The sequence below is a fragment of the Gossypium arboreum genome, chromosome 3 (assembly GCF_025698485.1).
Source record: "Gossypium arboreum isolate Shixiya-1 chromosome 3, ASM2569848v2, whole genome shotgun sequence".
In the NCBI taxonomy this organism is placed as follows: Eukaryota; Viridiplantae; Streptophyta; class Magnoliopsida; order Malvales; family Malvaceae; genus Gossypium; species Gossypium arboreum.
The window spans coordinates 133,989,093-134,061,181 of NC_069072.1; the positions used below are offsets into that span (position 1 = coordinate 133,989,093).

At 33.9% G+C, this 72,089-nt stretch overlaps 3 protein-coding genes and 1 long non-coding RNA gene across 4 annotated transcripts; 3 read left to right on the top strand and 1 right to left on the bottom strand.

Annotated features, from left to right (window-relative positions):
- The first annotated feature begins 5,984 nt into the window (after positions 1-5,984).
- LOC108476103 (repetitive proline-rich cell wall protein 1-like) lies at positions 5,985-7,038 on the top strand. Its single transcript, XM_017778188.2, has one exon. It carries the CDS (start codon positions 6,036-6,038, stop codon positions 6,816-6,818), a length of 783 nt encoding a protein of 260 aa, XP_017633677.1. The 5' UTR covers positions 5,985-6,035; the 3' UTR covers positions 6,819-7,038.
- Positions 7,039-20,848: 13,810 nt separating this feature from the next.
- LOC128290305 (uncharacterized) lies at positions 20,849-23,239 on the top strand. The gene is made up of 3 exons (XR_008280038.1): positions 20,849-20,940; positions 21,858-21,914; positions 23,039-23,239. It is a non-coding gene; the product is annotated as an uncharacterized LOC128290305 (long non-coding RNA).
- Positions 23,240-31,750: 8,511 nt separating this feature from the next.
- On the top strand, positions 31,751-32,972 carry LOC108476441 (repetitive proline-rich cell wall protein-like). The gene has a single exon (XM_017778667.2). The coding sequence runs from the start codon at positions 31,828-31,830 to the stop codon at positions 32,743-32,745; it is 918 nt and encodes a 305-aa protein (XP_017634156.1). The 5' UTR covers positions 31,751-31,827; the 3' UTR covers positions 32,746-32,972.
- A 27,114-nt stretch (positions 32,973-60,086) lies between these two features.
- LOC108475733 (ethylene-response factor C3-like) lies at positions 60,087-61,085 on the bottom strand. The gene has a single exon (XM_017777722.2). The coding sequence runs from the start codon at positions 60,953-60,955 to the stop codon at positions 60,296-60,298; it is 660 nt and encodes a 219-aa protein (XP_017633211.1). The 5' UTR covers positions 60,956-61,085; the 3' UTR covers positions 60,087-60,295.
- Between the last annotated feature and the right edge of the window lie 11,004 nt (positions 61,086-72,089).

The following is a 72,089-nucleotide window of genomic DNA, read 5'->3' on the forward strand; positions in this document are numbered from 1 at the left end:
ATGAAATGGAATAAAAGAATATTTGATCAAAAAGATGCATTTCATTGAAATAAAGATTTTAGACACAAGCCTATTTCACAAAAGGATTTTTATTGCTTCTAGGCTTAAAGCAACAAGTGTGTTTTGAATATTACTTTAGATTAGCTCTAAAATACAAGGATCTCTTCCACAGTCTCATGGTTCAAAACACTCCCCAGTATGCAATGGCAGATGCTCAAAAAATTCTATTCCCGGGTTCTCTCTTCTGATACGTTGTTATTGTTTAGATTCTCCAACATTCCCAACGAGTCTTAATTTCTTCAATTGACTAACCATCAGGCCTTACACTAAGGCCCTGAGCTCGATGCGTTCTTGGATCTCATGCCTCCATCTATCACGGAACTCAAAATGTTTACCCCTTTAACAGAAAGGTTGGATAACAGATTTTCTGCACCAGAGGGATCATCGAATTTCACGATACCCAATTTGACAAGTCTTTCAATTAACTTTTTAAAAGCAGTACAGGTCTCGACAGAATGCCCCGTGATTCCCGCATGGTATTCACATTGGTCACTTGCATCGTACCATTTAGGGTATGAAGGCTGTATTGGCTCTATGTAAAAAGGGCATACAACATGTGCATCAAACAAAACTTGGTACAACTCCCTATACGTAATTGGGATGGGCGTGAACTGGGTTTTTCTGAGTTCGGTCTTGGATCAGGTTCTTGCCTTGGGGAGACCTGATGGCTGGTAGTTATCGTCCTTGGCTGGCTTACTGCAATCGACTCTGAATGGCCCTTATTATACCTACTTGTACTATTCACTTCCTTTCCTTCTTCTTCGGGGCCTTTAAAGTCTACTCTCCCCTTTCTTTTGTTTCTGCTAGAACAACAGGTTTGACTCGATCATTCTTCGAATTAAAACCTGAACCCATTGGGAAGTTCAACAGCGTCGAGGTACCAGTCTGATATTGGGGCCTGATAATGATGGGTACCCCTTGTGGATACGCGTCTGGTCGAGTTAAGACACTTATTGGGGTAAAACCTGGGGAATAGATGAGGTCTTCATTATCATCCCCACTATTGATCACTAGGCCACTCCGTTTTTCAAGTTCTCCGGCTAGCAACTGGGTTAATTGGCCCATTATATTCCTTTGGAATTCTAGCATTTGTTCCCGCATCTCTCGTTGAATTTTGGCCAATTGCTCTTGCATCTGTATTTGCATTTGCTCTATTCTCTCCAATATTTGGTCTAAATCCTTTATCGATTCTGAAATAATTTTACCTAATTAGGGTCTTTTTGGGAAAATCTAATGCATATAATAAAATGCAATGCAAATGCATGAGATGCATGCAACAAAAAGAGAGGCGTTGATTCTGAATTCAATTCCATTAGAACTTTTCTAGAAAATAAATTTCTTTACATATTCGGCCTTGTCCTAACACTCAGAGTGAAGACATCGATCTTTTCCTTCATATCCAGATGTCAAGATCAAATCTCGCAAACTCTTCAAGGGGGTGCCTCCTCTATCTCCTTTTTGTTTGATTCGGGCCGCGACTCATTGCTCACTTATCCCACGATACTCGTTAGCTTCTTTAAGACATGACGGCTCTTGAATAATCTTTGTTGGCTTGAATCCTCAGGCAATGAAGCAAAGTCATATATGGACTGTCAGCCTTCTCTTGTTTTTTACTCGGACCATATTCAAATGGTCGTATTATATTTCACTTTATCAAGAAATTCATTTTATCATGACAAGCTATTCTATTTAGCAATCGAATATGACACCTTCTTTCTATGATGATGTAATGCAATGCAATCATAGACAAAACAAAACAAAATATGTCAGCACAGAAGAAATAAACAATAAAATAGAACACCTATCTGGGTGACCACTAGGGTTTGGCGTGGCTCTACCTAAAGCGGGTTCCTATGGCTCACTACATGTGGTTCAGTTCTAAAGAAGAGGTACCCGAACCAGTAGATTCCTCGGTCCTCACCCATTATAGGTTCATATGGACTGAGTTCAGTTCAGGGGAATACATTTCCCTATGGCTGCACGGAGATGAAAATCTCACGAAGACATAGGTACGGATGTATCCCAAAAGCGATCCACTATCCTACACAGGGGTGAAAACCTCACGAAGGAATAGTTTCTCACTCCCACTTAAAAGGGTAAGATTGACCAATCATGCAATGCAATAAGCAGAAGGATGCCTAAACTCCAACCAACACAACAGTTATAAACTGCAATGATAAGGATCGTAACAAGGACGAATAAAATGCAACGAAAGGATCTCTTACAATGAAAATGTAATGTGATCGAAGCAAAATCAAACGCATCAGCACAGAATAAATAAACAAACTAAAGCACCTATCCGGGTGACTACTAGGATTTGGCGTGGTTCTACCTAGGGTGAGCTCTTAAGGCTCGCTATATGCGGCTCAGTTCTAAAGCAAAGGTACCTAAACTGGAAGATTCATCGATCCTCGCCCATTATAGGCTCATATGGACTGAGTTTAGTTTAGGGGAATACATTTCCCTATGGCTGCACGGAGATGAAAATCTCACGAAGACATCGGTACAGATGTATCCTGAAAGCGATCCACTATTCTACACAAAGGTGAAAACCTCACGAGGGAATAGTTTCTCACTCTCACTTAATAGATGTAACCACAACGGTCATGCAATGCAATGTGCGAGGATATATGCATAAGAACTTGAAGCAATAAAGAAAATAAAAATAAAACGATGAAAACTGTAAGAAAAATGGATGAAATGCAATGAAGGGATCGTAAGTTTAGAACGAATTTTCAATTTTCGAAAAAGGACAAAAATTAATCAATTTATGGCTCGACTCTCAAAGTCCCCAGTGGAGTCGCCAAGCTGTCGAAACCATTTTTTGAAAAACAGGGTCGACTTGATTTTGGAAATGAAAACGAGAAAACGGGAGTCGCCACTAATCCTTTTTGATGAGATGTGATCGGGTCACCTCGTAAAAGTGGTTGTTTTTAATAAATGGTTTGATTTATTTAAACAACGATTTTGGTCTACGAAATTCGAAAAAACGGGTTCGGGAGTCGATTACGCACAAGGAAGGATTAGCATCCTCGTAACGCCCAAATTGGTACCTAGTTGATTAATTAATGTCTTAATATCGAATTTTGAAAACTCGAAAGGAATTTAGAATACGATCCCTCTTATACAATCGATTTTCGGTGGCTTTATAGCCGAATACCAAAAGTTTGCTACATATTTCTATTGTTTTTGCTGCTTTGTTTTTTTGCTATTTTTGGTTTTCCTCTACAGGTTCGGCATTCGGTCAACGAAGGCAGGTGGCCATTTTGGTGCTAGCGTGCCAAGGGAGTCGACCCTCGAGCGGAGTGCACGCTGGGGGCGCACATGGAGGGCGGAGCTCGAAAGAGAGCTAGGGTTTCTAGTTGGCTGAAGCTTGTTTAAGTATTGGGCCGTTTGGGCCAAGGGTATTTTAGGCTGCTTGGGTTGATTGGGTTAGGTTTTTTTTTGGCTTGCTGGGCCATTGTAAAAATGGACTGTTTATTATTTTTATTTTGGTTTATGGTTTATGGGCCCCGGGTAAAAATGGCCCATTACACTCACATTTGTTGTCAGTTTGACAAGTAATCCACAGACTTAGGCGGATCAGTGCGGTAGAGACACAACGGTGACCACTCGACTGTAAATGGTTTAAAATTAGCAATTTGTGGTTTATTTAAGTTTTTTGGTAATCATTTTAAGAGTTTGTAATTTTTGGGATTCTCTGGACTTTTGTTTTGGGTTTTGAACTGTTGATTCTGGTTTGACTGATTTTCTGCATGCTTGGTAAATTGTTTTATGAAGTAGACGGTTTTTACGCCAAAAGAGGTTTTCCTAAAAACAACAAATTGGGTTTCTAAATATGCCACATTTATTTAAACTTCCGCTTTAATAAGTGTTTTGAAAAAATTAATTAATTAAATAATGTTATCAGTTTATTCATGAACGAACTCGTAGTATTAACTTGAATGGTTTATCAAGTCAACACTATTTTTCAAAACTCAATCCTTGTGACATCACCAAATTTGGCCAAAACGTCTAGGTCGGGTTTGGGGTGTTACATCCATTGACACATAATAGCCACTTCAAATACTTGCCTCAACAATCTCCCCTTTTAAAATTTTTAGAATAAAACCAAACAGGACATGAAACTAATCAACCAAACCAACAACAACTCCCCCTTAGCATAATTCCCTCAATGCAGCTTACTCGACTTAGAACATAATTAAGCATATTAACCATTAATGTTTTGTGTAAAATTCGCATTAATAATCAAAAGCTACTTCTTCCTTCCTTGCTTCTTTTGCAGCTTCAACAAGCATTGTAGGCACACCTGCTTGCTTCATCTTTTTATTTCTTTACTAAGTGGAGAGTGGAACATTGGGACGCTTGATCCTAGCTTTACCAGAAAAAAGCTTTCTTTAACTGAGCATCTTCATCAAAGCTCAAATCATATTTAGTCTTTGATTCATAAGATTCAAAAGGGCTTTCTTCAACAATCTTTATTTTATTGCAAATCAACTGTCAAATGTATTTACTAACCTAATGAGAGGACTCAAGTCTCACAAATCAGCTGGGAATGCTTTAATTTGAATCAAAGCCTCAGTAGATCAATCTATTAAAAAAATTAAAGAAACGCAAGCCTGAAACATAGTGGATCAATTGGTTCCAAAAATAAAAATTTTCGTAAAAGAAAATAAATAATCAAAATTAACATATAGTGGATGTGAATGCTCCTAAAAAGACCCAACACATAAATAATTATAAAATTATAATGTCTCGAAATTTTGAGTGTCCGATTTCACGAAATTCTGACAAAATTATCGTAATGTTTACTGAGAATTAATAGTGTTATAACTACCTAGAAAACTTCTATTAATGCGAAATTTATATTGGAGATTCAAATTCTAAATTATTAAGTTGGTGGTAATTTAGTAATTTTGAGATTTTTTTTCTTTTGTTTCAGCTAAAGATTAAATTGAAAGAAAAGAAAAAAAAAATCTAGTGATTCAAGGTTGAGAGACTAAAATGGACCAGGATAATTACCCTAAGCTAATTTGAAAAAAAAAATTCTTAGTCACTTTCATTCATTCTTGTCGCCATTCATAGTTTTTCAAAGAGAAAAACCTTGAATCTTCCTTTCAGCGAAAAATACCGATTTCAAAGGGAAAATTCGAAACTCTACATCTTTCTTGTGATTCTAATCAAACACAATAGGCGAGGAGTAGTGAAGCAATGAGGATAAAGCCCTCCATGGAACACCTTTAATCACAGTCTAATCTTTGGTTCCCCGGTGAATACACCGTCGCTATAAAACACTACAATGCTAAATTTATCAATGTTTTAGTTTTATGTACCAATTTAATCTATTGTTCATATCTCTAGCTTCTTAGCTTTTTAAAGAAAGTAATACCTCATTGAAATAGAAGTAATATACATAATGTAAAAGTTTAATTCACCATTTAATCCTTGAATTATATTTGTTTTTGGTATTTAATTTTTATCTCACTTTTGTCACTTAAATTATCATTTTGTCTTAATTTAATTAAAAATTTAAAATTGTCAATAAAAATGTAACAGATGGCATATTCTTATCGAATAATTTTAGGATAAAATGATATTAAAATGATAATTTAGGTATGTGAAAAAATACTTAAATATATTTCAAAAATTTAGTATTTTACCATAACTAGATTTATTTATGTATTTGATTTTTTTTTATTTCTTTTTTGTTTCACTACGATGCCTACAACAACATTTCTATACTTTTCCTTAATCATGATTAAGCCTTGTGTATCCGTAGTCCAAAATTTCTACTAAGTGGGACCTCAATGGACCCTATTTCATTTATGAATTATTTAAAAGATTTACTAACATCTAGCTGGCTATTCCGAAGGTATGGAAACAAGAAAATTGTTCAACACTTGGGCTGTCAGTAAGGCTCCTTTACCATTATAAAAAGGGCTCTTCACATAGCATCATGGAAAGCAAACAGCTCAATGATGTCTGCCACACACTTGCTAATATTGCTACTTGGAGTGGCCGCTCTAGCCACTCCCTCTTTTGGCACCTATGAGTCTCCCAACTATGGGAAGCCCCCTACTCCTGTTTATAAGCCTCCTAAGGTGAAACCCCCACCTTATGAACATAAGCCACCTGTCTATGAACCTCTAAAGAAAGAAAAACCTGAGCATAAGCCACCTGTCTATGAACCTCCAAAGAAAGAAAAACCTGAACCCAAGCCACCGATGTATGAACCACCAAAGAAGGAAAAGCCCGAACCAAAGCCACCAGTTTATACACCTCCAAAGAAAGAGAAGCCTGAACCCAAACCACCAGTATATGAACCACCAAAGAAGGAAAAGCCTGAGCCTAAGCCACCAGTTTATACACCACCAAAGAAAGAGAAGCCTGAACCCAAGCCACCAGTGTATGAACCACCAAAGAAGGAAAAGCCTGAGCCTAAGCCACCAGTTTATACACCACCAAAGAAAGAGAAGCTTGAACCTAAGCCACCAGTGTATGAACCGCCAAAGAAGGAAAAGCCCGAGCCAAAGTCACCAGTTTATGCACCTCCAAAGAAAGAAAAACCAGAACCCAAACCACCAGTTTATCAGCCTCCGAAGAAGCCACCAGTTTATGAGCCTAAACCACCAAAGCCACCGGTTTACACACCACCAAAGAAAGAGAAGCCAAAATCTAAACCACCAGTACATGAGTCTCCCAAGAAACCACCATACAGTCACTATCCAGGACACCCTCCATTGGGGAAGCCTCAATAGAGAGATCCCATCGGCTAGCCATCCCAAGAACTGAGCTACTATGGCTATATAGAAAAATTAGTATCTATACAATAAGAGTTGCTTCCTACTCATGTTCCATTTTCTTGTATGTCATGTTGTAATGTTTTCTTTTACCAGCGAGAATGCCGATGGCAGTACTCATTGGAATGCTTATTTTATGTCTTCTTGTTTCTCAATGAGCAATATCCTGATTTCAACAGATATATTCCAAATGCAAACTGCAGGATTACTTATCATAGACATTCTTGTATTTTCACGAATGTGCATGCCATTTGTTCATCCAAAATAGGTCCAGATCAACGCAACATTACTTAAGTTCCACTACATGCATGGAGAAACGGTGGCAATTATATTGGCCTAACATAACACAAATAAATGTAAGGCAATGCTGTATGTTACTCTGACCCTTCATGTTTCATGCATGTTTGACACTCTATGTGACGCATTTTTAGATATAGATATGAGATATGATCCTTCAACAATGCTCCAACTTTAAAAAAAAAAAATTAACATATTAATATTTAAATCATACCACTATCAAACACTAACAAATTCAAATTCAATAACATAGATGATGCCAAATGCAATATCCCTCCAAAATGCTAATTACAATGTCATTCAGATGAACTAAAAAGGAGGGAAAAAAATGCATCACCTTAAAGAAAATTGGCTAGAAAACTATGCAATTTTATCACTCTCAATCTTTTTCAAATTTATTGTTATCTGACTAATTTTATTCTCCTTTAGTTTTGCCAAACAAGTAAAGACAAAGTTAAGCAATACATAAAAAAATATTATGATTTTTTTCAAAAATAAATATTGCATTATTTTTAGAATATATGTCATAATGTCGCAAATATTAATTTATTATATAAAATTTGACATCTTAGCATTTTCTTTTAATATCTTTTTCTGCATGATATTATATTTTATGTAACATTTTAATTAATTTCATATAGTACTGCGTCGGGTACTTTCGATTGCTATCATGTGTTTACCTAACCTTATCAATGCAAGGTCCCCACTACCCCGCCATCTGTTTGAGAAGCGGAAATTTTGCAGCTTATTACATAATTAGAGGTTTAAACTAGGATTTGGTGTCGATGTCAGCTGCAGGAGTTATGTAGCTAAAAATGTCAAATCTTTGAAACCAGCATTCCACTTTGACTTGCTCTCCACGATGTTTTGTTCCCTTCCTATTTTCAATTTCTAAAGCAAATTTTACCTGCTCATGATCCTTGTTTTAAGGTCACGTTTTCTAGCTGCATTCCATTGTATTATGAATGTGGTTAAAACTAGTCCCATTGATTAGATCAAGATTAAATTGGTAAATAAAAACTAGCGGTTGAATCTATTTATTAATTTTAATATTTTATTAATTTTATAAAATTTTAATTAATTAATTAATTATTATTAAAACTAATTAAATCAAAAACTGGTGTTGAAATATAATATTTATAATTGTTTATATTATTTTAATTTACTATTTGTGTTTTCTAAAAATTATACTCGAAATCAAGTAAATATTAATCATAATAGGATGCCAATGAAATTTTGGTGGTATCAATGAGAGCTTAGTTTAATAATAAAGAGGAGACTTTTGAGATCCCAATTTCTAATATATAAATGTAACTATCAATTACGATTGTGACTTCTCAACAAAACATTTACAGAAAAACAAATACAAATACACATATGAGATTTAAATTATGTATTTTTTACACCGACAGACACAATTAGGTCGATAGAAATCTACCAATTATGATCACTTTTCAAAGTTTAAATTAAATAAAATTATGATGATAATAATAATAATTTGATGATGGCAGTAATGAGAAAAGATGAATTTGGTGAGATTGAAAGCATAAAAAATTTAAAGGTTTTTAACAACTTATTTTTATCTTATTCACAAGTTGGGGTACCTTTGACCATATGTTGCTATTCTTATTTTATGGCTGTTTTTGGTGTTGGGCACTCATTCATGTGATTCCACTTGTAAGGTAGGAACTATACATACGCGGAAATGAAATTCATATTTTAATTTTAAATTTTTTTTTTTAAAAAAACCACCATCCTCACATAATTTTAATTAATATAACATTAATTTTAGTTTTTGATGTTTACATGTTTTATTAATTTTGTAGCGATGTAAAAATTTTAGCTTGGTCGCTAATTGTGGTGATTTAGTGAAAACTTGAAAACTGAAGTTTGATTTTAAAATAAAAAGGGAGTCGCCACTGATCTTTTTTCTAGGTGTGATCGGACACCTAATAAATCATTCTTCTTTTGAGAGAAAATTCATTTTCTTAAATGAAAAGAAGGCCGAGTTTAGGTCTACGTTAAAAGCCAGAGGAAAAGTAGGGTTCGGAAGTCAGTTACGTACGAGTAAGGTGTTAGCACCCTCGCGACGCCCAAAATTGGTATCTTGTTAAACACATGTTGTCTTGATTTTCAAAAATAAGAGTTCAATGTAACATTTAATCGTGATCTGATTGAAAAGACGAGAATTTTTTAGTTTTTCGGATTTTTTAGAAGAGTGTTCCGTCTTTAACACGAGTCGATTGATGTTCACCCAACATAGCGATGAAATCGATGACTTAATGTTAAATCGGTACGTTGCCTTGCTTATTGAAATTGATTTAAATCATGAATAAGAATATTTTTTTTTATCAAAACAATAGAAACTTATAAAATGTTGTAATAAAAGGCGATTTATGAATACATGAAGCGGATGATAAAATAATAACTATAAAGTATTCACGATGTATTTGATATTATACGATAATAATAACATTAAACACAAAAGAAAATAATGGATTATATATATATACATATGTTATATAATAATATGTAAGGAGACGGAAAATGTAATATTAAAAATACTAATAATACTACATCTACATAGGCGTATATATGTATATATATATATATATTACATAATAATAGTATTGAAATGCATAATATATATAAAATGTAGTATTTAGAATACATACATAGCATAGTATTCAAAATGTACACATAAGATAGTATAAAACTAACTAATATAGTATAAACATATACATATATGAAAAATGCATATACATAATATATAAAAGAAAATATATGCGTGTAAATATATGTACATAAGATCGTATAAAATATATAATTATGATACCAAAGTATATACATAATATATATATAAAAACGTAATATATTATTAGAAATATACATACATAATATAGAATAAAAATATATATATATATGTAGCACATGCTAAAAGAATATTCACACAAGTACACATATGTACTAAAATATATATGTAATAATATCATTTAAAGAAATACATATTAGAAATGTCTATACATAACATGGGATTTAAAATATATATACATAATTAATAATAATAATAAGTAAATATAATGCAAATAGTAAATATAAAAGTAAAAAGAGAAAATATAACATATAAGCACAAATTAAATATAATGATGATATAAAAAAATAAAATAATAATATGTTAGAAATAAATAATAAATATAATAATGTAAAATAGTAAAAAAAAGTATATTCATACGTATATAATAAAACATATAATAATAATAATAATAATAATAAATATCAAAATTAACTAATTTAATAATAAAGGAATGAAAATAAACTAAAAGGACTAAAATTGAATAAAAACCAAAGTTTTAGGGCTGATTTGAAATAAAAATAAAAGAAAAGGACGAAATTACAACATGCGCGTAACCTGAAGGGGCCAAAAGAGTAATTTTCAAAAACCTTTAAAACGATCCGCATCACGGAGGATCAATTTGAGAATCATAATAAACTTCAGGGCCAATTTGTAAATAAATATAAACCTGATTTAAAACACCAAAAATGCGGAAGGACCGATTGCGCAAATAGCCCCTAAGAGCAAAAACATGCGGATCCTAGCTGGAGTGGGTCGGGTCGACCCGACCCGGGGCCAAAACGACGTTGTTTTTCGTTAAAATGGAGGGGGACCAAAACACACCGTTTTGGTCCCTATAAAAGACAAAATTTTTTAAAAAAAATCATTTGAACGGGGAGAGAAGAAAAAAAAAGAGAGAGAAGAGGGAGAGGGGGAGGGAATTCGGCTATGGGCTGGTCACCGTCCGGTCATCGGACGGTCGTCAGAGCCGGCGCCGACCACCATGTACGGTGGCCGGAAAAGGTAAAATTTTTTTTTGTTTTTTTTATTTTTGAATATATGTATGTATATATATATATTATATATGTTTAAGAGTATGATGAAGAAAAAATCGATTCGAAAAATAAACAATCACCTTGGTTTCTGATGTTTGATATTTTCATTTGTTTGATTCTCTGATTTCGGGTGTTCGAATCACCGCTTTTGTATGCATTGAAATCTAACTTATGTATTGATTTCTTCCTGAATATTTGAAAAAAATAAAAACACTAAAAAAGAAGAAACCATTTTGCTATGGTTTCCATTCAGTTTTTATATCTGATTTGTTACACTGTCTGATTCTCTTTTTGGTTGCTATTACGTGCTCTATTTGCTTTGCAGGTGGTGGGTGAACGGTGGAGGTGACTACGGAGCAGGTGGCGCCAGGAGATGGGGTTGCAGTGGGCAGGTCGTGGCAGAGGCAAGTGGGAGCTAAAAATAGGGCTAAGGTTTCGGATAGTTGGGGTTAATGATATTGGGCTTGCTGTATTGGGTTTGGTTTGTAATGGGTTGTGGGTATTTAGGTTTTACGTGGGTTAATTTAGATGGGAATTAGGTTGGAATGGGTTGTAGTGGGCCATTCGGGTTTGGGTTAGATATTTGGGTCTTAGGGTTTAATGTAAATGGGCTTATGTAATGTAAACAGGCCCAAAATTGGCCTACAACAGCTGCCCCTCTTTGTTCATTGTTGTGTAACGGGAATAGAGCAAAGACACAAAGAAAGGCCAATTTTGCCCAGTCTTGCTGAGTCTTGACTTCTTTGGTGCTCTTCTTGTTCAGATAGTCTCTTTCCAACCCATCGCATCTTATAGCTTTGGTTCGATCCACTGCATCTTTTGATATGACTTGTAGCTTCAATCTGCTCACATCTTCATAGGTATGAGGTTCCTGGCTTCGATCTGCTTCACTGTAACTTCGGAAATATGAGATCTACAGCTTCAATCTGCTCTTCTATCGCTTCAGTGAAATAAGGTTTGTGATCTTTTCTTCTACAACTTTAGGAAGGCAAGAGCTGATATCCTCGATCAGCTTCACTGCAACTTCAGGGAGACAAAATCAGGTGTCTTCAATCAGCTCCAATCTTTATTCTTTACTTGGCATGTGATCCTGAGCTCAACTCATTTCTCACAATATGAATTGACTCTATAAAAACAGACATTAAAAACAGAAATTGAAAATAGCTCAGCACGTGAGCCAAAGCTCAACTCACCTCTCGCAGTATGAGTTGGTTTTTAAACTTAAAAGCAGATTTTAAAAATACCTCGACATGTGACCCGAGGCTCAACTCACCTCTCGCAATATGAGTTGATTTTTGAAAAATATAAATTGAAAAAAACAGAAACTGAAAATACCTCAGCATATGAGCCGAGGCTCAACTCACCTCTCGCAATATGAGTTGATTTTTTTGAAAAGCAGAAATTGAAAAGCAAGAATTGAAAATTCCTCAGCGTGCCCTGAGGCACAACTCACTTCTCGCAATATGAGTTGATTTTTGACAAATAGAATTTGAAATTACCTCAGCGTGTCCTGAGGCTCAACTCACCTCTCGCAATATGAGTCGATTTTTGAAAAACAAAAATTGAAAATACCTCAGCGTGCCCTGAGGCTCAACTCACTTCTCGCGATATGAGTTGATTTTTTGAAACATAAATTAAAAAACAAAAACAGAACATACCTCAGCGTGCCCTGAGGCTCAACTCACCTCTCGCAATATGAGTCGATTTTTTGAAAAACAAAAATTGAAAATACCTCAGCGTGTCCTGAGGCTCAACTCACCTCTCGCAATATGAGTTGATTTTTTTTGAAACATAAATTAAAAAACAAAAACTGAACATACCTCAGCGTGCCCTGAGGCTCAACTTACCTCTCACAATATGAGTCGATTTTTGAAAAACAAAAATTGAAAATGCCTCAGCGTGTCCTGAGGCTCAACTCACCTCTCGCCATACGAGTTGATTTTTGAAACAGAAATAAAAATATCAGAATACCAAAACAAATCATCTGGTGGAACTCAAGTGTCTCTTCCTTGATCCAGTATAACTATCATTCAAAATTTCTTGCTCTGCTGGAGTACTTGTATATGTCACGCATGATGTTATCATGATATGCACATGTTGGTCTTAAATGCTTTTATGCCTACATGATCATGCTATGAGCCTTGGGCTTGTTTGTCATATGTCCCTTTCTGTCATGATTTTTGATGATCTGCGTTCAATGCTTTTATTCTTGACTTTCTCTTCAGGCCCTGTACCCGTCCTCAAGCTTCACGAATAATCTGCGTTTCTCAGATATCGCTCTTTTGCCCCTAGTTGAACTTTGTCCTTGCGTTGAGGCTCTTGTACTTACCAAATTCTTATCCGGGTAATGCTTAACATTTCTTTTGTTTAGAGTATGTCATTTCACTATTTATCATGTGAATAAATCATACAATGAGGTGCATGAAATTGGTCAGGTAGGGACAAAAAGGGTATCTCACATTTATTTATTTCAAATGTAGCAAACGAAAAAGTTAACCAATGATAGTAAGAAAAAGTGTCATAAAGAGAAATGGGATCGCATTCAATGGATACAAATGCTCTAGATATTCAACACATGAACTCTTCCATGTTTCTTAATCAAGAATCTTTTCAAACATGGCTTCTTGCTTAGAAGATTTTGAGCTGCTGAAAATGCTTCAAATATTATAGTCTTGCTGTTTGACCCACTATTCAACCGCCTTGCTCTTTAAGCCCGGGTTTGCCTCATTCGAATGCCCTTTTGGGTTTTCATCCTAATCTTTTATGTTAATCAAGACGGCCTTTTCGGGTTTTCACCTTGATCTCCTTTTTTTTTTTAGGCATAATATTTCTTCACAGCATCTGAATTCACTAGATTAGGTAACTCCTTCCCATCCATCTCAGTGAGAATCAAAGCTCCAACCGAGAATGCCTTCTTTACGACGTATGGACCTTCCCAATTTGGTGCCCATTTTCCTCACAGGTCTTTTTGTATTGGGAGAATCTTTCTTAGTACGAGTTCTCCTTCGTGGAATTCTCTTGACCGTACTTTCTTGTCATGGGCTGCGATCATTCTCTTCTGATACATCTGTCTATGACACATTGCCTTCAAACGTTTTTCTTTGATGAGGTTCACCTGGTCATATCGAGCTCGAACCCATTCTGCGTCCTCTAATTTCGACTCCATCAAGACTCGTAGAGAGGGGATCTCAACTTCGATGGGTAGTACAGCTTCCATTCCATAGACCAAAGAGAAAGGGGTTGCACCCGTAGATGTCCGCACAGATGTGCGATATGCATACAAAGCAAACGGTAGCTTCTCGTGCCAGTCTTTATATGTCTCGGTCATTTTCCTAATGATTTTCTTAATATTCTTGTTGGCCACTTCAACAGCTCCATTCATTTTCGGGCGATAGGGTGAGGAGTTATGATGCTTTATTTGAAATTGCTCACATACTTCTTTCATCATCTTGTTGCTCAGATTCAAGGCGTTATCTGAAATGATTCTTTCAGGCAAACTATATTGACAAATGATTTCCTTTTTCAAAAACTTGCAAACTGCAGTCTTCGTCACGTTGGCAAACGAAGCGACTTCTATCCATTTTGTAAAGTAATCAATAACCACAAAGATGAATCGATGTCCATTAGAAGATTTTAAGGAAATTGGCCCTATGACATCCATGCCCCACATAGAAAAAGTCCACGGAGAAGTCATAACATGAAGGGGCGAAGGGGCCACATTAATCTTATCGCCATAAATTTGACATTTGTGGCATTTTGTTGCAAAACTATGCAGTCGCTTTCCATCATCAACTAGTAGTAACCGAGTCTCATAATCTTCCTGGCCATAGTGAAACCATTGGCATGTGTCCCACAGATTCCCTCATGGACATCTTCAAGTATTTTTCTAGCTTCAACAGCATCCACGCATCTCAAGAGCACCCGATCTTTTCCTCTTTTGTACAGGATGTCCCCATCAAGAACAAATCCCGCTGCCATTCTTCTGATTATTCTTTTGTCATTCTCATTGGCTTGTTCGGGATACCTTTGATTCTTGATATATTCTAAGACATCATGGAACCATGGTCGTCCATCTGGCTCTTTCCCAATGCTAAAAAAATGTGCAGGGACTTCATATATGCTCATTTGCAGAGGAATTATTTTTGTTTCTCTATTTGCTTTGAACATTGAAGTCAAAGTGGCCAGGGTATCAGCCAATTGGTTTTCTTCTCGTGGGAAGTAACTAAAAGTTACTTCTTTAAATTCTTTGATCAGTTCCGCCACTAGAGCACTATATTTGACTAATTTTAGATCTCTTACTTCCCAATCTCCACGGATTTGGTAAATTACCAGCGCTGAGTCTCCGTATACCTCTAAAGTTTTGATTTTTCGTTCAATTGCTGCACGAAGTCCCATGATACAAGCCTCATATTCCGCTATGTTATTGGTACAGAAGAAGTTTAATCTGGCAGTGAAAGGATAATGGTTCCCTTCTGGTGATACTAAGACTGCTCCAATCCCATGCCCCAATGCGTTCGATGCACCATCAAAGCTCATCTTCCATGACTTCTCTTTTGGCAACTCACACTCTTTTTCTGTAATGTACATTAAGTCTTCATCCGGAAAATCAAATTTGAATGGCTTGTATTCATCCATTGTTCGAGTTGCTAAGAAGTAAGCTATTGCGCTTCCTTTTATTGACTTTTGGCTCACATAGACAATGTCGTATTCTGATAGTAAGATCTGCCATCGTGCCATTCTTCCTGAGAGTGCAGGTGATTCCATCATGTACTTTATTAGATCCAGCTTTGAAATTAACCATGTCGTATGATACAACATATATTGCCTGAGTCTCCGAGCTACCCAAACCAATGCGCAACAGAATTTTTCAAATGACGAATACTTTGCCTCATATTCTGTGAACTTTTTGCTGAGATAGTAAATCACCTTTTCTTTCTTTCCTAACTCGTCGTGTTGCCCTAGTACGCAACCCATTGAATTTTCGAACACAGTCAAATGCAATATCAATGGTCTTCCTAGAGTTGACGGTACTAGCACTGGAGGACTAGACAAATATTGTTTTATCTTATCAAAGGCCATCTGACATTCCTCATTCCATTCTCCCGGGTTATGTTTTCGAAGAAGCCGAAAGATTGGGTCACACTGGTTAGTAAGTTGAGCAATGAACCGAGTGATGTAGTTCAACCTCCCTATAAATCCTCTGACTTCCTTTTGCGTGCACGGAGGTGGTAACTCTTAAATGGCCTTTATTTTATCTAGATCAACCTCGATACCTCTTTCACTGACAATGAAGCCTAGCAATTTTCCCGAGGTACCCCCAAACGTACATTTGGCTGGAAAGCTTTAGCTGAAACTTTCTCAGCCTTTCGAACAACTTCTTGAGGTTCACTACATGCTCTTCTTCCCCTCGGGATTTAGCAATCATATCGTCGATGTAGACCTCTATTTCTTTATGCATCATGTTATGGAATAACGTCACCATAGCCCTCTAATATGTTGCCCCAGCATTTTTTAACCCAAATGGCATCACCTTGAAACACTATTACGAAGGTAGTTTTTTCCATATCCTCAGGGGCCATCTTGATCTGATTATATCCCGAGTATCCATCCATGAAGGAAAACAATGAATGTTTTGTTGTGTTATCCACCAATGTATTAATGTGTGGTAAGGGAAAATTATCTTTAGGACTTGTTCGATTCAAGTCACAATAATCCACGCACATTAGTACTTTGTCGTCTTTCTTTGGTACCGGAACTATGTTAGCCACCCATTCTGGATATTTGGAGGCTTGTAGGAAGCCAGCATTAAACTGTTTCTTGACTTCCTCTTTTATTTTTAACAACATCTCAGGTCTCATCCGTCTTAGCTTTTGTTGAATGAGTTTGCATTCTGACTTTAATGGGAGCTTATGGACCACTACATCTTCATCCAATCCTGGCATGTCCTGATATGACCATGCGAATACATCTTTGTACTCGCGGAGTAAAGCAATCAAATTATGCCTAGTGCCCCCTGAAATAGAGGTCCCGATCTTCACTTCTTGCTTCCTTTCTTCAGTTCCCAAATTTACTGTCTCAACATATTCTTGATAAGGTAGAATCTGTTTATCTTCTTGTTCTACCATTCTTAGTAAGTCAAGAGACAAGACATAGTCTTCAACATTTTCCTCAACTTCGAACTCTCCTAAACAAATAGGCTTTTCGAAATCGATTTCAGGACTCGTAACTGGTTTGTTCATGCCATTGATATTTGAGCACCTGAAAGTTGAATAGAAAAGGAAACTATAGAGGAGCATCAAAGTATTGGGACCAACAGGCATAATGTGAGATATATGCAATGACAGGCTGTGAAAAGAGGGAAAAATTATGAAGTTAATGAAAATGTAAAGACTATGACACAATGCATCTTCATTAATGTTCATTTAAATGATAAAGAGCAAATCATAAGCTCTTAAAAAAGAACCCCTCTATTACTTAGGGACACATAAAAAGAATAGTGTTAATATTGAACATTACTCTGGAGAAGATTTAGAAACTACAAGGAGCTCCACAGCAGTCCAATTGTTCAAAACAAATCCAGAAGGACAAGGGCGTATCGTTGAAACATCTTTAATTGCATCACTTCATTTGTCAATGACATTTATACTGACATTCTGAAGACCTCTTTCAATTAATAACATCGTGCTTCGTGGATTATCTTGCCCGGGGTATATCATTCCTGCAGATGTAAATGTTTTTGACAAAGGAGGGTATGTTATGGGCCCCCATTCTATTTCTCGGCCTAAGGTTCTTGCGATCCTTCTTTCTTGATCTTTCTTCTATTGTTTTCTTCTTTGGTGCACATCTGGTTGGAACCTTAAACCGTATCGAGCTTTGTGATGTACTGGCTTTAAAGCCCTGACTATTCCTTGCAGGTACCTTCGCAAACCTTTCCTTGCTCGGGCTCCTCTTCCCACAGTCATCTTGATGCTCATCCTAGTATTTCTCGACAGTTTTGACACGGGAATTTTGTTTCCCTCAATGACGAATGTGACATTGACAAACTCAAGGGATCGGAAGGAACATTCTATAGCATCTTTACTCATTCAATGTATGGTGCGTCGGTAGAAATAGATGCTACAATGTCTTCTTCTCCCTCGGCAGTGACCAAACAACCATCCATGATAAATTTCACCTTTTGATGGAGGGATGATGGGACCGCTCTAGCGGAATGGATCCAGGGTTTTCCCAAAAGGCAGTTATATGAGGGTGTAATGTTCATGACTTGGAACTCGACATCATATATATAGGGACCTACTTTTAGAGGGATCTCGATCTTCCCCATGACTTCATGTCTTGTCCCATCGAATGCCCTTACTGTGGAATGACAGGGCCTTAAATAGGACAGATCCATCGGAATTCTAGAAAGCATGGCCAAGGGCATAACATTGAGTGCCGACTCATTATCGATGAGCACGTTCGGTATTATGTAACCCTTGTAGTGGGTTGTGATATGCAATGCTTTCACGGAGCCTCTACCATTGGGTGGCATTTCATCATCACTAAAATAAATGAAATTATCTGCTTTTAGATTATTCACCCATCTGTCAAGCTTCTCAACGGATATATTGTTTGCTACATAAGCTTGATTCAACACTTTTAACAAGGTGTTCCGGTGTGGCTCTGAATTTAACAGTAGAGATAAAATCGAGATTCGTGCTGGTTGCTTATTCAATTGTTCTACCACATTGTACTCACTGTGCTTGATAAATTTCAAGAACTCTTGTGCTTCCTCCTCATCCATAGGCTTTTTAGTTTCTTGCACGGGTGGAGTTTCCTGCTCGACTTTGGCCTCATACATCACTGCCTTTCCTTTTTGCTTCCAGTCACTGTTCTTCTTTATCGGCTCAATCTCTTTAAAATAACACCGCCCACTGCGGGTAAAATGGCCTACCTCCCCAACATCTCCAGTTATGGTTTCGGATTTTTCACCTTCAGGTGTGACGATATTGATACGTATTTCCACGGTACCGCCTTATCGTCCTTGTAAGGGAAAGGAGATGGTACTTCAATGATCATCTTTGGTTTTACCGGCTCCTTCTTCGCGTCGTAATAAATTATTAACGGTCGATCGGCGCTATACGGGAAACCTGACGATTGATTGTCAGAGGTGCATATTTCTCCTCTATCGGCCTCTTCTCCTTTATTAATAATCCCAATCTCCTTATTATCCACCCGGTCTTGAAGTAACCTTTTAAATTCCTCACACGACTGAATGTCGTGCCCTACAATTCCATGGAAACTGCAAAAACCTTGATCTCCTTCTCTGAGATTTCTGTCGGGGAGACAGAGCAATCCCTTCTTAACCAGTACCTCCCAGATTTTCTGCAAAGGCGTCCTTATTTCCGAAACACATCTTTTGACTTACCATTCATCTTCTTTCCCTACCACGCTCACATTTCCTTCGGTATGGTTAGGGAATGGGTTCCCAGCCGTACCGCCAGTACCATCAAATCGCAAAATGCCCGCATCGATGAGTCCTTAAACTCTCATTTTGAAAGCAAGACAGTTTTCCGTAGAGTGTCTCTGGTTCCCAGCGTGATATACACAATTAGCGTTTGGATCGTACCATTTCGGGTATGGAGGCTTAAGGGGTGCCATGTAATGGGGAGATATTAATTGTTTCTCCAAAAGTTTTGGGTATAACTCCTCATACGACATAGGGATAGGAGTAAATTGTGGTCTCTCGGGATTGGGCCTTACTGGTCTTGGTTTGTTTCTGGGTTGGCTTTGAGCGGGTACAGTGTTTTGTGGAAATATGGTGACGGGTCTTTGATTTTTCGTGGCTTATACGAGGTAGAAATGAGGTAGTGTTTGGTAGTAAGGGGTTTGAGGAGGATAATAGAAATTCGGAGGTGGATAATTTCGAGGTCGGGGTTGGTTTGGATACGAATTATGGGTATAACAACTTTCCATTCCCACCATATGGGCTTCTGGTTCTTTCTTCTTCATGGGCGCTACCCTTCTTGAACTTTCTTGATCTTCCATTCTACCGCTTTTGACGGCGTTCTCTATAAGCTCACCGGATATTACAATATCTGCAAAGTCCTTCGTGGCACTTCCCACTAGTTTGTCATAAAACGGTTCTTTTAAGGTGTTGATAAAGAGGACGGTTATCTCCGTTTTTGTTAGCGGGGGTTCCACTTGGGCCAAGACGTTTCTCTACCTTTGAGCGTATTGCCTAAAGGTTTCTGCTGGTTTCTTTTCCATCATTTGTAGAGCCATTCGATCAGGCACCATATCCGATACATGCTTGTACTGCTCACAGAATGCTGACGCCAAGTCCTTCCAGGATCAGATCTTTTCCCTACTAAGCTGGTTGTACCATCGAAGAGCCGATCTTACTAGACTATCCTGAAAACAAGGTATGAGTAGTTTATCTGTAACGACCCGAATTTTACCGTTACCGAAAAAGTGTATTTTCGGGTCTCCGTTTCTGAAAAATGGATTCGTAAATATTTATTAAAAATATTTACGAAGCCAATTGAGTGGTTAATTAGAGTTTAATTAAGTAAATTTAGTTTAATTAAGAGTAATTAGGAAAAATGACTAAATTGAATTAAGGATGAAAGTTGAATTGTAGAATAAAAGAAAATGAAGAGGACCAAAATGGCAATTATGCCATTTGTCCTAAGTAAGGCGTCATAAACATAAAAATCTGAGATTTTTATGTGTTAAAATATATATTAAATTATTATTATATTATAGTATATTATATTATATATTATATTATATAAATAAGTAAAGAAACATAAGAAATGAATGAAAGCAAACGAAACAGGGAAGAAACAGGGGAGAAAGAAAGAAAGAAAAAGAAAAAGGAAAATTTGGGTTTCAAGGCTCAAAGTTTAATTTGGTAAGTCAATTAAGTCATTTCTTCTTAAATTTTGATGTTTTAGAAGCTTTGGAACAAGACTTTGATGAAATTAAGTTGATATTTTGAGAGTTTATAGATTTTCAAGTATAGTTCATGTTGAATAAAATAGTGAATTAAGGGTTTAATTGAGTAAATTTCAAGCTAGAATTGATAATAGGATCAAATTGTAAAGTAAGTTATAAGTTTTATGTTGTAGGGACTAAATTGATGAAATTTTGAAATTAGGAAAGTATGCTGGAAATTTAATATTTAAATGAGAGTATGGATGAAATTTGAATAGAAATAAAGTATGAATTAAGATAGAAAAGTAAGTGAATTTAGTTAGAATTAAATTGAAATTAAAGTAAATCAACATTTTGTACTAAGACTATTTTGGACAGCAAGAGAGTCTAAGTTTGAAAAATCACCAAAAATTGTAGAAATTGAATTAGAGGATGAATAAAATATTAAATTAAATATTATTGAGTCTAGTTTCTTATAGAAGAAACGATATAAGCAATTGAATTTTGTGAGACAAGGTCAGAATGAATTCGGGTTCCCCTGTTCTGAGTTTGTAAAATCACCAAAAATTGAATAAAAATAATTAGAGGCTTAAAGTTATATGTTTAGAATCCCTAATAAGTCTATTTTCATTAGAAATCAATGAGAATGTTATCCGAGTTCTGTATCTGTGAGATAATTAATTTTTAGTGAAGAAGGGACTAAACTGTCGAGACAATGAGAATAGGGGTGAATTTAAAGAATAAAGCGTACTTAATGGCTAAACCAAAATTCTGAAAATTTTATTGTAAGAAGATTTGTGAGTCTAGTTTCAGGAAAAATTAGCGGATCTTAATTTAGAATTCTATAACTCAAGATATGAATTAGTAATGTATTAATGATCAATGTGGTACCAGAAATCTCGGCTAAGAAAGGACAAGACAAAGTCAACGGGAGTTAGCTCGAAAATTACGGTTTGTATTTTTATAATCCGAACCTAATACTTAATTGTTGAATTTATTTCTTAATATGTATATTAAGTGTTTTGAAGTAAAATTATTGTGTTTTGCAAATGAAATAGATTGATATAGTATGTGATGAATTTATTGAATTTATATTGATTGAATTACGTATATATATATATATATATATAGATATATATATTGAATATTGAATATATATTGATTATTTGAATTGAATTGAAATATAAATTGTTTGAAAATTTTAAATATGAGATTTGTGATATTTGGATATTTGTTATTGAAAACTGAATTGAATTGTATTGAATTATGAATTTATGTGATTAATTAAAATGTGTATTGATTGAAAAAAATTGAAAGTGAATTGAATACCCTATTAACAAGATGTCGGGCTGAGTCGGATATAGTTGGCATGCCATAGGATTGGAAGTGTTCAGGATTCTTCGACCTCGAGTCGATGAGACACTGGGTGTCACTATATTTCTTGGATAGATTCGATGAGGTCTTGGGTACCAACTTTACTTGGCTAGGCCGATGAGACACTTGGGTGTCAAATATTGCTTGAACTATCCGATGAGGCAATTGGGTGCCATATTGGTGTGTTTGGTTGGATCCGTGTATCCGCCAAGGTCCGAGTCTTGTTAATAGGGGTAAATAAGTGAAAAGATAAGTCGAGTGAATTTGATTGATTGAGCTATTGGAATGAAATGAGAAATTGAATTGAGAATTGAAATTGAGATATGAGATTGAAAACATGAACCAAAAGGTTCATGAAATGAGTGAAGTTCAAATGGATGATGATTGATGTTAGAATGAATTAAAATGGTATATTGTTAAGAAGTAAAGTGTGAAAACAAGTGAATTGTGAATATATTGTATAGAATTTATACGGTAAGTAAATGAAAAGAATTGAACAAATATGTTATTGTGTTTGTTATATGACTTGTATAGAATTTATATGGTAAGTAATTGAAATTTTATCTATAAAACAAATAAATGAATACTTATAATTGTTATTGTGATTTTAAGTTTAATTGTTATATTATTAAGTGTTTGGATTATGGAAATACCACTTGAGTATACCATACTCAAATGTCACGGTTTGTTTCCGTGCGTAGGTTTAGTAAAGATAGAACGTTGAATCAGCATCCCAGTTCGATCCCGAATTCATTAAGGTAAAGTGTGTTAATTATTGGTAATGGCATGTACCTAGGATGTTTTATGAGAGTCATTTAGGTTGTAGATGTACTCATGAAATGAGTAAATTATGGTTGGCAATGGTATGTAGTATAAATTTTGAAATTTACTAAAAATTCGTAGTGATTCTAAATTAGTCCCGAATTGAATTTACTGTTCATATTGGACCGCGAGGGCCCATTAAAGTGACGACATCTTAAAACTGGGATGTGTGTAAATATTTATTTTAATTAATGACCGAGATTGGACTGTACTGACTGGTAATGTCTCGTAACCCTGTTCCGATGACGGTATAGGGTTAGGGGGCGTTACATTATCTTCATTCACATAACCAGTCATCTTCCGGCAAAATATGATGAGATGCGCTTTTGGGCATCTTGTCTCATCGTACTTTTCAAAATCCGGTACCTTAAACTTTGGAGGCAAAACTAAATCGGGTACCAAATTGAGCTCTTTAGCGCTCAGTGCAGAGAAGACTTCAGTGCATTCTATCGCTTTGAGTCTTTCCTTTAGGCTCCTATATTCCACCTTTGCATCATGATCATCCAATTTCAACCTAGCTATCTCTACTGGATCGTCCAAATCTAGAACGAGTGGATCAGCAGGACTAGCCCCCGGGTTTGATACGAACATTCCTTGCCCCAGATTAGTAGGTGGCGCAGGTCGTTGCTCCAGGCTTGTAGGTTCCCATTGAGCGTACCCTCTTTGTGTTGCGTAGACGTGCGGTGGAGTAAATCCTGGCGGATGGGGCAGATCCTGATCGAGGTTAACCCTTGACTGTGGTTCCACAACGTCAGGGTTCATAGGTCCCTTTCCTTTTACCAGAGCCGACATCATTTCCATCATCTTGGCCATTTGATCCTTCTGTTCGAGCGATTCTTCTCGAGATCTCACTATTAAATCTCTTGTCTCTTGCTACGACTTGGCCAACTGCTCTTGTAATTCCCTTTGGATTCTTTCCATCCTTTCAATCCTTTAATTGAATTCAACCTCCATTACTCTAGCTTACCGGTGTGTCCTATACGAATGACGTGGTTCCAGTCTTGTGGTATTACAACTGCGAATTGTATGTTTTAACCTTAGCGAATGATTATGGGATATGCAATGAATGAATGAATGAATGAATGCATAAATGTCAAATGAATGTTAGTCATGAATAAATATGCAAGAATTTAGTGTTAACTTCAAGACGGCCCCTATTTAGGCATTTCATTTATCAAAAGAGTCCATTACAAAATATTTTGCCATTTTCGATTCAGCCATTACACAAACTTCCTAGCTATATCGCCATATTTCTTTACTCGTGCTAAGAATTCTGATATGTTTGATCTTCGACTTGGAGGGAATTGGCAAATGAGAGTTTCAGCTTCTTCCGATAGTTGTACCACGTGCATGGCTACCCTACGAATTTCATTGATTAAATAGCTAAGTTGCATTTCTTTTTCTTGGAGGCCCTCTTCATAAGCACAAATGTCTCTATCATACTGACTATTCTTTTCTTCCAAAGCCTCCAAGAGAGTATCTAGCTGTTGTTAACGATCTTGTAGCATATCTTCTAAATCTCGTATCCTCTCTTTTAGTTCTTGACATTTAGATCGACTAGTCATTACCTCGGCAGACACAGCTTTATATTCAGCGTTCTTCTTCCTTAGCTCCATCATAGCCCGCGCAGCCTTTTCTTCTTCTTTCTTCGCTTTCCCTTTCCAGAATTCCATCCCTCCTTTGATGTTGCTAATTTCCTCCTTCCATTCTATTGACGATTTGCCCAACCCACTGTTTTTTATTGTGCCTCTTAACTTTTTATTTTCCAGATGAAGGTCCCTTAAGTTATTTTTTACGACTTCAGCTTCTTTTTGCGCTTTCTCAGCTCTGGATCTTTCAATCTGAACGTCGATCTTCAGTTGGTAGTTTCCTCCTAAAGAGCACTAAGGTCCCGAGGTATCTTGGCCTTCTCCGTTCAAATTCTTGTCTTGCCATTTCTAGCTTAGATGGCACTTCTTCCGATAAAGGATTCTGGACGGTGTAATTTGTCGATGAGATGTGCTGACTATTCATTCGTTGCTTTCTCCATATAACGTAATCTTGGGTGAGGGTGTCAGCGTATAGAGCTAACTCCATGAGATGAATTCTCTTCCAAGACTTTGCGGTATCTCGGACCCTCTTCATATATCCCTCACCCGTAAAAGCAAACTCAGACTGTGCTAATCCTCCGGTGGCGGGTATGAATTGTTGTGAAAAAAATTACCTTTGAACCATTAACGGAGCGTATCCAATTCCTCCCCATAACCCGAGTAGTGGCACCCAATCTTGATTTCCAACCTTGTATAACAGAACCGAAGGGTGGATCTACGGTGCTCTCCAGGTTACATCTTCAGCTCGAAGGTTCTGAAAAACTAAAACACAATACTCTTCGGTGACATCCCTTGGTCATTCTTTCTCAAGATAGGCTTCCAACGGAGCGAAAGTTTTTGAAAACATGTGGTACGGTGTGCGCTCTACTTTCCAGAAATGGCTCAAAATCCAGACATTGTGTAGCTGCGCGCATCCGATAAAGCATCCTTCCCTTTATCTCCTACAACTGCATAGGGATCTGAAGGTCTTGGCCAAAATAGTTGGGATAGGGTTGATTCCTTACTTTAACTTTTCAAAGAAGTCCACTACTGCAACCTCTATATGTCCCAGAACTTTTGGAAAGACGACCAATCCGTAAATGGCCAAAGCGAATAGATTCACTTTTTTCAAAATATTGGGATGATTTAGGACTAAATCCCGTAGGGAAAACCACGGAATGTAGCTGATTTCATTCTTTTTCTTTATTTGTTTCTCGGCCCACGTGTCGGTCAAGCCAGTCAACTTTACCAGCTTTTTCTTGAAAGTCATCGGCTTGGGTTTCTTCATATAAATCTTATAGAATTGCACATTATCAATACGAAGTAAAGCAGCGTACTCTTCCACGGTTGGGGTCATATCTTCTTGATTGAAAATGAAACACTGGTAAGCCAGATCCCAGAATCTGATCATGGCCTGAATCAATCTTTCATCTATGTTGATGGCGATTAGGCTGGTTATATCCCCGTACCTCTCAGTGAAGATACCCCTAGTGTCTGAGTCCCACTAATTCCAAACCCGAACCAAATCTTCAAGGTTATTCTGGCAAACATTCACAGTTACGTGCTCGGGCAGATTGGCAATACATCTCTCCGCTAGACTATCCCCTTTTTCTTTCTGAGTTTTTAGAGACCAGTCCCGAACCACGGCATTCTTCTCAGTTGTTTGTATAATTGACTCTTCCATTAGAAACCCGTTTTTTGGCAACCGATCTCTAGTCAACACCTTCCTAATATGATGCCTATAATGCATGATGAAAAATAATAATAAAGATAAACAACCTTGGTTAGTAATCACAACAAATATAAATTTCAGAAAATTCAAATAAAAAGTATAAATGTTAAAGAAATAAAAGGTAAGAGACATTTCTCCCATGTACTTATTTTGGTGACTATTAACGGACAGAAGTTCGGCATGGCTCTAATTAGGTGGCTCATACAGTTCACCATATGCGATTTCGGTTCTAGATAGGTACTCGAATTGTTTGCACTATCGTCTACTAAGACTAGTATGAAACATCGATCGTAGCCCATCACAGGCTCACGAGTTCAATTCGAGGGATTACATTTACTTATGCCTATGCGGAGGGACAAGTTAACTCATGAAAGCATAAGTCATATGTAACCCGAAAGTATTCACTAGCCTGTGCGGAGGGACAAGTTAACTCACGAAGGCGTAGCGTTTACTTTCACTTAAAAGGACGGAGCCCGGGTAGAGAGCTCTTGTTATGCAAAATGCAAGTGCACGGTGTGTGGGGAAAAACTCATAATCTTTTATGTTTTATTTAAAAACTAAACTACAAAAACTAAAAAATTGAGAGCTGAAAATCAACAAGCTAAAACAAGTTAGAAGAATATTTACAACATGATGCATATGCATGACTTTTCAAAAACACAATTTTGGGATCACGACTAAATACTAATTTTAACAAGGAATTTTGAAAATTTTGACAATACACATTTAATTCGACTCGACTCTCAAAAATATTTTTCCATTGGAGTCGCCAGCTGTAGCGACGTAAAAATTTTAGCTTGGTCGCTAATTGTGGCGATTTAGTGAAAACTTGAAAACTGAAGTTTGATTTTAAAATAAAGAGGGAGTCGCCACCGATCTTTTTTCTAGGTGTGATTGGACACCTAATAAATCATTCTTCTTTTGAGAGAAAATTCATTTTTTAAATGAAAAGAAAGCGGAGTTTAGGTCTACGTTAAAAGCCAGAAGAAAAGTAGGGTTCGGGAGTCGGTTACGCGCGAGGAAGGTGTTAGCACCCTCGCGACGCCCAAAATTGGTATCTTGTTAAACACATGTTGTCTTGATTTTCAAAAATACGAGTTCAATGAACATTTAATCGTGATCTGATTGAAAAGACGAGAATTTTTTAGTTTTTCGAATTTTTTAGAATAGTGTTCCGTCTTTAACACGAGTCGATTGATGTTCACCCAACATAGCGATGAAATCGATGACTTAATGTTAAATCGGTACGTTGCCTTGCTTATTGAAATTGATTTAAATCATGAATAAGAATATTTTTTTTATCAAAAACAATAGAAACTTATAACAATGCTGTAATAAAAGGTGATTTACGAATATATGAAGCGGATGATAAAATAATAACTATAAAGTATTCACGATGTATTTGATATTATGCACGATAATAATAACATTAAACACGAAAGAAAACAATGGATTATATATATACATATGTTATATAATAATATGTAAGGTGACGGAAAATGTAATATTAAAATACTAATAATACTACACCTACATAGGCGTATATATGTGTATATATATATTACATAATAATAGTATTGAAGCACGATAATATATATAAAATGTTGTATTTAGAATACATACATAGCATAGTATTCAAAATGTACACATAAGATAATATAAAACTAACTAATATAGTATAAACATATACATATATAAAAATGCATATACATAATATATAAAAGAAAATATATGCGTGTAAATATATGTACATAAGATCGTATAAAATATATAATTATGATACCAAAGTATATACATAATATATATATGAAAACGTAATATAATATTAGAAATATACATTCATAATATAGAATAAAATATATATATATATGTAGCACATGCTAAAAGAATATTCACACAAGTACACATATATATGTACTAAAATATATATGTAATAATATCATTTAAAGAAATACATATTAGAAATGTCTATACATAACATGGGATTTAAAATATATATACATAATTAATAATAATAATAAGTAAATATAATGCAAATAGTAAATATAAAAGTAAAAAGAGAAAATATAACATATAAGCACAAATTAAATATAATGATGATATAAAAAAATAAAATAATAATATGTTAGAAATAAATAATAAATATAATAATGTAAAATGGTAAAAAAAGTATATTCATACGTATATAATAAAACATATAATAATAATAATACCAATAACAATAAATAATAGTAAATATAATAATAAAAAATTATCAAAATTAATTAATTTAATAATAAAGGAATGAAAATAAACTAAAAGGACTAAAATTGAATAAAACCAAAGTTTTAGGGCTGATTTGAAATAAAAATAAAAGAAAAGGACGAAATTACAACATGCGCTAACCTGGAGGGGCCAAAAGAGTAATTTTCAAAAACCTTTAAAACGATGCGCATCACTGAGGATCAATTTGAGAATCATAACAAACTTCAGGGCCAATTTGTAAATAAATATAAACCTGATTTAAAACACTAAAAATGCGGAAGGACCGATTGTGCAAATAGCCCCTAAGAGCAAAAACACGCGGATCCTAGCTGGAGCGGGTCGAGTCGACCAGACCCGGGGCCAAAACGACGTCGTTTTTCGTTAAAACGGAGGGGGACCAAAACGCACCGTTTTGGTCCCTATAAAAGACAATTTTTTTTAAAAAAAAATCATTTAAACGGGGAAAGAAGAAAAAAAAAGGGAGAGAAGAGGGAGAGGGGGAGGGAATCTGGCCATGGGCCGATCACCGTCCGGTCATCGGACCGTCGTCGGCGTCGGTGCTGGCCACCGTGCACGGTGGCCGGAAAAGGTAAAATTATTTTTTTTTGTTTTTTTTTTATTTTCGAATATATGTATGTATATATATATTATATATGTTTAAGAGTATGATGAAGAAAAAATCGATTCGAAAAATAAACAATCACCTTGGTTTCTGATGTCTGATATTTTCGTTTGTTCGACTCTCTAATTTCGGGTGTTCGAATCACCGCTTTTGTATGTATTGAAATCTAACTTATGTATTGATTTCTTCCTGAATATTCGAAAAAAATAAAAACACTAAAAAAGAAGGAACCCCTTTGCTATGGTTTCCATTCGGTTTTTATATCTGATTTGTTACTGTCTGTTTCTCTTTTTGGTTGCTATTACGTGCTCTGTTTGCTTTGCAGGTGGTGGGTGAACGGTGGAGGTGACTACGGGGCAGGTGGCGCCAGGAGACGGGGTTGCAGTGGGCAGGTGGTGGCCGAGGCAAGTGGGAGCCGAAAATGGGGTTAGGGTTTCGGGTAGTTGGGGTTAATGATATTGGGCTTGCTGTATTGGGTTTGGTTTGTAATGGGTTGTGGGTATTTGGGTTTTATGTGGGTTAATTTAAATGGGTATTAGGTTGGAATGGGTTGTAGTGGGCCATTCGGGTTTGGGTTAGATATTTGGGTCTTGGGGTTTAATGTAAATGGGCTTATGTAATGTAAACAGGCCCAAAATTGGCCTACAACAAATTTGATCTAGATTTTAAAAGATTCAATAAATTTAGTCTCAATATTTATGTAAATGTTAGTAGCTAAATTTGTTAAATTGTTATCAAATTGACAAAATGTGTAAACTTTGAATATTAAATTTGTTATTATACCAACCAATATTATTTACAATTTTCAAAATATTTAATGCAATAATTAATTATCTTTAATTACTCGCTTTCAAAATTAACAAGAATTAAATTGCTTCAATTTTTTAAATAATCAATTGACTCAATTTCAAAATTAAAAGAGACAAATAATTATTTACCAATTTTTTTCTATACAATACCTTTTATCCTTCCAATCCTTTAAAAATAGATCATATCCCAAGTTTTGTGTGGTTAAACTATGGAAAATAATAAAACAAATGATTATTTTGATTTATTTCAAATCATATCCCATTTTCTAAAACAATTTATGGAAAGATAGAAATGATATTTCGCATCTTAAAAATATTACATCTTTTTCCTAATTTTTTCTTAAATTGCAATAAATAAAAACTAAGTAATTTAAAGAAAAATTAAGAGCATTCAACTCTCTTTACTTTCTTTTAAATAAATTTAATTTCTTGTCCCAAAAAATTTATGAGTAGTTAAAGCTTACCAATTGAGATTAAATAAATTCCCGGATGAAACACTAAATTTACCGACAATGTTTCCTACAGTCAATTTAGCGACATTTTAGATTTTATGCGTCAATTTATCTGTTGTTCATGTCTCGATCTTCTTGGCCTTATAAAGAAAGTAAATATAAATACCTCATGGAAAGGGAAGTAAATATAAATATGTATACATAATTTAAAGATATAAGTAATGATTTAATTTTACTGATTGAGTCTTTATCCGATTAGTATGGATATTGTTATAAATACAAGAGAACATGAGTTTGAATGTGTTAGAACTCATTATCCTTCTATTTATGGGTTAGGGAGGAACTATAAATAGTTCTAAGCATTGTATAAAAAAGAACACATATGTGATCCTAAGTTTTTCTTCAAAGTTAAAATATGTCATAAGTTTTTGTACTATTTATAAATTTAAGATTTAATTTTTGTATTTTTACTTTTAGAAATTTAGTCTCTCTACTTTTTAAATTTCAAAATCCAGGTTCAACTATTAAAATTAATGTTAAATTCGGATTCATTACAACATCATTTTTCAGTAACATTTTGAGCCGCCCATGGGCCAAGCCAATGCCCGATTCCAAAAAATTAAAGCCCAAACCCTTTTTTGGGCTGGCCCATCCAAAAAGCTCGTTTCACTATTTAAAAATTAATAAAATATTTAAAAATATTTTTAATTGATATTTATATAGTTTTATAATTAAATTTAAATAATAAATATATATTTTTTTATTTAAATTGAATTATGACTAGGCTGAGCCAGCCTGAGGTGTAAAAATATTTGTCCAAGCCCGACTCAAGTCGGACTAAGCCGATTAGGCTACCCAACCCTTGATCAAATTTAGTTACATTACTACTAATTTTTTTTAAAAAAAAATCACATCAACAAATTTAATAAAAATGATTAAAAGTAAGACTTAAAATTTAAAAATAAAATTATAAGAATTAAATTCTAAATTTTTGAAAAGTATAAGAACCTATGATATATTTTATAATTTTCTTCAATCATGACTCAGTCTTGCGTATCCATAGTCCAAAATTTCAACTAACTTGTACCTACATGGACCCTATTACATTCATGAATAATTTAAAAGATTTAATAACATCTAGCAGACTATTTACAAAGGTACGTAAACAAATAAATTTTTTGACATATGCGCTAACAACAGCGCTCCAAAACTACTATAAAAAGAACCCTTCTCATCGCACCATGGAAAGCCAAGACTCAATGATGTCTACAACACACTTGCTAGTATTCCTACTTGGAGTGGTGACTCTCACCACTCCCACATTTGGTACCTACGAGTCACCAAATTATGGGAAACCCCCTACTCCTGAATTCAAGCCTCCCAAGGTGAAACCACCACCATATGAACCTAAGCCACCAGTGTATGAACCACCAAAAAAGGAGAAGCCTGAACCTAAGCCACCGGTTTATGCACCTCCAAAGAAAGAGAAGCCTGGACCCAAACCACCAGTGTATGAACCTCCAAAGAAGGAGAAGCCTGAGCCAAAGCCACCAGTTTATACACCTCCAAAGAAAGAGGAGCCTAAACCTAAACCACCAGTATATGAACCTCCAAAGAAGGAGAAACCTGAGCCAAAACCACCGATTTATACACCTCCAAAGAAAGAGAAACCTGAACCCAAACCACCCGTATATGAACCTCCAAAGAAGGAGAAGCCCGAGCCAAAGCCACCGGTTTATACACCTCCAAAGAAAGAGAAACCTGAACCCAAACCACCAGTGTATGAACCTCCAAAAAAACCTCCAATGTACGAACCTAAGCCACCAAAACCACCGGTTTATACACCTCCAAAGAAAGAGAAACCTGAACCCAAACCACCAATGTATGAACCTCCAAAAAAGCCTCCAATGTATGAACCTAAGCCACCAAAGCCACCGGTTTATACACCTCCAAAGAAAGAAAAACCAGAACCCAAGCCACCAATGTATCAACCTCCCAACAACCCACCAATATATGAGCCAAAACCACCTAAGCCACCAGTTTATGCACCACCAAAGGAAGAAAAGCCAAAACCTAAACCATCAGTTTATGAGCCTCCGGCACATGAGCCACCATACGGTCACTATCCAGGACATCCACCGTTGGGGAAGCCTCAATAGAATGCTCCCATCGACTAGCCATTCCCAACAATTGAGCTACTAGAAAAATTAGTATTTATAATAAGAGGAACTGCCGGCTGATGTTCTGTTTTATTCTTGTATGGAATGTAGTAATGTTTTCTTTCATGTTTGAAGAGAGACCAGTTGCTCATGGCTGTACTCATTCGAATGTTTATTCTGTATCTTCTTCTTTTTCAATGAGCAATATCCTGATGATTTCAAATAAATTTCAAATGCCAATTGCACGATTATTTATCATAGATTTTGTCCTGCTTTCTCATTCATGTGCACACCTTTTTGCTCATCCAAAATAGCTCTGGATCAACATAGCGTTTACTTATGTTCCACTACATGCATGGAGAAATGGTGGCAAATATATTGGCCTAACATAACAAAAATAAAGTTAAGGCAATGATCTACATTACTCTGTACTTTCATTTTTCATGCATACTTGATATTTTAATGCATAACAAAGTCAAAATTGTTGATTAAAGAGGAGCGGGTATTTAAATAAAATAAACATATTCATAGGCGCGGCCCATATTTAATAAGGTATTTTTAAATTTAGGAAAGATAAAATAAGTTAATTGCTCAATTCAGTATTAGATATTGTAATTATTTAAGTTTAATTACTTTACCAAATTAATATTTAAATATTATTTATACTTAGATGTTGCAACTGTTTAACTTTATTTTTACCAATTTAATGTTTAGCTACTACTTTATATTAATTTGTCAATTTGAACTAAAATGTTACTAAATTTATCATAAAATTATAAATTCTATAAAAGAAATAAAACTTAAAAAGGAATTTTGGAAAACTTTGTGGCCCAAATACAAATTTATCCTAATTTTAAGCACAGGATCAAAATAAAAATTTTAAAAACTTAAGAGAAATTAAATGGGTTTAACAAAATTTAGGTGTCGACGGCCCTACCACTCTGAAATCCACCCTGTGCATTTGAGTATGAAATATGATCTTTTAAAATCCTTTAAATAAATGAGAAATTTTTAAAAAAATTACATATTCATGTTTGAATTATTAGAAATATTTAAAATTTTATTCTTTTATAAAATAAATTTTTATTAGGATATTTTATCATTTAATATTTTATTTAAAATATATCTTAATAAAATTTGTACTTGAAACACATTATAATTTTCAATATTTTAATTTTACCTTTTCAATTAAAATTTTGTTTACTTTTATATTAATTTTTTATAAATATATTTTCTACATAATTTTTATTTAAAAATAAGTTTATGATAATTTAATATAAATTTTAAATATCTTTTATATGCATGATATATTCTTTTATGATGATATCATATTTATTTAATATAATTTAATATCTTTTTAAGTATACCTAACTTTGGGCACCTTATCGATGCAAAGGTCCCCCACAGCATCTTTGAGTTTGAGAACATGCGGAAAGTATCCAGTTTATTAAATAATTAGTTGAAAAATAATCGATGAACGTGTTTCGTTATACTTAAACTTATTTTTTATTAATAATAATATTGATATTTATCGAATTATAATTTAATAATCTCTTATATTTTTATTATTTAATAATTTATATTATATAAATTTTGATGTATAAATAGTTTTATATCTATTATATGCATTATTTTATATTGTTTTTTTTTAAAGGTGAATTCATTAATTTATTTAATAAATGGAACCATACAATTTAGGAAAAATAAATAATAAATACTCATCGTAGATGGGGAAGTATAAGCCTTATCAACACAACAAAGGCTTTAGCCTCAACATCGATAAAACATTATAACACGTTGATAATTGATTTTATCACAACTCAAGCACAACAAAAGTGATTGTAAACACTTTACACGATAAGGAAATCAGTCTCGGATGGTCCAAAGTAGCAAACAAAAATTGACAAAAGAATCGAGCATTCATCAAACTATAGAGGACGACAACAAAATCATTCCTAAAATCAATTGTAAAACTAAGATTACATGAATAAGTAAGACTAAAAACCATGCTACAAGAGCAGACAAAAACTTCTAAAACTAAAGACTTATTCAATAGTGGTAAAACAAACAAAAAAAACATATAAAATACAATACGGGTCCAAATCGACTCATGAAATCATTTATTATTCTGAAATATTCTCAAAACAGAAACAAATTAAGAAGCTGACAAAAAGCCACCCACTTTTCAAGAAAAACTATTAGTGGCCGGTAGAATTTTAGCGAACGACAGATATTGTCCATCACAACTTGTGAAGACAACAAAAATATTCACAAAATAGATCTGTAAACTGAAAAAGAGAGAAGAGTTGTAGAGTGAATAAAAAGAAGAAATAAAGAAAGAGTTGGTGATAGAGAAAAAAAGTAGGTGATAACCTACCACCAGCTGAGCAAAACAAAAGATAAGAAACAAACTACTTAATTTTTTTTTTACTTTATATAATTTTTTTTATTGTTTTTATGTATAGCATTATGTCGGAAATTTTCAATTCGTACCAAACCTTATGCGGATATGAGGAAAAAATTCCAGCTGATTAAATAATTAGAGATTGAAATTGGTCAAAGGATTGGTGTCAATGTCACCTGCACGATTTATGTTATCTACAAAATGTGTAATCTTTAAAATCAAACTTTCACTTTGACTTTTCCTCCACTGTGTTTTGTTCCCTTCCTTTTTTTGTCAACACCTAAAGCAAATTTTACCTGCTCAACATTTGTTTGAGTCAGTGATGACGCGTTTTCTCGAGTCGGTGATGGCTCTTCTTCTTCTTCTTTTCGCTAATGGTTGAAGGTTAAGGCCATTGTTATTAGAATGAAGACACCAGCTCTCTGAATTTGATTTGGTGGGTGACGTTTAATAATGTGATTTGTTTTCGTGATTAATTTACTTTTGTTTCTTTATCATTGTAATATTGAAGGAGAATATCATTTAAATGTTAGATAAAAGTTTTAACAAATTTGTTGTGATTTGTAATAGTTAATTATGATTATAATGATTTATTTGTATTGTAATTATAATGGTACTTATTGCTTTAAAAAACACTTCCAATAATCTACTAAGATATATATATTTTATAACAACATATAAAGTTATTATTCTATTTATTTGTTTTGTGCATGTATCGTTTTTATGTTATAATCGGATTTAACATATTATTTACTTAAATAAATTTTGATAGATTTATAATTAGGGTCAAAATTAAATTGTAATTTTTAAGATAATAAAATATAATTTTAAAGAATTAAATTAAAATTTTATCATTTTTAAAAGGAGTCAATATATAATTTTACATTTATTAATTAAAAATTTTAAAGGGCATATTTAAGGGCCTAAGGCCCTACCAGTCCCTAGATTGGCCCATGTTTGTAATTTGTTTTAATCGATTTTAATGGAGTTTTATATTTGTGTCATTTTCTTTTCTTTTTTGTGCACTTTAGAGTTGACTATAGGTCGAGCTGTAATGTTGATTTAAAAAAAAAAATCAAGCTTGACTCATTTCTAGGCCAAGTCGGCCCAAAAGCTTGCTTCACTTTTCAAAACATTAATAAAAAATATAAATACATTTTTATATTAATATTATATAATTAAATTTAAATTTAAAATATTTTTATTATTTAAATAAAATTCGAGTCGTGCTGAATTAGTTCAAAATAGAAATTTTTTGTTCAAGTCCAACTCAAGTTGAGTTGGATAGGTTGTCTAGCCCTTGGACAATTCTAGAGTAGAGCTGCCAATGGACCAAGCCATAACCTAGTTTCAAAAAAATTTTCAAGCCCAGACAATCCGCACCATCTGTGTAATACCCCACACCTAGTCTAGACATTATGACTAGATCTAAAGGAATTACATAAACTCATTTTAATTCTAGATTTTGAATTTCGAAAACGTGAACTTTTTTACAGTATTAATTTTGGTAAATTGCTTTCCAATTTTTAAGAAAACATTCATTAAAACTATATGTTAAATTTCAGAAAAATACTTATATGATTACTTTATTTTGCAGCAGAAGTTTCTAAGTTATTGTTTTGGAAAAGAAAATATGGTTTTGTATGTAAATTACGCAAATATCAGTTTAACGATGATAACTATCAAAAAGTCCCAACGAAATAAGCCAAAAACTGTAAAACAAATCCAAAAATACCAACAGTAAAAAAAGTTCAGTTAGCATAAAGCCTTTTAAAAATTGTTTAGTTTTTGAGAATCCAACCCGAGTTTCTGTACACCGTCTGATCCTAAGTGTGTTGATCACCTAAAAGGATAAAATAAAGGGTAAGCTAACAAGCTCAGTGTGTAACTCAGCCTAAACAAATAGAACAAAACAAATACAATCATAGTAACAGATACAGATACAGATGCAGATGCAGATGCAGATACAGATACAGATACAAATCCTACCACCATCTGCTACACACCATCTACGTTCATCCCTACACACCAATTAGGGTAATTAAATACCCATCCAATCCTACACACCTATAAGTGAGCATATGTCACTTTTCAGAATAGTGCAATCAAGCTACCAGAAATAATGCGGTAAACTGCCAGAATCGCATAAGTGTGGTCAACCCACCAGAACAGATATATGGTTAAAACCACTAGATAAGGTAAATAATTAAACTGTCACACTCCCTCCATCGCATCATTATCCAACCCCAATGCACATGCAAACACTAATCAAATAACAAATGCATATATATCATACATGTTGTACATATCAGAATATACTATCATGCTTTCAGTAGTTGCACTAACAGAAGCAGAATATCATATTTCATATTTAAAAGTCATGCAAAACACATTACAGAACCTATGAAGTGGCTAACCTCGAATTGCACTTCGAATACGGTCCTAACTAAATTTACAGAAAATGGGCCCACACAATCTAATTAGCCCAGCCCATGTAGCCTACATGGCCTGGCACACGGTTATGTGATGTCAATAGTGAATTTTTTGGCTTCACATCGTTCGCTGTTTTTTGATATTTGTTACACCTGGTCATTTTTTGATGCTAACACCACGGCGAAGATTCCAGAACCTAAAAATGACATTCAGAACAAACAATTAGCAATGATACACTAAACCTGTGCCACTAAGTCAGCCACAACCACTAACCTTTGCCCTTAACAAAACGAGTCAGCCCCTAATTGAAAGCTTTGATCACTTACCTTTGAAAAAATTGCAACCTTACGAATCCTTAGTTCACCGAAGGGTTAATCATTACCAAATCTTCACCTACACAGAACCAAACAACAACAATCAACAACATAATAACTCAATTTCCAAACTCATAAAACACACCCTTCTTCCACCAATTAAGAGACCTTACCGAACCTTTAACGCACACCAAACCACACCACAATGACGTGTTACCAATTAGCACCACCAAACAAGATGGCAATAAGAACCAAGAAGGCAAGGAGAGAATAATTAAAAAGAATTTTTAGGAAAAACAAGGAAAATGACACATTATTGCTTTATTGTAACAAAAGAAAAGAAGGAAAGAGAGGAGAAAAGAAACAAACGTGAAAGGGGAAAAGAACAAATTGGGACAACAAAAGGTGAGAGAGGGAAAGTGGAATAGTTGAGAGATTTTTGGGAAAATAATTTTCAAAATGATTTTTTTTTTAAAACTACCCATATCCCTCGCTAACTCCGACTAAAATTGATACACCATCCTTATCAGATCTCCTTTAGAATTCAAACTCAACCAAAATTCTATCATATGAGCAGCCTAGACTGAGAAATAACAAAAATATTCTTGCCTTGTACACACAGGATTTGAACACAAAATCCCCAGGTAAGCTGAAGCCTTATCACTGAACCAACAAGCTTATTTTTTGTCAACAATTGGGTGAAAACAAAATATAAACTAGATAGCCAAATTCAGGGGTTGGGACAAAAATAAAAAAAATTTAAGGGAAGAGGTTTTGAACACATGACCTCTAAAACACAATCACAATATTTAATCACTAAACCAGATTAACTCATTTGACATTTTTTAATAATTCAAAAACAATAATTTTGGGGAGTTACAACCCCTTTTACCATTCACAAAATTAATAAACATCAATGTAACACCCCAAACCCAGTCTAGACGTTCTGGCTGAATCTGGAGGAGTTACATCAACTCGTTTGAAAATAAAAATCCAATTTGGAAATCGTGTGATCTGAAATCTTAATTTAGCTAAGCTCAAAAAAGTTTTAGGAAATCTCAAATTTGAAAAAACATATTTCACAGCATGATCTATTAAACATTTATTTATAAAAATAGTGAAAACTTTTAGAAATTGCAATCTAACTTTAGTAATCACGTGATTTGAAACTATTAATTTTTGGCAAAACTCTTACATTGTTATTTAGAAAAACTCATGCGTAAAACTTATTCATTTTACGGAAAAACATTTAGTTTGATACTTAATTTTGTAGCGGATATTTTCAGATTTCTTAAGTTTTTAAAAACCAAATTCCAATTTGTCAAATCCGTATGATTTTTTAGTTTTACGTTTAAGATCACCCAAAAACCAACGAACAGATCAAAAAACCAAAAACAAAACCAAATTCGAAAACTTAGTCTAAAAATCAAAAGTCCAAAAATCATAATTAAAAATAATTCAAACCATTTTATATGGGAAACCAATCTGAGCTCCCGCACACCGTCTGATCTAAAACTTATTGGTTACTTGAAGGGAAAACAAATAAAGAGTGAGCTTTACAAGCTCAGTGTGCAACACATCCCAAGCAACAAATCATGTACACATAAATAAGTAGATAGGTTTTCAGATACAGATTCAAATATATTCTCATATACAGAATCAAATGTATTTTCATAATCAGATACAGATGCATATCCAGATTTATATACAAATACAGACACAGATTTAGATACAGATGCAATCACAGATTCTACCCTATCCGCTGCACACCAACTCTGTCCAACCAATCACACCAATTAGGACTACAAGATTCCATCCATCCAATCACAACGGGTCGTAATGGTACGTCACTCATAAAGGTGTAGTTGAGCTGCCAAATTAATATTGTGGTTTAACCGCCAAAATTGCAGTAATACTGCCAGAATACATTTTCTCTATCACATATCAAACTCACCCCGATGCACATGCATAAAAACTAACACAAAAATTTCATAAATAGATGTTATGCTTGCTTTTCATATGTAATCATGCTTTCAGAATTAATAGAATATAAATCGTACATGTACTTTTCACATACCTTACCTATTTTACGTATAGACACATATCAACAAATGTCACATTTCAAGTCTTATTTAAGTCAAACGGACCCCACGGAAGGTCTAATTACAAATTTCAGAGTTAAACAGGCCCAAGGGGAGGTTTTCAAAAAATGAGCTCATATGCTTATGTAGCCCAACTGGCCCAGCCCGTGTGGCCCACATAACCTAACACACACCTGTGTGGCACACCACGGTCGTGTGATGTCGATAGAATATTTTTCCGCTCTACATCATTCACTTTTTTTGAGTTTTTCGTTACACACCTGGTCAGTTTTCGAAGCTAACACCACAACGAAGATTCAAGCACCTAAAATGTTATCATTCAAACTGAATTTAGTTAGCATGCTAGAGAATTACACGTCTCCTGCCACATGTTTTCATTAAGTTTTAGGCCTTAACCCAAAACATACCAATCATTAATCAAAGGTTTAAGCACTCACCTAACAAAACAACGATCCTAAAATTCCCTAGCATGCTAGAGAATTACACGTCTCCTACCTCACGTTCTTCTCCTAAACAGATCCAAAAATAGTTAAACCAAAAATCCACAATCAATCCACCAACTACACTTAACAACACTTATGAAAAATAACCAAATAGTACTTACCAACCAAACGCTTAAACCACACGAAGGTAAACCTGATTGGGTTAACGTCAACAATGAATCGAAACACAAATAATAGAAACATAGATAAGTAAGAATAAGGAAACTTGTAACGCCTCAAATTTATGTAATTTCGACTTTTGTGATTGTTGAGGATGGAAATATCGAAACTTTTGTTCTGATTCTTTTTGGTATATATATATGTGGTTTAAGAGGTTATGTGCTTTGGGGTGTGTTTGGGAGGTCTCAAGTTCAAGTTTTAACTTTGGCTAAATTTTGGTTTTATTTGAGTAAAGCCTGACTTTAGGTCAATGGGCTTATAAGGAATTGATGGTAAAAACCTAATAGAATGGGCTTGCTGATCTAGTGGTTAAGATGTGTGTTGGTGTGTTAGAGGTTTGGAGTTCGATTCCCTGCAGTAGTGATGAAATTATTTTTGTTGCAAGTTTCAATAAAGTGTTGGGTTTTATTAAAATTCTGAGTTGAGAGTTTTAGGAAAAATTAGGGGTTTTCTTATTTCTTTCTTTTTGGCAAAATATTTTTTCTGCCATTTTTTCTCTTCCAAACCCTAGCTGCCGAACTTCTCTTCTTCTTTTTCCCTTCTTCTCTTTTTTTTCTCCTTCATTTTTTTTTTGATTAGTTGTGACGAGTTGCTAGTGATTTCATTGGTTCAGTAAGTTTGGGTTTTAATAAAAGTTAAGGGATTTCTTTGAAAATTGTTTAAGAGGGATTTTGGTTGTTGTTTAGGGAATATTCTAGGGTCTGTGGATCATTAATCGAGCTCTTAACAGCAAGGAATCACCGTTATTCATGGCCATAGAGTCTAGGCCGGGTTTGGGGGTATGACATTTAGTGATATCAAAGCCTGGTTCAAAACTCGATTGTGAATTTTGGGTTCTGAAATTGGTTTTAGAGAAACACTTTTGAATGTTTTCAAATACTCTGATTAAGTATGTAGTTCACCGAGTCTCCGGCACCGATCTTGTAAGTTTCTAAAACTTTGTATGAAATTGTTTGAAAGCATGCTTAGAATATACTGAATTCCTGTTTGAAAATACTAATGTTTACTGTGAAACTATTGTAGGTGGTATGCTTATTGAAACACTCTAGGTAGTGTAAATTGAAAATCGTAGTAAACTACGATTTACGATAACAGACTCTGAGTACTCTGATAACTCTTCTGCATAAAATACCCGATAACAACTATCAAAACTGTAAACTGACTTGCATAAAAAATTTTAATATAGATTAATTCAAAATTACGATGAGTAGAAGTGGTACTCGTGGACGGAGTACTAGAGGCCGTAGAGGGATTCGAGCTGAGTCCATTACATTTGATACGATCCCTAATCTGGACACTAGCGAGACGCCGGTGTCACCTATTACTGAGACTGGTGATGAGTCTCAAGACCGTGCAGTTGGAGACGATGTATTGCCCCAAGCCATGCTGTGAATCCTGGAGAGGGTCACTAGGGCTAATGCTGGATCTGGAGGCCGTGGGTCGGTTACGAAACGACTCCGGTCCAATGGGGCTGAGGTGTTCAGGGGCATCGCTGGAGTTGCTTCTAATGCAGCTGAGTTCTGGATGGAGGCCACAGAGTGTATTATGGATGATCTGGAATTTACTGTCGAGCAGAAGCTCACGGGGACTGTTTTGTTGCTTCGCGATAAGCATATCAGTGGTGGCTGACAATGAGAGATGGCACTCAGCCTGACAATCTGACGTGGGATTTGTTTAAGATGGCTTTCTAGAGCAAGTATGTGGAAGTCAGTTACATCGACGCTAGGAGGCGTGGGTTCCTGAATCTTACTCAGAGAGATCGTTCAGTGGATGAGTATGAGGCTGACTTTCTGAGGCTAAGCCGTTATGTACGAGGCATAGTGGCGACTGAGTATGAGTGCTGTATTCGTTTTGAGGACGGCCTTAGGGATAACTTGAGGGTCTTGATAGCTCCACAGATGGAGAATGAGTTTTGTCGAGAAGGCCAAGATTGTAGAAGAGGTTAAGCGCGTACAGCGCCAGAACCATGACAGTGGGAAGGCTAAGAGAGATCTTGAGTCTTCGAATGCTGGGGTAAAGTCTAGGAAAAAGGCTAGATCTAATGGGCCCTTGAGAGTTGGGCCTATTGTTGCACCTGCTGGGGTGGCGATTTGTCAGCTTTGTAATAGACGTCATCCGGGCGAGTGTTGGAGGTCTACTAGAGCTTGTCTTAGATGTGAATCATCTGAGCATCGTGTTAAAGACTATCTATTGAAGGCTAATCAAATGTAAGCTTCGGCTACTGAGACTGCACAACCGTCGAAGGGAGTTTAGCAGCCACCTAAGGGCTGAGGCTAGACTAGCGTGATAACAGTATGGGCCGAGGACAGAGAGCACTGGGTAGAGGTGCTAGGCTGACTGAGGTGAGGCAGCCTGCACTTGTCTATGCTGCACGTCTTTGTGAGGATAGAGATGCTTCGGATGTCATCACTGGTACGTTTTTAATCCTTAACATACCTTATGTTGCACTGATAGACATAGACTCTTCACATTCTTATATTGCATGTTCTGTGTCTAAGACTTTGTGAATACCGTATGATAGCACTTCTAGTGAGATTTCAGTGGTTAGTCTATTGGGGCAGTCTATTAGGGTTAGTAAGCTGTTCAGAGATGTTCTGTTGGAAGTCCAATGAATGATATTTCTGACTATTCTGATGGAACTTCCGTTTGGGGAGTTTGACTTAATTCTGGGTATGGACTGGCTGGTGAAGCATCGTGTAAGTCTGGATTTTACTGAAAAGAGGGTGATTTTGAGGACCGAGGAGGATAATGAAATAGTCGTGATTGAATAATGATGGAATTATCAGAGTAATGTGATATCTGTATTAGTGGCAGAGAAGCTAGTGAGGAAAGGATGTGAGGTGCTTTTGGCCTACATCAGTGCCTCGGATTCTGTGGACTTATCAGTTAAGAACATCCGTACTGTAAAGGAAATCCCAAATGTCCTTCCAGAGTAATTACCAGGATTACTTCAGAGATATGAGGTAGAATTTGGGATTGAGTTGATTCCAGTTACAGCTCCGGTGTCTATCGCCCATTATCGAATGGCACCAAAGGAACTGGCAGAATTGAAGGCTCAAATTCAGGAGTTGTTGGATCGTGGGTTTATTCGTCCCAATGTGTCTTTGTGGGAAGCACCTGTTTTGTTCATAAAGAAGAAGGACGGTACAATGAAGATGTGTATCGATTACCGTCAATTGAACAAGTTGAGATTAAGAATAAGTACCCATTTCCGAGGATTGACGACCTATTTGATCAGTTCAGAGGGGCTTCAGTGTTTTCTAAAATCGATCTACGGTCAGATTATCATCAGTTGATGGTAAAGTAGGCCGGTGTGCATAAGACGGCATTTAGGATTCGTCATAGGCATTACGAGTTTCTAGCCATGCCCTTTGGATTGGCTAATGCACCAGCGGCATTCATGGACTTGATGAACCGTGTGTTTCAGCCCTACTTGGATCGATTTGTGGTGGTGTTCATCGAAGACATTCTGGTGTATTCTAAGTTTGAAGACGAGCACGACGAGTATTTAAGAGTGGTTCTACAGATCCTTCGTGAGAAACAGTTGTATGTGAAGTTTAGCAAGTATGAGTTCTGGCTTCGGGAAGTGACATTTCTGGGTCATGTAGTTTCTGCGGAAGGGATTTGAGTGGATCCTCGTAAGATTGAGGCGGTGTTGGATTGGAAATACCAAAGAGTATGTCGGAAATCTACAGTTTTTTTGGACTGGTAGGGTATTACTGACGTTTTGTAGAGGGGTTCTCGTTGATCGCAGCACCGTTGACTAAGTGTAAAGGAGTTCCTTTCGTTTGGACTGACGCGCAGCAGGAGAGCTCCGTGAAGCTAAAGACAGTTTTGACTCAGGCTCCAGTTCTGATACAGCCTAAGCCTAATAGGGACTTCATGGTTTACAGTGATGCGTCACATATGAGTTTGGGTTGCGTCTTAATGCAAGACGGTAAGGTAGTTGCCAATGCGTCTCGACAACTTAAGACTCATGAGGCTAATTATCCGACGTATGATTTAGAGTTGGCTGCAGTAGTCTTTGCATTGAAGAGTTGGAGGCATTATCTGTATGGAAAGAAGTGTACCATCTACACTGATCACAATAGCCTCAAGTATCTCTTCACTTAAATGGAGTTAAATCTTAGGCAGTGTCGATGGGTTGAGTTGCTAAAGGACTACGACTGCAGTATTGAGTATCACCCTAGAAAGGCCAATGTGGTGACCGATGCACTAAGCTGTAGGGCTATGACCAATTTGAAAGCAATGTTTGCTCGATTGAGTCTTTATGACGACGGAAGTCTTCCAGCAGAGCTACAAGTGAAGTCGGCATGGATTGAACAGATTAGAGCTAAGCAGTTAGAGGATAAGACTCTTGAGATGCGATTTCGTCAGGTTGAGACTAGGACTACTATAAATTTAGGGCTAAATAATGATGGGGTATTGTGCTTCCGAGGTAGGATCTGTATACCAAATAATGAGGATTTGAAGCTATCGATTTTGAGGAAAGTGCATAGTAGTCCTTACACTATGCATCATGGTGGAAACAAGATGTATAAATATCTTCGAGAGTTGTACTGGTGGCCACGGTTGAAACATGAGGTTATCGCCTTTTTTGCTTTCTATTTGACGTGTTAGTAGGTTAAGGCTGAGCATCAGTTACCATCAAGTTTGCTACAGCCAGTTAAAATACCGATGTGAAAACGGGAGCGAGTAACGATGGACTTCGTTAGTGGGTTACCCCTAACACCCACTAAGAAGGACTCTGTTTAGGTAATTATGGACCGATTAACCAAGACCACACATTTCATTCCTGTTAGACAAACTTCTCTCTACAGAAGTTGGTCAAGCTGTCATTTCCGAGATAGTGAGGCTGCATGAGGTACCTTTCTTGATCATTTCTGATAGGGATCCTCATTTTACATCTCGGTTTTGGGGAAAGCTTCATGAGGCTTTGGGTTCAAGGCTAGACTTCAGTACTGCTTTTTATCCTCAGACAGATGGTCAGTTAGAGAGGGTGATCCAGATACTAGAGGACATGTTGAGGGGCTGCATTATCGATTTTCGAGACAGCTGGGAGGAGTACTTGCCTCTAGCAAAGTTCGCTTACAACAACAGTTATCAGTCTAGTATACAGATGGCACCATATGAGGCACTTTATGGACGTAAATGTCGCACACCTTTGTACTGGACTGGGTTGGGTGAGCGACATGTTCTGGGTCCTGAATTGGTATCAGAAACTGAGGATAAAGTCCGTTTGATTCGAGAACGTCTAAAAGCGGCTTCTGATAGACAGAAGTCCTATGCTGATCTAAAGAAAAAGGACATCGAGTATTTGGTGAGGGACATGGTTTTTCTTAGGGTCTCGCTATGGAAAAAGGTTCTGAGGTTCGGTTGTAATAGTAAGCTGAGCCCTCAGTTTATTAGGTCGTACCAGATCCTAAAGTGAGTAGGGCTAGTCACATATCAATTAGAGCTACCTCTAGAGTTAGACCGCATACATGATGTATTCCATGTCTCGATGTTGAGACGCTACTTCTTTGATTATACACACGTAATGCCCGTGGAGGAGATTGAGATTTGACTGAATCTAACGTTCGAGGAAGAGCCTGTTCAGATTCTAGATCACGATGTTAAGGTCTTACGTAGAAAGTCTATTCCCTTGGTGAAGGTCCTGTGGCAGAATCATAGCGCTGAGGAGGCTACTTGGGAGCTACAGGATTCGATGCGACAGTAGTATCCTCACCTTTTCTGATCAGGTAAAATTCGAAGATGAATTTTCTTTTAAGAGGTAAAGTTGTAACGCCTCAAATTTTTGTAATTTCGACTTTTGTGATTGTTGAGCATGGAAATATCAAAACTTTTTTTTTATTCTTTTAGTATATATATATGTGGTTTAAGAGGTTATGTGCTTTGGGGTATGTTTGGGAGGTCATAAGTTCAAGTTTTAACTTTGGCTAAATTTTGGTTTTATTTGAGTAAAGCCTGACTTCAGGTCAGTGGGCTTATAAAGAATTGATGGTAAAAACCTAACAGAATGGGTCTGTTGGTCTAGTGGTTAATATGTGTGTTGGTGTGTTGGAGGTCTGGAGTTCAATTCCCTGCAGTAGTGATGGGATTATTTTTGCTGCAAGTTTCAGTAAAGTGTTCGGTTTTATTAAAATTCTGAGTTGAGGGTTTTAGGAAAAATTAGGGGTTTTCTTATTTCTTTCTTTTTGGCAAAATATTTTCTCTGCCGTTCTTCCTCTTCCAAACCCTAGATGTTGAACTTCTCTTCTTCTTTTTCCCTTTTTTTTCGTTTTTCTTCTTCTTCATTTTTTTCTTTTTCGATTAGTTGTGGCGTGTTGCTAGTAATTTCGTCAGTTCAGTAAGTTTGGGTTTTAATAAAAGTTAAGGGATTTCCTTGGAGATTGTTTAAGAGGGATTTTGGTTACTATTTATGGAATATTCTAGGGTCTGTGGATCATTAATCGAGCTCTTAACAGCGAGGAATCACCGTTATTCGTTGAAGGTAAGTAGATCTCTCATTTTGAGATTTGCCTATTCTTAATAATATGACTTGAGAGACTGATTTTGGGCTCGGTATTGTCGATTTTAGGCTTTGGAGTGCCCGTGGTTGGATTAGCAATGAAAACGAACTAGGTGTGTACTCTGATTATGCAGACAACGAGTTTTGGAGAAAGCCTAAAAGTGGCATGTCGATGCTCTTGTGATAGCCTACATCGCGAGACGCAAGCGTGTCACTGACAAGCCAGGCTGTGCGTGAGCCACATGAGCGCGACGGACACTGGCGTGTGATGGCTTATAGGCTGTGTGGGAGGTACGGGCTCAGGTAAATGGGCCATGTGGGCCACACGGGCGTGTGGGAATCTGGGTCAGGCCGTGTGATCCACACTGGCAAGGTCAATTTGGGCCGTGTGACCCACACGGGTGTATGAACCCACACGGGCAAGGCACACGGGCGTGTGAACCTCTTTAATTTGAAATGTTCTGTAAGGTTGCACGGGTTGTCCAAGTCAACTGTGACCTGTAATAGGGTCGGTAAGCCTTATCTAGACTCTTAATTCTGTGATGTATGGGTATGCATGATATACCTAGCATGATTATCTGATTTGTTCTGTTCTGTAAATAAAGGTCTGATCTGTTTGTCTGCATTATAGCATGTCATGCTTATATGATGCATTACATCGGGGTGGGTTTGAAGTGAAGGGAGTACCTAAAGGGCTTCATAAGCCTGTTATCTGGTAGCTAAGTTGCATACTTACGATATGTGCTGCGATGCGGTACTTTATGGTGTGTAGGGTTGGATGGGTCGATTATATCCCCATATATGGTGTGTGGCGATGGGTGGGTCGATTTTATCCCCACATAGTGGTTGGGTTGGACGGAGATGATGTGCAGGGTTGGTGGGCATGATATTTATGATATCTGATATGTTATGCATGCGATATCTGTATGACTAAAGCCGAATAACTGTATTATGTTATCTGTTTGTATGCATGTTGTTTGTGGGAGTGTACACACTGAGTTGCGAAAACTCACCCCTTTATTTATTTATTTGTTCAGGTAATCCCCAGCAGTAGATGGATCGGTGTGACGTCAAGCTTGATGTTGACCACTGGTAGACATTTACGGATTTTTGAGTAACACTTTATTTTGTCTGCTTTATTTAAATATTTATTTTGGGTTTATTTTGGGGAATTTAAATTGCTAAATTATTGATTTATGAATTAATGATGTTTTAGCTTCCGCGTTAATAAAATGTATTCACTTAATATCTGGAATAGAAATTTTACGACTTAGGTAAAGATAAAAAATTGGACGACTTCTAATTTGCTAAGGTTTTTCTAAAAAGCACTCACATGTGACGCCGCCAGATTCGGCCATAGCGTCTAGGTCGAGTTTGGGGGTATTACAAAACTTTTTTGCAACAATTGAATAGAAGATTTTCCAAAAAAACCACGGGGAAAATTCCAACAGAAACAGAGGGACTAATGTGAAAGAAAGTGAAGGAGAGGGAGAGTGGGGAGAAGTGGACATACTGGAGAGATTTTAGGGAAACCATTTTTAAAAAATAAAATAAAATAGCACAAATAAAATCCTATCCTATTAAATTTTACCTTAGAGTTCAAAACAGAGACTAATTTCTACTAAGCACATATGAGGATTTGAACACAAGACCAAAGGATAAGGTAAAGTCTTACCACTAAACTAACACACTCATTTTTGTCATTTATTGAGCGAAAATATTATTTATTTTAGATGATCAATGATAGGGATTAAGACAAAAATATAAAATTCCAGGGAAAGATTCAAACCCAAAACCTCACGCACACAAGCACAACACCTATCCATTGAACCAAATTAACTTGACATAATTTCACAATTTTAACTCAAGAATCAAAACCTAACCACTCTAGGTTTCACTAGAGGTGTGCATAGGCCGGGCCACTTGGCCCGCCCTAAATTTGGGAGGGTTTGGGCAAAAATATAGGCCCGAAAAATGGACTTGGGCAAAAAAATTAGGCCCGTTTAAAAAACAGGCCTTGCCTCAAGTAAGGCATTTTTGGCCCGAACCAAGCCCGGCCCGGCCCGAATTTACTACATGACAAAAAATCTATTTTTTAATATTATTTCCTTATTGTTTTCTCACTATTTTGCTACTATTTTACTATTATGTTGCTACTATTTTGTTGTTATTGTTTAGATATTGTATAAAATTTATTTTATTGTTAATTTATTTTATTATTTTAAACACATTTGTTAATTTTGTTATTATTTTAGAAGCATTTGCTTGTTAAGTTGCATCTATTTTAGTGTTATTTAAGTATAGATATTTTTTAAAATTTATTTTTAATATATTGAGAAATATTTATTTTGATGTTTTTAGTATTTTTGATAGTTTATATATATTTTAAAATTATATAAAAAATAATATAAAAATTAATATGGGTGGGCAGGTTAGGCCTGGTTTTAACATTTTTATTCGGGTCGGGCTTGGGAAAAATTTTAGACCTATTTTTCGGGCCGGGCTGGGCCCAGGTCTAGCAAACAGGCCTAACTTTTTAGTTAGACCTGGCCCATGCACACCTCTAGTTTCACTAACCCAATTTCTTCTAACTTAGTTTTTCGGATGTGACAAAAATATTTTTATATTCATTTTTATATTTATAATTAATTTTTAAAATATTTTATTATTTAAATCAAATTTTAGTTAGTCTTGCTTGAGACAAAAGTTTTTATCCAAACTTGACCTAAATCGAACCTAATCTACCAGATCAAATAGACTACCTGACCCTCCGACAACTCTACGATATAGCATCATGTGTTTTAATTATTTTCTAACATCATAAGTCATATAATTATGCTAGACCAAAAAACTGTAAAATGAATAAATAAATAAACTTTTCATGTCTTATTTTGTTTTGTTTCTTCTTCTCGTCATAATAATTGTTTACAAAGTAATATATATTCATGTGAACTTTTAATAATTTGTTTTATATAAAATTTAGCACGTTTGATGTCATTTTAGCATTTTTAATTTAAATATAGAGTATATGTTATAATCATTTATTTTTAAATTGTGATAAGAAAATTAATTATTGCCATCAATAATGAATACTTTAATTGAAAAAAACATTATAAATTAAATATTAGATAAAAGTTTTATGAAACAAATCCAAATTAAATCTAAAAATTTTTCATTCTTCCCAACATCACAGAGAACTTTGAATTCATAAAATGGAAAATCATAAATTTAAATCTTAAGTTAGCAAATCTAAATTTAAAGTTTAAAAATAATCTTAAAATTCACATCATATTGGAAAATATGAGCATCACATATATAATAAGAGTAATTACATATTATTATTTACTATCATAATAGGTTAGCCCAAATTAAAAGTGATCTAATTTGGTTAAAATTTTATTGGGTTTTAATTATTGTCGTAACCATTTTTTGAAAAAAACGGGGATCGACTTTGGTTTTGAAAATGGAAACGAAAATTGGGAGTCGCCACCAATCTTTTTAGGTGTGATTGGATCACCTTGTAAAAGTGGTTGTTTTTAATAAATGGTTTGATTTATTTAAACAACGATTTTGGTCCACATAAATCAAGAAAACAGGTTCAGGAGTCGATTACGCACGAGGAAGGATTAGCACCCTCGTAACACCCAAAAATTGGTACCTAGTTGATTAATTAATGTATTAGTGTCAAAAATTGAAAGCTTGAAAGACACTGAAATACGATCCTTCTTCGTAAAAACGCTAATTTGAAAATGACCAAATAAATTAAAACAAATGCTAAAGACTTTCTCATCTCGAAGTAATAAAATGTCACGCCCAGTAAGTTAGGACACTATATCTCAAACTTCGAGAATGAGCTTGCCTTTATTTAAAATTCATATATTCTAAAATTTTTTAAAGGTTGTTCGGTTATTTAGGATAAACAAGAAAAGTCAAAACCCAGTAAGTTAGGGCACGTTTTCTCGAATTTCCTAATACCAAATATTGCCTTTATTTTAAAACAAATTCTTACTTCAAGGTGACAAAGTGTCATACCCAGTAAGTTAGGGCACAACACCTCGTACTTCTGAAAATAAGTATTATTTTTACAAAAAAAAAACTCGTATAGCGATTTAAAAGAGTATTCCGTTATTTAAATTAAATGAGAAAAAATCGAAACCCAGTAAGTTAGGGCACAATTTTCTCAAAATGTCTAAATACGAAACTTGTTTTGTTTTAGAAAACACAATTATATGCGTCGAGTAAAGGACCAACGTAATCATAATCACATGGTGAAATGAGAAACAAATCGCAGCATTGACATGCATAATAATAATAACAAAGGTGATGATATAAACACAATAAGAATGACGAGTAACATAAACTTGCAGATATATAGATACATGTATGAATAAACGAATAAATATAATGAAATAATGATAATGAGAACAAAACGAAATAAAATGAAATAAATATGATGATAAATGAAATAACAAAACAAATTGTAGTGTAAATTTGATTTTAAATCGAGGGTAAGCAAATAAACATATGAGAAAATAAACAAACTTAAAAATGATAAAATAATAATAGTGGTATAAATATAAATAAGTATTATATGAAACAAAATAATGATACAAAATAAAAAATTTTCAAAGTTCAAATTACATGAAAGTATAAACGAATACATAATAAAATCAAAGTATTATATAAAAAACGTAAGTGTATAAAAGAGAAACCATAATAATAATAGTAGTAGTCATAACAAAAGTAAGAATAATACTAAATATAACAATAGTGATATCAGTTAATAAAAATGAAAAAAAAATAATAGCTATAAAAATAAAAATAAGAACCATGGCAATAAAGAATAATGGTAGTAATAATAATAATGAAAATAACAGTAATATTAATAGTACATTAAAATACAATTGTAAAATAATGACAATGGTAGTTATAATATATGGGTAATACATAATAGAAAGAATACAAAAATATAGTAATAATAATAAACAATAACGTATATGTGTGAACAATAATGGTAGTACAAAAAAGAAGTAATGATAATAATAATAGGAGTAATAATAATAATATAATGATGATAAACAATAATAAAAGGAACAAAAGTAATAGTAATAATAAAGATATTTAATAATAGTAATAATAACGATGATACAAATAATAATATATACATAAAAATAATAGTTAGAAATAAAAATAATGGAAGTAGTAATAACAATAGTAATAGTAATAAAGATAACAGCAAGAATAATAATAATAATAATAATAATAATAATAATAATAATAATATATAATTCATTAATTTAATTAAAATATCAAAAATAAGAAAGAGGACTAAATTAAACCTAGAGTAAAAGTTAGGGCGAATCAAAAAAAAATAAGGAAGGACCCATTTGGAGTGCGCGAATAACATGGGGGACTAAAAAGGAAATTTTTCCTTTCCCCAAAACGCTGCACTTTAATCGGGACCAAAATGTAAACGAAATAAAATTTAAGGGGCGAATTTAAAAGCATAACAAATTTAATTGAAAAATGATGAAAAAGCGGAGGGGCCAAAAGCGCAAATAACCCCTCCGCTTAAAAAACACGCGGATCTAAAGCTGGACGGGTCGGGTCGGGTCGGGTCGGTCCAAAAGCAAAACGACATCGTTTTGGGCATTTGAGGCCAGCCCCAAAACGACGTCGTTTTGGGGGCCTATATAAGTCAATTTTTTTGGAAAAAAAATCATTTCATCCCTTGTTTTAAAAAAAAAACTTCAAGAAGCTCTCTCTCCCCCTCTTCTTCAGCCCTCATTCCGGCCATGGATCCAGCTCCGTCCTTCGCAGTCAGCCCATCACGACCACCGTCATGACCACCACAAGACGGTGGCGGAACTCAAAGGTAAATTTTTTTTTTAAATGTGTATATATATGTATTTAGTAAAAGGGAAATAGGTTCTAAAAAAAAATAAAATGAAATAACAAAAACGAAGATACTAAACCTTTTATTGAAGCCTTTGAACTCTTCTTTGTTTTTTTTTTGTTGCGATTTTATGCCCGTATTTTTATCTCTTTCTTGTGTTTAAATCTATTCTTTTTATTGATGAAAAAAAAAGTCCCTTCTACATTGTGTTTTGATGGCTTTTATAGCCTTGTTACAAGCTTTATTTTATATTATCTAACTTTTCTCTTCCTTTTGCAGGTGTAAGTGGAGTGGTGGCACAGTGGTAGTGCTTGCAGACGTCGGTGGTGGATGGGATGGGGAGCAGGTGCTGAACGGCTAGGGTTTCCTTAGCTTTTTTCTTTTGTTGTGTGTGTGGGCATGGGTAGGTTTGGGTCTTTGGGGTGATTTGGGTAGGTTATTTGTTTTGGGTGTAGTGGGTATTTAGTGGGCTGGGGTTTGGGTCTGGGTTTAGTAGGTTTTGGGGTTATTGGCTTAGTGGGTTTAGGGGTTTTGGGCCCAAAATTGGGCTTGTACAATTATTAAATAAAATATGAGTTAAATATGTGTAGATACTCTAGTAAATGAGTTATAATCAAATTCTAATTAATGATGAGCTAATTAAAATTGGATTAGAATTAATATGCCAATATTATAAATATTAGGGTTATCGTCCCCAAATTATACACAAGATATTTTTCTAATATTCCATCATTAGGAAAGAGAGAGTAGATATTTTTTGAATTTCTTGTGTGCTAATTTGGAAGATCAAATCCCAAGATCCGATAAAACTTCAAGGAATTCATGGATTCAAGTACGCTTCCCCATCTAGTTTGTTCTTGATTTATTCTTGATGATTTGACATAATAGATCCTGGTTTATTAAATTTCATTTCAGATTTATTTTACAAATCTAACATATCAAACTCAAACACTTGTTTCGATAAAATTAAATTATATATTTTTATAAGAACCAACATATAATTTGATTAATATATTAACTTACATTTTTATAGTTTTTAGAATGATTAAATTAAAATTTTGTCATTTTAGAGAAATAAATATAATTTTATCTTATATTATTTATAATTTTATAAATTGTAAAAAATCTGAATTTTCCATTTTCCAACTCATTCAAATATGAGCACGAAGTACAATCCTTCAAATATCAAATATTTATTCGTATCTAACATCCACCTTGAATCCAAATAACATAGATAGCAATTTGTGTTGGCAATGACAAAAGTAATGAGCCTCAAAGGCAAGTATTAAGAAGGTGATGATATGTGTAAATACATATTGAAAACCCAGTGGCTCACCTGAGCTAGATGATGGGGTGGTCCAACTAAAGCTAAAATCCATATACCATAACCTTCAAAGACCCAAAAATGCAATTGGGTCTTTTGTGGTTTTCTGAGGTGGGCAAGAAAAGCTTTTGGTCTATGGTATACAAGCAAATACATTTTGTAATGAGAGTTGAAATTTTAATATTTTCACATTACAAATTAGAATATATATATTTGAACAACATATACATATTTGTTAATTATATTTGATGTTTAGTTAACTCTAAAATCCCTGTTTAAATCTAAAAACTATACAAAATATATTTACCCAACCGAATGATCGAGAGCTAATAATCTAACCAATTAGACCTTTAATCCAATTTTTAAAATCTAAAAAAAAAGGGAAAATTTGAGAGTTTAAATATTTTGATGGAAGGTGAGATTAATGCTAATCACATAAAAAATAATAGTGGCTAGGGGTGTATTTGGGTTGAGTCGAGCCCAAATACTACCAAGCTCATGCTTGACTCGAAATTCAAAGTTCGATGCTTGGATCGAGCTTAATCGAACATCTATTTTAAAGCTTGAGCTCTGCTCAAGATATATTCGAGCTATTTGAGTTTCAGCTCAATTTTTGTACTTAGGGTTAATAATATATATTAAGAAAAATAAAGTAATTTGATAATATAAAAATATGAAAAGCTCAATAAGGCTCACTAGTCGTTCAAGTTAAGTACTACAAAGCTTGAATTCGGCTCAATTGATAGCTCAAGCTCAAGCTCCAGCTCGGCTTGATAATTACTAAATCGAGTTCGGATTTTCTTCGAATTGAACTTGAATAGGTTGTGAGCACTAGTATCTCATTTACACCGACAATAAATCTATTATAGCATCGAAATTTTGAATTCAAATGTAACAAAAAAATGAAGTTATTTAAATATGAATTCAAATGGTTAATTGTTTTAATAAATGTTAAGTAAAATTTTCAACACAAATCAATTGTTTTTTAGACAATAGGAATAGAAAATGTATATAATTAATTACAATCCTAAATGAAATATAAAATTCCCTTTGGCAATAATAATTGGAAAGGCTAATCTCAGTTGTATTTAAGAATTAGGCAATACATTTGGTCTTAAATAAATGGAGCTTATTTTTATTTCACTTCAACAAAGTACTTTGTATTTGGCTCAATATTGAAAAGTAATTTTTTTTTCAAGGATCTTCATGATTAATGTGCATGAATATATGCATGCAATCATCAAATTCTTGTTGCACGACAATAAAGGAATTCGGTAAATTTATTTATTTTTCTTTCCTTCAGTCAATTTGAATGCCTAATATTCTTCCATTTGTCGACGTACTTTGGATATTAAAATAAAAAATTTTGAATTTTGAAGTTTAATATTCGTTTAAATTATAATAAGATAAATTTTTAAAAAGTAGACATTTATTTTATAATTATATATTTTAAAAGATTCTTAATTAATATCATACATCTATCATTTCTATATTGATTCTCACAACTTTTAACCTTAGTTATTTTATATTTTATTATTTAATTAAATAAAAAATTCATCAATAATAACAAAATAAGATTTTAAATTTTAGGTTTGAGAGTTAAATATTTAAAGTTGAATTTTAGGATTTTAGAGATTAATATTCATGTTTAGGATTTATGTTTTAGGATCTAAGGCTTAAGCTGAAATTGAGCCAAGCCGAGTTTGGTAAGTTTGAGTGTCACTTGAAATGAGTATCAAGCTTAATCGAGTATTTATTTTAAATTTGAGCTCAATTCAAGAAATAATTGAGTTCGAGGAGCTCAATTAAGCTTGTGTTATCTATGTTTGTACTTAAGCTAGAATTTGAGCTTGATTATATAAGCTCGTTGGTATTCAACTTCAGGCTTGAGCTCGACTCAATAATCAAGCTTAGTGTTAATAATATATATTAAGATCAACAAGGCTTGTAAACCGTTCAAGTCAAGTATTACTAAGCTCGAATTCAACTCGGTCGATAGTTTAAACTCGGTTCAATAATTACATAATCAAATTTGAATTTTTTTCGAATTAAACTCGAATACCTTAAAGAGTACCATTATCTCAAGTAGGATCGAAGTTAAAATTTTAGGTTTATCATTTATTTTCAAATTATTTAATTATTTTTATTCTTAAACAAACAAACTAGAGTTAAAATTAAAGTAGAGACTAAATTGGAGATGGATAAGTGTATCATAACAATTAAATACCTTTAAAATTTTTAAGTGTGAGATTATTTTATTGATACTTAAAAATCACACTTTTAGAATTATTCTAAAATAAATTAATTAAATAAAAAGAATACAAATTATTCCCTTAAATCTATTAGTGTTTTTAAAGAATTAGAGTTTAAAATTTGGTATCTACTATATCAAAATAAAGTAAAAGAGAAAATATGATAAACAGATTCTTCTCTTAAATTCAATAAATCCAAGGTGTTCCATCGTGGATTTGTCTTTAATTAAAAAAAGCGATTTAAAAAGTAATATTTAAGTGGCCAAATTCATTTAACCATCCTACAATAAAATTGAAAACATAAGATTAAATCACGAGCTTTAAACACTTTATTATGAATTTCATGAGATCAAATATCCTTTTTTTGAATTGACTACATTTTGATTTTGACCAATGTACTCTTAACCTTGGACTTTAATTGTCTCAATCAAGAACCACGTGACCAAAATATATATACATATAAAGTGATTGCAAATTGCCTCCCTTTGATATGCCATTTAATTTGCTTAAAGCAATACGTATATTCATTGTAATATATTTAGGGTTAATATAAATTTTAGTCCATAACTTAGTACTTAAGTACATTTTGGTACATGAGCTTAGGGGTGTTCAAATGGTTAACCGAACCAAATTAATATTAACCGAATTAACTGAACTTTTTAATCCTTTAACCGTTAACCAAATTGAAATTTTTCAAAAAAATTAACTCCAACGAAATTTATATGTTTTTTTGTTAAAACAAGTATAAAACATATAAATAAATAAATTTATAATATTCATTTGACAAAATTAACCGAACTAGTAATATCCTAATACATATAATATATAATATTATTTATTAAGTTCGGTTAATTACCCTATTTCAATTTGAATTAACTGTTAATTGAAATTCTAAAAAAAAAAATCGACCGATTAACCGAATTAGATCGGTTTGTTTGGTTAATTTGGTTTCAACCGAAGTTTGAACACCCCTACATGAGCTTAATAACTAGATCTATTTTAACCTCCAAACTTAAATTCTATCAAGATTTGATGATGTGATATTCGGAGAATGTGCCACATCATCACTTGAATTTTTTTAAAAAAATATTCAGGCACTGACATGATATAATTTCAAAGTATCATGTCATTAAATTTTTATATTTGTCAAGTTTATGGAACAAAATGGACATAATCAGCAATTTCAGACACCAAATTAGACAGGTACCAAAATGAACATAATTTCTAAGTTTAGAAATTAAAAGTTATATTAATCCTAACGTATATATATATATATATATATATATATATTATATTCATTCATCATGATATAGTTTATGAAAATAAATAAGTAGTCTAATGGTAATTGAATTGTCCTCCTTAGCTAACACCATTGACCAAGCTCTACCACCCTAATGGGGAATTTTCCATTTAGATCTTTACATTAATAAAAAGGCATATACTTTATTTATTTTAATAGAAGGAAAAAGAAGTTTCTAATTAGACTAGTTTAAAGATTGAATAATGTCAATTAAGTTCGGTCGAACTAGAATTCCTATTCAATAAACAATTATTAGTCTTGTTTAAATTTGATTATGAAATTTTGTGAACTTTAAGATGGAATTAGTTTTTAATATTTTGACTTTTCTTAAACATGATGAAAGAGCTTAAACAACGCAAATTTTTGTTAGTTAAATCTAATCCAGTCCAAGTATAAGATAGTTCTAACAATTAGTGATGATTTTTTTTTAAAGGTTAATTCATTTACTCATTTATTAATCATATAATTCAGAAAAATAAATAAATAAATATTCGTCGTAGATGATAAAGGACAAGCTCCGTCAACACAATAAAGGCTTTAGCCTCAGCATGAATAGAACATCATGACACGTTGACAATTAGTTTTGTCACAACTCAAGCACGACATATCTGGAGTGATTACAAACACTTAATACGATAAGGAAATTAACCCTGAATGGTCCAAAACGACGAGCAAAAATTGACAAAAGAATTTAGCATTCACTAAACTAGAGAGGACGACAACAAAATCATCCCTAAAATCACTTGTAAAACTAAGGTTACATGTATAAGCAAGACTAAAAAACGTGCTACAAGAGCAGGCAAAAACTTCATAAATTAAAAAGTTATTAAAAAATAGAAAAAAAAATATAAAACTTAGGACAACACTGGTCCAAATAAACTCGTAAAATTATTTATTATTCTAGAAAACTATTGGTGGCCAATGGGGTTTTAATAATATTAGTACTATTACTGTTGCTATCATTATGAAGACATGGGTTTGTACTTAAACATGTATTATCTCTCTTATTTAAGAGTTTGAATTATGAAGACATGGGTTTGTACTTAAATATGTATTATCTCTCTTATTTAAGAGTTTGAAGATTTATAGACAATTTAAGAATTGTATAAAATACATGAAAAATAAAAATAAAAATCACAATTTTTTAAAATTTTCCTCTCCCTCTCTTTTTTTCTTTTGAGTAAATTATACCCAAGGTCACTAAACTATTAGTAAGTTTACATTTTGTTCACATAACATAAAAAAGTTACAAAATGGTCATTAAACTATTTGAAAATTCAATGTTTTTTGACATTGAGTGACCAAAACGTAAACTTATTAATAATTGAGTGACCTTAGTGTAATTTACCTTTTTTTTCTTTTCTTTTTGTTCACTCCCTTCACTCACGTCTCTATCTTGAAACCCTAAACCCAAAAGAAAAATCAAATGACATTGTCATGGTCAAAATCTCCCATGCCCCACAACGTATATATCCAAATAACTTTTTATATTATTTAAGCAAACAATTAGATTAGGCCATTGTTTCTATCCTCAGAAAAAAGGAAAACTGGTCATACTTGGCAAAGAAAAAGTAATGATGAAGTGACCATATTTTTATTTTTTTATACAACCCAATTAATTTTTTATTTTTTTATACACTTAAAACCCAACTAGAGACAAAGTCAATTGAGGATATGTTACTAAATTCACTAAACAAAGATTAGTCTAATTATGCAATTGATAGCAATCCAAGAATTTTATTATAACCTCAAAGCACCATTCAGCAGGAAGCTTCCTTTCTGTTTGATCTTAGACTGAAATAGTAATTATGAAAAAAATCATTGGACCATAGATTATAAACAAATTAATTCGTCATTTACTTTTTATAAAATATTCGAAACTTCCTTAAGAAAATAAAAATTCTCGTACACATTATTTTATCTCTTATTAATAGGAAGTTTGGATTATCGAGAGTTAATTAAATAGCATATGTTTGTTTTATCTCTCTTTTAATTTTAAATAGAAAAATAAGCACATTTTAGTATACTTAAAATTACGTCCTCCTACGTTGATAATAATATACTATTATATTTGTATAATATAAAATTTCACGTATAAATTCAAAAGTCTAGAATTTAAATATTAATATATCATCTTTAGAAATTTCTACTATTTACAAATAACTATCTATTTAGAGAAAAAATCAAAATGCTAAACCATTTTTACACTTTAAAGTTTACAAATGAAGATTCTAAAAACAAACCAAAGATCATGGCAAAAATAAATGACTATAACTAGAAATAGATTAATATAAAATATATATTGTAAATTTTTTGGTGAATAATATATATTGTATTTAATGCAATATTCATTCACCAAGGTGTAGCAGCTTGATCACAAGTAGTGAGAAGCTGTTCCAAGAAATCAGGCCCTAAATCCTCAAACACCACCGCATTGTTTATCCTCACACCGCCGCTTTCTCTTTCCTTCTTGTTTCTGCTCACCATTTTCCTCCTCATCGAGTGTTTCCTCTTTAAAGCCACCACTGGCGAACCTCCGTCCTCCTGATTGCACTTCATTTCCCTCAGCGATTCCCGCACTTTTTCGACCGGGAAATTCAGGATAGCGGCGGAGCCTCTCATCGCGAAAGCGGCTTGATCGTAGGCCAGAGCTGCCGCTTCCGCGCTGTCGAATGTTCCGAGCCATACCCTTACCCCATTCCTCGTTGAATCCCTTATCTCCGCCGCGAACTTTCCCCATGGCCGCCGTCTTACCCCTCGGTAAGCCTTTTCTTTCGTCGGGCTTTCGATGTCCATCGAGGTAACCTCTTCTTCTTTCACTTGATTCGGGTATGTTAGCTCTGATGATGTTTCCTGTTTAGCCTCTGCTAATAGACCATACAAAAGCATTTCCTCTGAGTCGTTTTCGTTGAAGGGAAGCGAGTTGTGATCTAAAGGGAGAAATTCCGGTGACCCGAACGAAGATTCCGATGAGCAGTTCGAATTCGGTGAGTGAAAATGGAAAGATTCCATTGGATTTTTTTAAGGATTTATAAGACTTCCCCTGTAAATCCTCTGTTTTTCACTCTGTTTTTTTTTTGTAATGAAACTATGAAAGTGGAGAGCAAAAAACACTCGAGGCTGAGGCTCCTCTTTTAAAGGGAAGGATAAAGGGGGATTTAAATGTAAATAGAAATTTTTTTGTCAAGTGGCAAAAAGATGACATGGCATATATTGTTTGCTGGTTATGTTTTTGGGTCCCACAAGGAAAGTTTAATTGAACACGCGGGTCAATTCGGGAGTGACGGCCAAGTCAGAATAAGTGACGTGGACAAATGACGTCACTTCCTGTTTGGTTACAAAGCTAGGGTGGGGAATATGTCCACTTGTCATCCCACGTGGATGACAGAGACAAATCAGATTGGTAGTTGGGAACATAGACCTTTCCTAGGGACGATTTATTTATTCGAAAGCTCCACTCGGAAGATTTGAATAAAAATAATAAACTCGAAAAAAGGAAAAAAAATTGAATAAAATAAAGGCAAGTTATGTTTAATATTATTAAGGTGGATTTGGATAAGAAATGGGGTGTAGTGCGTTTAGCTTATTTTTTGTCTTATATTATGATATCGTTACAATATTTAATCTTATTACCATCGATATGTTTACACTAATCGCGATAAAAGAATTGTCCATCTAAACCCATCCTAAGTTATTAATAGTCTATATTTTCATCACTTAATTTAAAAAGTTTAAAAAATGTCTTTAAATTATTTTAAAATTTTTCATTTAAATCATTAAATTATTCAAAAAATTATTTAAGTCATTGGGTTATTAAACCTTTTTTTTAAAAAAAAAGTGCTGTCAGGGGGCTCTAAGTGACAATTTGACGATTAATACAGTGGATCAACACCTATTGACAAGTAAAAGAACATATCTTAGATCTGACAATCATTATTGTCGAAAATTGGAGAAGAAAGCTATTTAGATTTTTATTCGTAGATTCATGACGTTAAAAGTTATTCCATGAAAAAAATTATAGAAGAGTAGAGAAATGAGAAATTTTGATTGGTGCTAGTAGTGCAAATAAAAAAGGCCACACAACAACAATTTTAATAGCTCAATGACTTAATTTAATGACATTTTGTAACTTTTTAAAGTTGAGTGACTAAATATAAACTTATTAATAGTTTAATAACTTGAGATGTAATTTATCTATAAAAGATTAAGTCCTTTTAAAATATGATTCAAGTTCATTACCCAATACTAAAAGTTAAAATCTAGCCTTGCTTGGCTTTTACCAAAGTTACGATTTTATTTTAAATTTTATATAATTTATATATCATATGAAAATTAAATATAATATAAAATAATGTAAATATTAAAAATATTTTAAATTTTTATGTTTAGAGATTAAGTAAATATATACAATAGTAGTAAACGATAAATACTATATATTAAATAAAAATAATTATATTAAAATTTTAAAAATATGGATGTGTTCAAATCGATTTAAGTTAACTATTTACAGAATATAGATAAGACTTTGATAAAATTTTAGATTTATATTTTGAGTAAATTAAGAAATTATATACTATATTGATATATTTGATTGAATTCGATCTATAAACACTTCTACTTAGACAATGTGCGTATTTATATTACTCTTATCCTTATCTATTGTAATATTTGTATTTAAAATATTTTTACACTTATGAAATTTCATATAATAAACTTAGATTTCATTAGAAAACTCAATTAAGATTGAATCATAAAATAACATTGGAGTATAAAATGGCCGTGATTGAAATTTCAAATGAAACCTTAATCGTTTGCATAAATGAAAAAGAAAAAAAAAGGGGGGGATGCGATGTTGAAATTACATAGATAACCTTTGAGGGTGCATTCTATTTATCGAATGTTCAATGAATTGGGACAAACATCCAAAGAATAGTGGCTCCATGATTTGACATAACAAATGACAATGAACACCACTCTTAATTTGGAACGAAACTTTCCTCTGTAATTCATGGAAAATGGGAAACCAAAAGTGGGTCTCAGGCAAGCTAGTTAATTTTTTTGGTGAATCAAACAACACTATAAAAAATTATTTAGAGATATATCTAATCCCCTATGGAGGGGTTTTAAAAAAATTGAGTCCCATCATTATTGCTAACAGATATTTTAGTTAGATTACAACCTCTTTATTATAATATCTGAAAAAGAATTTAACATTTTTGTAGTACTCTCTTGAAAAACTTGTATTATTTTTTGACTGTCTGATAAGATAAATACTTTATCTAATCCCCTACAGCAATCGTCAAGCCTTCTAAAATGCCTCACAATTCAATATCTAAAACTGAACAAATGCCCACAAACTGGTTATACCCAAGAATCCATCCACTGTATCTGTCATGAAGAATTCCCCCAATCGTAGCAAAACTGGAACCTCTTTTACAGCTCCGTCAGAGTTTAGTTAAATCCAATTCCCGAACTTGGGCGAAACTAATACTGGAACTTGCCAATTGGAAACAATTGGAAACATTTACTTTACAGAGGTATATTGTTTAGCCCAACTATATGAGACTTTAATCAAATCCTTAGTACTCCACGTTATTCTTTGGAAAATAAATAAGTTCTGGTTTTTCCAAATACACTAAGTTACCATACCAAAGAAATCTTGGCAATCAACCCCATCGAGTTGCAACCTAAGATAATTATGAAGATTAGCTATAATCCAATCACAAAAATCACTTGAAAAAAGGGAATTATGTTTGACTACGGGTACAATCCGGTTCCATGTATTGAAACACTTTTTGTTCCAATCATGCAAGCAAGCTAATTTTGTTTCCTTCTTTCGAAATAGTTAAAGATTGTGTGACTTGAATCTGGTCACTTGTTGAAGAAATAAATATAGTGGCAAAGTAAGTGGATTTGTGAGGGTGAAGGGCTAACGCTGTTAACTAACTGAAAGAGATAACAGCAATATGAAGATAATAAGGAAAGGGAAAACTAAGATGATGAGTGCACTGATTCATAATCCAAGAGCCTATTTATATAGGCTTTTACATAACAGAAAAACTAAAAATAGGCACTAACAAATAGAGAAAAAATCTAAACAAAATAAATCCATAATTTTCAACCACTAAATCGTTGATGTGCATCAACCATTTGCCTAGAAATAAGGAAAATAATCTGATTTTATTAACAACCAGATTTTATTAACAATCCCTCATTTAAATTGAAAAAATCCTTAAACTTCAGTTTACTAGTGTCATTCTTCAAACATGATCTTCCAAAGTGCTATCTCCCATTAACCTCCTCAAATTTTGGAAAGAAAACAATTTGAGAGGTTTGGTAAATATGTCAGCTAGTTGATCTTCGCTCTTGCAGTACTTGAGATCAATTATCCCATCATTGTTAAGATCTCTCAAAAAATGGTACTTTTCATCAATATGCTTGCTTCTACCATGTAATACTGGATTTTTTTGAGAGTTTGATAGCTGAATTGTTGTCACAAAAAATTGTTGTAGCTCTCATTCTCTTGAACTTCAACTCCTCCAAGATTTTCCTTAGCTAGATAGCTTGACAAGCACAGGCTGTTGCAATAACAAATTCAGCTTCAGTTGTTGACAAAGTAACAATGGATTTGTTTCTTGGATGACCATGAAATAGCTCCGGTTCCCATCATGAAAACATTACCTACAGTGTTTTTTCCATCATCCAGATCTCTTGCAAAGTCACTGTCAGTGAAACCAAATAAATATGAAATTTCACATTTTCTATAAAACAACCCAAAATCCTTGGTTCCTTGCAAGTAACGAAGGATTCTCTTGACAACCAATAAATGCATTTCTGTAGGATTCTCCATAAACCTACTAATCAAACTTACAGAATACATTATGTCAGGTCTTGTACTGGTCAAGTACATTAAGTTGCCAACGATATGCTTATAAAGAGTGTTGTTCACTTTCTTTCCCTCTTTTCTCAACTTCAAACTAAACTCAATGGGGGTGCTTGCTGGATTGCAATCCTTCATATCAAACCTGTTCAAAATATCTTGAACATATTTCCTTTTGAGAAATAAATATTCCATCAATTGATTGCACTACTTCTATGCATAAAAAATAATGCATCATACCAAGAAATCATCATAGACTTCTTGAATTCATTAAACATGGAACTACAGTTTCCAACGAAAATAAGATCATCAACATATAAACTTACAATAAGCATTTTCTCTTCATCGCCAGTTTTAATAAAAAAAGTAGACTCATAAGGACACTTAGTAAAACCAACTTTCAAGAAATAAACCTCAATTTGACTATACCAGGCACGTGGGCTCATTTCAATCCATATAAAGCTTTTTTTTTTTTGTTTATAAACCTTATTTTCACTTCCATGTTTAACATAACCAGTAGGTTGTTCAATAAATACTTGCTCTTGGAGCTCAACATGTAAAAATGTCGAATTCATATCTAACTGGAAGATATGCCAAGAGTACTGGGCTACAAGTGAAATCACCAATATAATTGCATCATGCCTTGCAATAGGAGAAAAAAATTCTTTGTAATCCACCCCAAACTCTTGCTTATAACCTTTGGCCATTAAGCGCGCCTTATACTTATCAACTTCTCTATTCTCCTTCAACTTTATCTTGCATACCCATTTGACACCAATTGTCTCGTGCCCTTCTGGAAGCTCAGTCAACTCCCATGTATCATTCCTTTCTATAGCTGCAATCTCTTCATCCATTGCCTTTCACCATTTCGACTCTTTACAGCATTTTCAAATGTTGTTGGGTTACAATTTGCAAATAAGGCAAAGTGGATGATTGGATCTTCAGTTTAACTAATGCTAGTTACCTCAAAATCTTCTATCCAAGCTGGTGTTTGTCGAATACGACTAGGAAAAGGTTCAGTTACTTTTACTTCGGTGGTTGTTGGAGCATCGTTTGGTGAACTCTCAAGCTCAAGTGTTGCTTAAGTCTGCTGATCCAAAGGCTGCTGCCTTTCAAATTCAATTTCAGTGTCAATAAAGGTTTGAGAAGGTTGCTGGTTATTCAAATTCCGAGTGTTCTCCTCATCAAAAATTACATCCCTACTAATCACAATTTTCTCCGTTAAAGGATTAAACAATTTATATGTTTTAGATGTTTCACTTACACCTAAAAAGAAACACTTCTCTCCTTTTTCATTAAGCTTCTTTCTTTTTCATCTGGAACATGTACATAAGGATAAGATAGTAATTTCATATAGTGGGGCGCGTTGGACAATTAATTACCATAACTGCTCTATACTCCCTATCAAAAAAATAAAATAAAATCTATTCCATCTCACCCACTTCCACTTTTTAAACAAAAAATCTACTCAATTCAAAGTGGATTGATATGAAATTCACCAGACAATTTGAGTTTTACTATCACTAATCAAAATTGCTAAGCTTCCTCCTTGCCATTAAGTGGGAGAATAATAATAATTTGAAAACTATTTTAGTTTTTGTTTTCTTTTCTCAAATTGGTTTTAAAAATTCAAAATAATTGCAAGGGGTTGTTGCGGCCCAATCTGTATCTGTGAGTCAAGGGTTTATGACGAAGCGACTTTAGTAAGATGAGACCAAGTTAGTAGAAGAGATTAATTGTTTAGAAAGTGAGGAAAAGGAAATGAATAAGAACGGTGTAAGAAGAGCTATGGTCTTGTGGACTTGAATTTGCAACCTAGAAAACGGGCTAGGATCGTTAGGCCTCAACGAGTTGAGGCGGTTGTGAGCATATGTAACGTTTCAATATGTTTTTTTTTTTGTGGTAGATGCCATCCGGACGAGTGTTAGAGGAAAATGGGGGCATATTTTAAATATGGATATGTTGAGTGTCATGTTAGGATTTGATCACAACATACCCTTAATCAGAAGAAAATGTTGGCTTAAATAGGGGAGTGAAGATTGGTTTGTGCAACTTGCCATTGTGAGGATTGATATGCATCTAGTAGCATTACATATACATCTGGAGTTGTATCCTGCATTGATTAAGTGACTGATCGCTATTAGAGTTTCTGAGGCTTTGGGATCGTATCGTTAGTGGTGAATTGTCCGGGTTTGCATTAAAAATTAGAGTTGTGTAGCGTTAGCGTGGTGATCAATTTGGAATGAGGAATTCCAAATTTTGTGGTTAAGTGATTGGTGTGACAACAGGAATTTTGAGGACAAAATTCTTTTAAGGGGGAGAGTTGTCACATCCCAAAAAAACGAGTTAGAAGAAATTGAATTTGTGAAACCAAGAGTGGTCACATCCAGATATTTAGTTTTGATTGTGAAAATTATGATAAGTGAATTGATTTGGTTCAATGGTTGAGTGTGTTGCTTGTGTGTGTGAGGTTTTGGGTTTGAGTCTTTCCCTTGAAATGTCACTAATTTTTAGTTCAATTCGTACCCCTAGTTTTTTGGCTTAAATCTTATTTCTGTATAAGTTATGTTAGAATGAGCTTGCTAGTTTAGTGGTAAAGTGTCAGCGTACCCTAGGTCTGGTATTTGATTCTCATTGTGTGCAAATTTAAAGTATTTTTCTATTTTCTATTTTTTTTAAAGTTGAATTTGAATTTTTTTAAAAAAAATTCTGGTGAGTTGGGATATGTTTAAAATATCCTGATTTTGTTCTTTTTACTTTAAAAATAATGAATTGAAAAATCCCTAAGTTTTCTTCCTATTCCAACTGTCCAACACCCTTCTTTCTGCACGTTTCTTTCATTTTTGTTTTCCTTTTCTTTGTGCTAGAAGTTTTGTCACTGGTTTCTTTTCTCTTCCAAATGTTTCTATTGTTTGATCTTAGCTTTTTCTTATGTTTATTTTGGTCGCATCTAATTTTTGCTATCATTTTTCTATTCATTTTTGCTTTTGTTACGGTTCTCTGTTTGTTTGTGTGGTTAGTTAATAGTCGATTCGCTGTTCTAATTCGGGTAAGTGTTAGTATTCATTTAATTAAGATTCGGTGATGTTCTCTGTTCATGAAGAGATAAGTGGGTGAGTTGATTGTTTTGGATTGAATTGGTTTTGATAATTTTTTTTAATCCTACCTGCGATTATTGTGGAGGGGGAAATTTACCAGCGAACTAAGTACGGTTGGGTTGCTGTTTGTACGATGGTAGGTAATTTAATGGTGATTTGGGGTTGTTTTGTTAATTGTTATTAGTGTGAATGATCAATTCGATTTAGTTATTTGATTTCTAATTGGGGTGTCATGGATGTTGAATGTAGGTTTTCGGAAGTGCTTTGTCATGTGTTTGTTAAGAAATAACATCAGGTGTGTGAAATCGATCCAAAAACTCATTGGAAACTCGATAAAATAGTGAAACTGGGTTGTTCTTCAAAATTGTCCAACACTGCATGGCCTTGTGAAATCATGCAGACCGTGTAGACCACACAGCTGGGCTTTTGGGTCGTGTGGGCTTTTGGGGCCAATTTTTAGTTTCGATTAGGGGATTCATAAATTAGGTTTGTGGGCATTATGTAGGGCTAGAAAAGCATAAATTTTAGTAAACAAATACGAGTAAGTGTAGGAAGTATGTTAAATAAGTTTCGAAAAGTATAATAATGAGATATGATCTACTATAAGTAGATATGTGAGTTAAGTATGACTATTTAGTAAACCATGTGTGTTATACATATTTTGACCTTTGTTTTGATAAGCTATCCGATTCAACCATGTAATATGATATGCTATGATCTGTATAAGTTATGTGTAAGTTACGCTCCGTATAATATCTATTTATGTATGAGTGTGTACAACCTATGTGATATGTATGTATGTTAATGTGATTTTGTATATGCATTGGGGTGGGTTCTGATTTGTTGGAGGAAGTGTTTTTCGGTAATATTACAACATTTTCGGCGGTTAAACTGCAATATATGTTAGGCAGCTCAACTGCACTATTATGAGTGGCATACCACCACAACCCAATGTGATTGGATGGATGGACTCTTGAAGTCCTAATTGGTGTGATTGATTGGACAGAGTTGGTGTGTAACGAATGGTGGTAGGATCTATATTTGCATTTGTTCTGGTCTAGTATGACATATGTGCTTCTAAACAAATGACATTCTGGCCTGATATATATGTATATGAATAAGATATTCTGAATCAAAATATGTTTCAGTTATATGATATTATGATCTGAAAGATATATATGTTTCTGGTAACACAACATTCTAATATGTTATTGGTACATTAAAGTAAAATTTTATGATCACATTTATGTATGTGCTTGTTAAATTAAATTATGCTTGTGGGTTGAGACATACATTGAGCTCTTAGCTCATTTTTCTATTTAATTCGTTTTAGGTGTACTTCCAACCTAGGATCGGACGGTGCGCGGGAGCTCGGATTGGTTACCCGATAAAATATGTATGGATTTATGTTTTAATTATTTTTGGATTGTAATCTATTTTTGTGTTTGGTTTTGGTTTTTGTTATATTTGTCGACCTTTATTATTTTTTGTCATTAAACTGCAAATCACACGAGCTAGCAAGTTAGATTTCAGTTTTCCAAACAAAAACAAACTTTGAAAATTTCCGCTGCGAGTTAAGTAAGCCCTTGAGTGTTTTTCTATAAATAAATATTTTAAACTAATTTTAGCATTAACAGGTGATAAGTCATAAAAGTAACATATTTTAATCCCATTTTTAATGCGTTTTTGGATGATTAATTATCTAAATTGTTGAATTTTATGCTCCTAATCCTTTGAATTCATGTTTCTATACTTACGTGAGCATTTGGGAGCAAAATGAGTGAAAAACGGGTGAAAATCAAACAAAAAGAGCAGATTTCAGGAGCCACACCTACTGGGCCTTCCCACACGGGTTGGACACACAGCCATGCGCCAGACCGTGTCGTTTCACGAATTGCATCCCAAACGCACGGAAAAACGCAATTTTTAAGCTTTTTGAGCATGCTAAAGTCTATAAATACCAAATAGAAGAAGAAAGATGGGAGATATCATAGAATATTGAAGAAAACAACTCGAAGAACACCATTGGAGCAAGCTCTGACTTTGAGATGTTTTTTATTTACAATTATGAACTAATTCCCTAGATACCTAGGGAAGATAAACCCTATGATGAATTCTATTATTTGATTTTTGTTTTACATGATAAATACTTTGATTCTTTTTCTCCGTTATGTGTGCTTATCTCTTATTTTAATATTTTTGGGATATTAATTCATGCTTAATGTATTTAAATTAGAGGAGGAAAACTCCATGTTTAAGAGTAGATCTAGTATAATTGAGTGGAGTTGTATGCAATCCTAAAAATAGGACGACATAAATCTACCAGATTAGAGTCAAATCTAAGAAGGGAGTCAATAGATCGAATTAATGCAATAATAGAGGTTTTAATTAGAAAGAGATTTCAATTAATCAACCTAGACCCAATTGCTCTTACTCTCGAAAGATATATTAGCATAATTTAGGGATTTCTACGGATCAAGATACCAAGTGAATAAATCGTTTAATTTAAATTCATAATAATAGATGATGTCTAGGTGGATTCTTTCCTGGGTATTGTCTCTCTCATTGGTTATCTTTCGATTATTTTCCTAATTTATTTTTTGTTGAGTTCTTAGTTAAATTAATTTAGTAATTTTAGTTTAAAACTAATCATTCCAATCTGTCGGCTAAATAATAGGAAAACTATAATTACTAATACTTTTAGTCCTCGTGGATACGATATCTCTACTCACCATAGTTATACTATTTATCGATAGGTGCATTTGTCTTTGTCGTATTTTTAGTTAGTCACATGAACACACATCAACAGGAAAAGATTTGTTCAAAATCAATATTTTCGAAGCAAACAAAGTTGAAATTGATTTTGGCATTTGAAATAAGTGTTTGCAAACTTAAGTTTTTCAGAATGTCCGTGAAAGTTCTGCAAGTTTGATGTTTTTGAAACACGTTGTCGTAACCATTTTTTGAAAAAAACGGGTATCGACTTGGAGAAGAAAAAAAAAATGAAAACAGGAGTCGCCACCAATCTTTTTAGGTGTGATCGGATCACCTTAAGTTAATCATTTTAATAAAAGTTAAGATTTACTAAAACGATAATTTTTGGTCTACGAAAATCAGAAAATGAGTTCGGGAGTCGGTTACGCACGAGGAAGGATTAGCACCCTCGATACGCCCAAAATTGGTACCTAGTTGATTAATTAGTGTCTTAGTGTCGAAAATTTGAAAACTTGAAAGAATTTAAAATACGATCCCTCTTTGTAAAGAAAATGCTCAAATGTTAAGGACCTTCTCGTCTCACAATATAAAATGTCACATCCGGTAAGTTAGGACACGACATCTTGAATTTTCGAGAACGAGCTTGCCTTTTATATAAAAATTCGTGTATTTCAAAAGGTTATTCAGTTAGTTAAGGTGAACGAGGAAAATCGAAACCCAGAAGTTAGGCACGCTTCCTCGAATTCCCAAACACCGAATATTGCCTTTACTTGCAAAAATCTTATTTCGAGGTAACAAAATGCCATACCCAGAAGTTAGGGCACAACACCTCGTATCTTCGAGAATAAGTATTTTTCAAAACTCATGTCGCGATTTAAAAGAGTATTCGTCATTTAGGTTAAAGGAGAAAAATCGAAACCCAATAAGTTAGGGCACGATTGTCTCGAATTACCAAATACTAATATTACTTTATGAAAGAATTATTATTGGGTTGGATATAATGATAATAAGAATAATATTAAAGTAAAGTAAACAATAATACTATATATAAATATATATATATATATATATATATGTATATAATAGAAATACACACTACTATATAATAATAATAATAAATATAGAAATACAAAAAGCAAATATAATAAAAATATTAAATTAAAGTAATAAAAACAATACTATATATAAATATATATATATATATATATACATAAAATATACACTAATATATAATAGTAATAGTGATAGCAAAAATAATGAAAATATGAGTAATATTAATAATATATTAGAATACAAAAGTAAAGTAATAACAATAGGGTGATAATAATAATAATGATACAAACAATAATACATATATATATAATAATAGTAGTTAGAAATAAAAATAATAAAAGTAACAATAATGATAGTAATAATATAAATAAATATGAAGAGGGCATATATAATATAATAA

Coding starts and splice junctions, on each gene's coding strand:
- LOC108475733 (XM_017777722.2), bottom strand. CDS start 60,955: ATGGAATCTTTCCATTTTCACTCACCGAATTCGAACTGCTCATCGGAA.
- LOC108476103 (XM_017778188.2), top strand. CDS start 6,036: ATGATGTCTGCCACACACTTGCTAATATTGCTACTTGGAGTGGCCGCT.
- LOC108476441 (XM_017778667.2), top strand. CDS start 31,828: ATGGAAAGCCAAGACTCAATGATGTCTACAACACACTTGCTAGTATTC.